We start from the raw sequence: 71587 nt of genomic DNA, 5'->3' as shown, positions 1-71587 counted from the left end.
CTCAATTATATGACTAATGGAACGTCTCTGCCATTGACTTTCAAAAGGATTCCAATTTTGTCTGCAATGTGCTGCACGCCTTTTGAAAATAAATCTTCTACTGACCAAATACAATTATTCAATGCTCTAGTTAAACCTAGAATATTGTGTGCAGTTTTGGTCACCTCACTTAACTACTTAATTGCCCAGAGAAGGGCAACTAGGCTGATCTCAGGACTTAATGACTGGAGCTTTGAAGACAGGTTTAAATAATTACATTACTTCAGCCTAGAAAAAAAGAAGGGACTTGATTGAAGTCTTTTAAAATCATAAGTGGTATAGCCAAAGTTAATCCAAGACACTACTTCAGATTTATCAAGGAGAGAACAGGGCAGAAATGGAATAAAAATAAGTAAAAGTAAGTTTAAAACAGAAGGTAGGAAGCACTGAAACAATGGGAGCATTTAAAAAAAAATGCTTTTAAATATCTCAAAGGTAAACTCTCCAGCAATTTAATGTGAGGGATTCGTAGCATGACCCAAACCTTTGGACTCCCAGCTACACACAGTGCTGTCTGGGGCAATAAAGAGCGAGTTTTGTTTGTGCAATGGGAGATAATGGGATAGGTGAGGAAGGGGGGAGAGGATTGTGTAAAAAAGCAAACTGTGACCTGGGAGCTTGTCTGCCACAGGCACGATCGCTGGATCTGTAACTCTGCACAGTTTGGTGAAAAGATGGGATTGGCAGCATCTGATTGTAGCTAATTGAATAATAATTCCAGAAAACTGTTGTGCACTTCCATTCATTTATGTAGGTCTCAAATGCACGGTTTTGAAATGCATGTTATGGTAAAAGTGTATTTTAACACATGATATCAGGTAGCACACTTGGTTAAATAAGTCTCTGTTTGCAAGCCATGATTTTAGGATAACTTTGAACTTCCTTGGTCATTTTTTCGTGAAACTGCCCCCACTCAATCAATGGGGCTTCATTCCTGTCATTAACCAGTCATAAGAAGTGCAAGTTTAACAAGTGTATTGCTAGTAAGGCATGGAAGCTAACGCTCTTGAACGCAATGTAGTAAAGATCCTGTTTAACAGTGAGAATAAATGCTTGATTTTGAGAACTGTGCGGTTTAAGGAAGAGCAAAACGGTTCAAATGAATAGGCTTATTGTGCTAGCAACCCAGGTGAAATGAATAGGCTTATTGTGCTAGCGACCCAGGTGAAAGGTGCCATCGTGTACTCACTAAACCTGCTATCCCTGGAAAGCATTTCAGACTTTTTAAATTTTAAAATGTGCCAGGTTTATATATCTAGCTTTCAAGACATCCTTGGTCACCTTTTTTTATGTGAATGGGGAAATTATTAGAATAGCATTGGTTCCATTTGTTCTCTTTTGAGACATCTTAAAAACAGGCATTTGTAAATTGTGAACAGCTGACAAGGTAATGGAAGTGGTTGTGCTTGCCTCCACATGTGTGTTTGTTAATGGTAATCCAAACCCCATGATTAAAGTGTGGCACGAACCTACTCCATTAATTAAACACTGCTGATACCACCGGAAAAATACAAAGAATGACTTTGACATTTGAAAATGTTGTATTTCATTTTTAGCCAGCACAAAGATGCAAATGGATTAAAGTAGTTTCCCTTTTGCATTAATTCACTAACAGTAATAAAAGTCAGTTAGTGTACTTTTGTATCTACATTGTGACAAATAATGTGTATTACACTTCCATTTTTACACGTTTATCTCATGGGGACCCACCGTTTCATGGTACTGATTGCTTTAATTTGGTATTCAGACATGATAACTACTGCAGGTTAAACTCGACTTGTTGCTTTTTATCAGTGCTATGAAGGTAAACACGCTCTACTTTCTCATAGAATGGAGGGCACAGAAATTACATTTTGGAAGATTTTAGTAAAAAATGTACGATGATTGTCAGGCATGCAGCTAAACAGTTTGCAGATCTTATTCATGGGCACTTTGCTCAACCGGGCACTAAATCAAAAAATGCCAGGAGTGCCGGCTCCGCTAGTGGCATTTTGGAGGTATCAGGCTACTGAAAGAGTATTTTATTTTTTTTGCATATCTGAGATTTTTGGTGTTGAGAAACTAGCCTCTGTCTCAGGTTTTTTGTTTTTTTTTTTTTTTTTTTTTTTTTTGGTTGGCGCCTGGAAGGCGACAGCACTTTTCATTCATCAGCAGAAGAGTGAGAAAAAGAAGAAGGAAGCCCCTCCCGCAGTGAACCGTGCCCTGCACAGGAGCAAAATGCACCACTCATCACTTTCAGTACTGCAGTGTATGCAAGGCAGGATGCCATCCCTGCCTTCCGTTGTATGTGAGAGAGACGCGATGCCGCTAAACCCATGATCCCTGCTTTAAACAAAAAACAGCAAAAGAGGAACTGATGCGAGTGCCAAAGGGTTAAATCTCAATAGGCATTCGCATTATACTGACCCCTGACCCAAACTGGGAATGACCTGATAGGCCTGGCCGCTGTGACATCACATCCTCACAGACTTCTCACTGGTTGACATATTAATACATAGCACAGATATGTGCACTCTGCAGTGTGTTACACTAGCAACGACACACATGTGCAGGATTTCTGCTTTTTTAATGAATTTTTTTATAATCCCTGTTTTGTTTTCCAGGTTGCGAAGTGCTTCCGTTATGACAAGCTGCTGTGTAGAAGATGTCCGCATTGTCTGCGACTAGTATCACTGATGTTGCTAATGGTAAGGAGAAAAGCAGTTACCCTTTACTGTGATTTCCTAATTGCAGTACGCTGTGTCTCCTTAGAAAGAGCAGATGCTGTGTTTGCGTTGTGTAACAGAGACATGTCGGAAGTCGTAGAATTTGTTCTGGGTCTGCTGCTAGGATTCGGATTCATTCTGAACACTGCCAGCGGATCACACTTCTCCTCCCAGGCTTTCACAGGCTGTCTTTGGTATTTGCAGTTTTGACACGCAAGATACTTCTCGGAACCACATGAACCGAATTGGGCTCTCTGCTGCAGTGCACTTACCCGTTTTCTTTTGTCCTGGGGTTTTCAAAGCTTGTTTCCCTACAGCATTCTGAGGAATATAAACAAACCGGAATGCAAGCAGTGTCTGCTTTTTTGATAAAGTAGTGCGTAGAAACTTATAGGAAAATAGCAAGGAGTTATATTGAGATGCAAAATGTTCAAAGTGTAAACTAAAAACCTGCTTCTGTCTTATTTACAAAAGAAATGGTGATTCAATACCTTGTATATAAGGGCGGAGGGTTTGAGAGTCTTAGGGCCAGGAGAGAGGGCACAGAGTTGAACCACAAGTCAAAAGGTAAAGACCAGTGACTTGAGCAAGACATTTTCCACTGAGCAAACCCAGCTCTAACAACAGATCTGCACAATGAAAAACATTTTCCCCTGCAAAACAAAACCTGTTGAACTGAGTAATAGATTTATAGATAACAGCCCCAAAGGGGCTTTGCAGCTTGGTGCTACATGTGATGAAGTGAGGCTGAGGGTGAGCTGGGTGAGTGCTCTGCAGGGCAAGTGGTCTGTTGATCGCTCATGCAAACAGCACTGCTGCCCTTTACTCCAGTTCCCTGTTATTGAAAGGCTGATGGTATTAGTTCTGTCCTTAGGGCACTGCAATGCAAGGTACACTCTGTATTCAATGCCTCTTCCAACATGGTGCAATTCTGATTGAAGTTATTGAGAGGAACATAATCTGGGAATTCATGCTGTAACCAGGTCTCTTTTTTTTCTCTTCATGTTACTGTTTTTTTTTTTTTTTTTTCCCCAAAGCACCTGCCAACCAAGCACCTTTTATTATCTGCTGTCTTTCAACCTCCATCACCTCTGCTGTCTTGCCCATTTTGACTGAAACCATCTTTCAACACTGAGATGCAGCTTTTATTGTACATGATGCTTCTTCCATTTGCAAAAACTATTTGCGTGTGAAAAGTTTAATACTCGGTCTGGTTCCTTCTAGTAATCTCCATCGGTAATTTCACAATGTAAATACAATCAGCAGGAGATTGCAAACATCTGGGGCCAGTTACTGTGATCACTACTTCTGCTGCCATCTACTGGCTGCATTTAGGTACTGCAGCATCACTGCAGATCAAGAGAGTGCCAGGGCGCATAGAGAGGAGCGGGGTCATAGTTTTTAAGTTCTCCCTGGATTTCTAATACATTGGTGACCTCTTGCCTAATTTCTGTACTTTTTGGTCAGCTTGTGTATTTGTAACACACTGCAACAGGCCAGTAAGTGCTTTTGCTTCCACCTCTCTGCACTTCAACTTTTAGACTGCTAAGGACTCATTCACAAGAGATGTCCATTCATGGGATCTGTCCTTTGGGAGAGAGTGTACTCTATGCTGTTGGCAGAACACACTGGGAGCACATGGGTTATAACAACGTTCCGGTCACCAGTTTGTGTTCTTGAATAGTTCACATCATCTGAATAGGAAACCGATGTAGATGTTTTCTTTTATTATCCTGTTCATTTGAAACCCTGTGGTTTTTTTATTCACTCTTTATTGGGTGTGTTGATAGAGCTCAGATCTGTGTAATGAGTGACACTGGCGCTTCATGTGCCTCTTCATGTGCCTCTTCATGTGCCTCTTCATGTGCCTCTTCATGTGCCTCTTCATGTGTTAGTTTTTGATTGGTTTTGAATGTCTCTTTCAGAACAGCCAGAAGCTCATGTAGCATAAAGTGTATCGGTACTTGCTTAGCAGTCAGCCCTTATAAAAGCCTATACTATACTGGAGCAAATTGGGTTTAGCTTTTTTTAAATCTGCTTTAAATTAGTCCCCTGTGGTGTGTCATTCCTGCTTGTGCTTCACCATGCTTTTACTGTGCTTTACTAGACTTTGTTTGAACTATAATTTACTGCAGTACGCTTTTATAAGGACTGTAAACAGCAATCCCTATTTTCAGTCACAGCTCAGCCATGTAGATAGTAATGTTCTATGTATTGTACTGCATAATTCACTGCTGTATCTTACGTTTGTACATTTACCATCCAACTGTGAATTATTAAATGGAAACATTGGTATACAAAATCCCAGTTTGTGTAGGGGCAGAAATTACAGCCAGTATTTTATACACATACACACACACACACACTGTGTGTGTATCATCCAGAAAAAGGTTAAAGTCTGTTTAAAAGTGGGACAGTGTAGCTTTTAGAGTCAGATACAGCGGTATTGTAAGGAAGACTGTTTGCAGTTCAGGCTGAGGTTTTCTCTCTTGACCTTTTCCCCAGTGCTTGTTGTGTCTGGTGCTCCCTCCTGACAGGATGGTCCATGTGACTGTGAGTCGGCTCTAAAGCTGCATTAACTAGTATTTGGTAAACAACATGGTCAGATCAAGGGCTATATTTTAGGATTTTACCAGAAACAAAAAGTACACCCCAGTGTGGCATTATTTTTGTTTTAATTTTGCTCTGTTGTTCACAGGAGAAAGCAAAGAGTTTGTGTCAACCTGTGAGCTGCAGCTGGACTCCAGCACAGAGGATTCAAGCAGCGGCCTGCTGACTGAGTGCAGGCATGACTCCTCCCACCCTTCCAGATTCAACGGGACAGTGCTCTGCCCTGCCCAGGACCATGGGACTGACCTCTCCTCGCAGGATCTCTCCCCCAGCCCTCTGATCTGTGCTGTGACCATGGACCCCACTGACAGGATGAAGCTCGAAGTGGCTGCCAACATCCTGGCTGCTAACACAGGTACCCCCAATATCTGAGGTGCAGGGTCTTTTAAAATAGCAGAGTATCTGATAAGCACTTACTCCTAGTAAAAGTAACGATTACCTGGAATAAAAATTAATAGGAAAGAAATAAATATGCACACTTACTACTAATATAAATATTAATAATATAATAAGTAAAAGTTTAGAAGTGAGTAGTTTTTCGAGATTTACGATTATACTGTATTTACAGTATAATCGTAAATCTCTAAAAACTACTCACTTCTAAATCTTTTGTAGTCATTTTGGTATTACTTTAGTATAAATACATGTTAATTTGGATTCATATGTTGTTTTTTTCTGACTTTATGTGAACGAAAAGACACACATTTGCCCGTTTTCCCATTGGAAATAGTGATATTTTGAAATATCACTGTCCTGGTCACAAAAGCAAAGATTGAGGGGAATAATAGCCATTTTCTATACTTTTGAGGCATAAGCAATTAGGAAACAACACTTACTACCCAGGAACAAAAAACAAATAAATAAATTGTTACACAGTGTAATAATAATAATAATACAAAATCGTAATGGAGAACATGCCTTTTTTAAACTATTTCAAGACTGTTAAGCTTCTGTTAAAGCTCCCGCTCCTGTTTTTGCCCTGTTAACAGTACTGTCTCCCCCTCCTCCCCGGCAGGATGTCAGCCCATGAAGCGCAAGAAGGGCCCGGCCCCGAAGATGCTGGGGAACGAGGTGTGCAGCGTGTGCGGGGACAAGGCCTCGGGCTTCCACTACAACGTGCTGAGCTGCGAGGGCTGCAAGGGCTTCTTCCGCCGCAGCGTGATCAAGAGCGCGCAGTACGCCTGCAAGAACGGCAGCCGGTGCGAGATGGACATGTATATGCGCCGCAAGTGCCAGGAGTGCCGGCTCCGCAAGTGCAGGGAGGCGGGCATGCTGGAGCAGTGTGAGTGCCCGAGACACAGGGGCTGGGGGGCGGGCATGCTGGAGCAGTGTGAGTGCCCGAGACACAGGGGCTGGGGGGCAGGCATGCTGGAGCAGTGTGAGTGCGAGACACAGGGGCTGGGGGGCGGGCATGCTGGAGCAGTGTGAGTGCCCGAGACACAGGGGCTGGGGGGCAGGCATGCTGGAGCAGTGTGAGTGCCCGAGACACAGGGGCTGGGGGGCAGGCATGCTGGAGCAGTGTGAGTGCCCGAGACACAGGGGCTGGGGGGCGGGCATGCTGGAGCAGTGTGAGTGCCCGAGACACAGGGGCTGGGGGGCGGGCATGCTGGAGCAGTGTGAGTGCCCGAGACACAGGGGCTGGGGGGCGGGCATGCTGGAGCAGTGTGAGTGCCCGAGACACAGGGGCTGGGGGGCGGGCATGCTGGAGCAGTGTGAGTGCCCGAGACACAGGGGCTGGGGGGCGGGCATGCTGGAGCAGTGCGAGTGCTTGAGGGGGGCGGACATGCTGGAGCAGTGTGAGTGCCCGAGACACGGGCTGGGGGGCTCTCCTGTTCCTGGTGGGACCTCAAGGTCCTGACTTATCTTAGCGTTAACATGTGGAATCACATTGGAACCTCACAGGACTCCTAGGTCCCAGTCTGAGGTCGTGTAGAAATATATGCAAAAAAAAAGTCTTGTTACATGTATACTCAGTAAAGGAGCTCCTTTTTGAATGATGTAACTTAATTCAGAATGAAAGGGTTAAAGGAGTTATATGTTGTAGATAATGAAATAATTCGATAGATGTTACCGTGCATTCACTTTGTACGTGCAGCTTTGAATCATTATTTTGAGTTAAACTACCAGAATAGCTGAATTAAAATAAATAAATAAATAAATTTGAATGTGCTGTCAACTATCATCAAAAGGGGAGAGGCAGTGGTGCATGTGGTGTATCTCGTTGTCTAGTATGTTTTTTAGACTTTTCCTTGCTAAGATTTTAAAACAAAGCCCTCGGGTGCATCCTGCATCAGAACTGGTCCACCGATTCTAAAACATTCATCTTATTAACTGAAATTGCTGCTTAAATGTTCAATCAAATGACTTATTCAGGGTTTCTGGCCACGTTTCACAGCAGATTCCACCAACCTGCTTGTTTGTGCATTCCTGTCTCCCACAGTCTTCCGATGTCCATTCCTGAATAATTAGACCTCAAGGGAGGGAATGCACAGTAGCAAGAAATTGAAGCAGAAGAAGCACAAATGATCTTGAATCTCACTTCAATGAGGATTGTAGTGCCAGGCAAAGAGGCCCTGCTTGTTAAATCTGTAATACAGTTAAAGTAATTATTGACAACAAAACGTTGAATAAATCTTACCTGGTTTGTACTTCCATTCGCAGTTTTGAAAGAAACACATAATAGCAAACCAGTATTTTCACTTTTGATATCTTTTTTGATAGGAAACGCAAGAGAGTCTAAAAGCGTGCTTTCAGATTTTTTTTGTCCTAGAGTATTACCAGATATTTTAAAATTAAAATACCTGTGTTTCTTTCAAAACTGCACATTTGAGAGGTATATCCTCTTCACTCACTGTGTTTATAATTTTACTATGTTAAGTTTCCTATCTATGTATCTATTTTTTGGTTGGTTTGTTTTTGTTTTTTTTCAAAGTTTTGGCAGGGATAACTTCTTGAACTCCGTAGAGCTCATTTACTAAAAATTAAATGAAAAATCGTGACTGAAGGGGATATAATAGCTAGGTGTGCATGGTGGAGAAAATGTATGCAACTATTTTGTTAGCTACAATTACTTTTAATTCAGGTCACCAAACAGACTTTTTAAAATGCATCAGGGCTTCACGTAGGTGCTTTTGAAGCGGTTAGCTGCAGGCAGTAGGTTAGAACACTCAGAGTAGCTCTTTGCTCTCTAGATGACTGCTCAAACTAGCAAGGCTCTTCAAACCCAATCCTTTGGCAGTCCTTCAGAAATTCTATTCACTAACATTGGAACTGCAATTTGAACACATTGCACCGAAGTGTGTACAGCAGGTATTTGAATTTAGCGGTCGAGTGCTTGCGCGGTCTGGCTCATCTTCCTAGTACTGTACGATGATACAGCAGTTCACCCCTCTTCACCCAGGCTTGTTTCTCTGATCGCTGTGTTGGCAGCAAGTAGAAACAGTACAGCACGGGTAACGAAGAGCTCGGCTGGGCCTATGCCACATTTACCAACAGAATCTCAATCAATCTGCTTGTCTAAAAAACTGTCGTTCATGTTCACCAGTTTCCCAAGAACTTCAGATTTGTTCCTAACTGTTTGATGGTTGAACTGTCATGTTCGGTCGTGCAGATCCTCAAGTATCACGAGGAAACTGACAATGTGGATGACCAGTTCCAAACTATTAGTAAATGTTAAACCCTGTTCCGTGCACCTCACTGCAAAAGCGAGTTAGCAAGCATCAGTTTCATTTGTGGGACAGATATGTCCGTTGTAAGGGGTAAAAGGTGGCTTTGGTCTTTTACGTGTGGCCAGTGAGCCTGATTACCTGCTTGTTTATCCCCCCCCCATGTTTAGGCGTGCTATCGGAAGAGCAGATCCGGTTAAAGAAGATGAAGAGGCAGGAAGATGAGACGGCCAGGGCGTCGACCCTGCCCCAGAATCACCTTCCAGGGGCAGAAGCACCCAAGCTCGCACCCGAGCAGTTAGAGATGATCAAGAAACTGGTGACAGTTCAGAAACAGTGTAATAAGAGTTCCTTCATTGATCGCCTCAAAGTGACGGTAAGCAGAAACAGGGTTACTGTCTACCAGAGGACATATCAGCCTTACTTGCTGTACTCAAGTACAGTAAGGACTTATAAAATAAAAAGGAATTTACCCCAACCATGATTGCAATGCAGCCTCCCACATCCTTGGCTCTTCAAACATGTGCAGGGGTGAAAGTAAAGGGGTTACTCTTAATGTACTGCAATGTAAACCAATCCAGGGAATGAGTTTGCTGGCAGTAATAGATTTAAAGGGGTGATTTATTGAACCGAACTAATCACTGATCACTAAATACAATTACTTTAAATCACTGATCGTACACATGTATTCTAGGGGTGCAACAATTAATCAATGCATCGATTTTATTGATCATCTGTCATTAAATTTCCAGAGCTTCAATTACAAATTTGCGAATCGATGTATCAAATTAGAACCCAGTTTGTTGTTGGTTTGCATGAAAACCTTGAGTGTGTGAGAGTGTGTTTCTTTTAGTGCTACTACGGTAGATTAGCATGTTGCTAGGATACACACTTTACTCCTCTACATTCACGTTGGACAAGCCAGATCAGAAGTAGACCTATTGCATTCACGTTTTCTTGATAAAAAAAAAAAAACACATTGCCATTTTTTTAAATGTATTTATTTTTTTAGTCTGTTGCATCTACCGATTTACCTGCTTTTGTTTAAAAACATGCTGTGTTTAGATTATATGGCAGTGTTATATAAAAATAAGCTGAATTTAGTATGGTAGTTAAATTAATCAGGATTTGTGAGATGCAGATGCATGCATATAATTTTAAGTTGTTAAACTCAAGTCCTTTTATTTCTTTTTTTAGGAAGTGTTCTAATATAAATATAAGTTGTGCCTTTTTGTTTAAGTGTTATGCACAACAGTGTTTTTAGTTGTTGAATCTTCATTTAAAAAACGAATGTTCTTTTATTTTGAAAAATAAAACGTCAATGCATCGATTATCGTTGATAAATGCCTATGCAATAATCAAGTATGAAATTAGGGTGTCGACTGCATCACTAATGTATTCATTTTGAGGCAGCTGCATTAAGATTTGCCTCTATTTAGATTATAAAAAGCAACCCTATTTTTGTATTAATCTATTCCAGTTCCTTCCAATACCTTCCCCTCCTTCTCCTCCTCCTGCCCCTCCTCTCTCAGCAGCCCTGTTGGTCGAAACATGTTAGTTTGATTTTTTTATGCTTCGTTAACTCCCAAAAATTTATAAAAATATGAAAAAGTAATTGCTTCAATTTGTGGGGGCATCTAATTTGAAGGAGAACTGAGAACACATGGAGACTGAGCCCAAGAGGTAAAACCAAAAACTTCTGTTGGTTTTTGTCCCGTGACAGCCATGGCCCCAGAGCCAAGACCCGCTGAACCGGGAAGTGCGGCAGCAGCGCTTCGCTCACTTCACAGAGCTGGCCATCATGTCTGTGCAGGAGATCGTGGACTTTGCCAAGCAGCTGCCTGGATTCCTGGAGCTCACCCGCGAGGACCAGATCGCACTGCTCAAGACTTCCACCATCGAGGTAACCACAGGGGGGCGCAGGAGGGAGTTTAAGGGACCAGGTTGTGCTGCTCAAGACCTCCGTTGAGGGTGAAAGCATAGGCAAGCGTTTTTTTTTAATTTATTTTATTTTGTTCTCCCTTCACCCGTGCAATGTCATTCTTTGATTCCTAGATTATGCTGTTGGAAACATCCAGGAGATACAACCCAGACATAGAGTGCATCACCTTCCTCAAGGACTTCAGCTACAACAGGGAAGACTTTGCAAAAGCAGGTCCTTGTCGCAAGATTCAATACACAGCTGTCCACAAATAACGAGTCTGACTTCCTATTTTCTATTATTTTAACTGTTTTCATGACCGTAAATCAGTCATGAAATGTGCGTTCTTATTCAAACTTTTAGACAGGATGCAGCCTGATCCTACCGCTACACAAGCAGTCGTGTCACAAAGTAGTGTTTATTCCCTATCAAGTACGAAATGTAACTATTACCTTATTGTTACATTTCCATTTCGGGGAACCATGGTTATGTAATAATCAATTCTACAATCCCTTCATTCAAAACACATCTGTTCCATGCCTCTGGACAGAACTTTCTTTTTACTCAAAATTTCTTGGTTTTAGTTCCCTTCTCTGGTATTGCTTTCCCTTATAAAAGTTTCCCCATAGTAAAAGCACAGCAAAGTATAATAAAACACAGTGAAAGCATTGTAAAAGCTCAGAGAGGTTTGCTAAAGCTTTTTAAACATGGTAAACCAGGATAAATGAGTAGTATAACTACAGCTAGATTACCAAGGTAAACTTTTATAAATGTTTATAGTGAATATTTTGGTGATTTATCCCTCTTTCTCTCTGCGTATTTCAGGTCTGCAGTTGGAGTTTATCAACCCCATTTTTGAGTTCTCCAAGGGGATGAACTACCTGCATTTAGATGAAGCCGAGTTTGCCCTTCTGATCGCAATCAACATCTTCTCTGCAGGTACTCGAACCTTTCCAGTGTGCTGCTTCTCCCTGCAACTTCCAGCTACCACATTTCAAACAGAACAAGGCAGCCGTACGCTACAATGTACATTGTCATTTTTAATCGTGTGCAAGACTGGTCGTCTGCTTGTTAAGGAATTCTTGATTTCCACCCTTTCTGAAACATGTGTTTGAATCTCTTTCCAGACCGCCCAAACGTGCAAGACCACGATTTGGTGGAACGGTTCCAGCAGCCGTATGTTGATGCACTTCATTCCTACACCAGGATCAAGAGACCAAATGTGAGTCTGCATTGACTTGACTTAACTTTTGATTGAGAGTTTCTGAATACACTGGCAGTTTTAGTCTTGCTAGCTGGCCCCTCTTTCCAGCTCGACTCTCATCTCTTCCCCCTCTTTCCCCAGGATCACCTGATGTTCCCCCGCATGTTGATGAAGCTGGTGAGCCTTCGCACCCTCAGCAGTGTCCACTCGGAGCAGGTCTTCGCTCTGCGGCTCCAGGACAAGAAGCTGCCGCCTCTCCTGTCTGAAATCTGGGATGTCCACGAATGACCAACAGCACCTCCTTGCCCCTGCGCTGCATTCCTGGAACCTCCCCCCAGAAAACAGACAAGAACTGCATCAGCTGGGTGTGCCTCTTTGTTTTTCTCCTGATTCTTTGGAGTGGAATGAGGCTGTGCAGTGCCACGCAGATACTCTCCGAAGCCCCAGGTAACAAGAAGCATTGTTTTAAACCCTGGGCGTGGCAAAGCCAGACTACAACTTTAAAAAAAAAAAAAAAAAAAAAGTTTGCACTTGAGCACAGACTAGTTCTAGCTCCTTTCCACAAAGGAATATAAACACAGACACAAAGGCAGCAGGTGGAGGAGAATGGAGGAAGCCCTGCGTCCACAGGCACATCTACAGCAAGGCAAAGCAAGGAGTTCAGGCTGCACTCAATTATTTATATTCCCTTGCCTTCACCTTCCAGATACATACTAACCTTGCATACTACAAACCTCACCGCTGCGTTTTCCACCATGGATGTAGACAACGTTAGGTGCTGTTTGAACCGGAGAGACAGGAAAGAGTTGATTCCTGATTCGCTTCATCTCTGAGGTTGAGCAATTATAGGTGATCTCTGAGGAGTTCGTTTTCAACCAGGATTTTCACTACTCCAGAGTGTTTTATTTTATAAATAAAAACTCGTGGAAGAGTTAGCCCTGGTCAAGGATAAAACTCCAAAAACTAATTCAGAGGCTGTGTAGCTCATCACACTTTGTTGAATGAATAGATTATATAACCCTATGGAGACCTTTCAAAGAATGTTAATGCAGTATACATTTACACATGTGCTAGCAGGCCTTTTTGTGTGAAAAAAAGACTAAATTGAGAAAAACAGGCTTTTACAGCATTTTGCTCGACAGCAAGTATTTCCTTACCATTACCATGACAGTAAAGAAAAATAATGTTGCAGGAGACTGGAATATTGTGACGTTTACCTTACTTGTTGACTACTGGTATCCACTCAAGATGTAGAGACAGAAATACAGGGACGTGGAGCTGGAACCCAGCAGTAAATTGTGTGGGTGGAGGCTACAGGAAGGCTTGCTGGGGTTCTGGGCTTCAGTGCAGTCTGTCGGGACAAAACCAAAAAGAGCCATTCAAAATCCTTTCCAGTCTGCAGCTGCTCCAGCAAGACCAGGCTGCATTGTAGAAATAACATTGTGTTCTTTAGAGGAAGTCGCATGATTTTGTTTCCTACCTTTCCTTTTTCCTTTTTCTGATGTTTGCAATCCCGGTAAGTGCTTTTGGGTTCTGTTGATCCAGTACTGAGGTATTCTAACTGCCTCGGACTCAGACTTTCTCACTCCATTCAGATCGTGCAACAAAAATGCCTTTTTCAAGGTCTGTTCAGTACTAAGCAGTTCCTCCAGACAAGCACAAGGCAAGTTTGAATCCAGGATTCAGAGAAACATTACGATTAGTTGGTGAAGGAGCAACAGAACCCACTACCACTCATGATTGCAGGCATCGTAAAAACACAAGGGACATGTGGAACAAGGAAACCGAATGCTTGCTCTTTTATTAGGAATGCTCAAGCAAGCCGTTAGGAAGCCATTGCTTGTATCAAGTGCCAATTTGGGGATTGACTGATCACTTTACACTGCGTTGGAGGAAGGACAGCACATTCAAGTAAGAAGCGCTTCCCAAAGATTTGAGCATTTACTTTATAGGAATTCACTAGGAGTGAATACATTATTGTTAGTTGGTGTGGACCTTTTTTTTTTTGTTTTTTCTTTTTTTGCACACCAGCCTGCAGTACACGTCTTCTTCCCTAAACACAAAACTGCCAGCTGCAGCTCCTTGGTTGGGTAGCGCCTTTGACAATGCACTAGCACTTACGCAAGAGGAGCTGTGCAGGTGCCATCAAAGAATGTGAAACATAAAAAAACAACTAAGGGATGACATAAGAGGGAACACTGAACACAACGGGTTACAGTGGGCTATGGCCAACGTTTATCAATGCAAAATATTGTTTTTCTTCAATGTGTTCACATATGGAAGGGTCATTGGTATCTTGCACCTTTTTAGTCTATTTTAACCAAGGGATTCTGATATTGAAGTAAACAGGGCTCTATTCACTGAACTTTAAGGACTGTTTTTCAGGAATGTTTTATTAAGGACCATTCTGATTCATTTAAATCAAGTTTGCTGTTCCTGAAAACTTTTTTTTTTAAACGGCGGTTAGTCTAAGGTAATGTTTTTAAACACATTTGCATTTAACCTTCTTAAAGGTTTTGTGACTAGGACCCGCAGTCCAGTCAACGGTATGCCCACAGACTGATACTGCAGATCAATGAGGGGTGGTTCATTAGTGCCACTTCTACCACCTGACAAACAGATCTCTCCCCCCACAGCAACATTTAGCATTACAAAATTGCACAGAATAGCAGTCAGTTATGCAATAGCAGTTCAAAACCACTGGGGTAAAACCACTCTGTCTCTTCAAAACTAAAACTAATTTATTATGTGGGGGTTCCACAGAAGGTTTCAGCAAACTGTCTTCTGTTCAAATTAACTTCTCACAGTAGCAACAGATTACTTTAAACTGAAGTGACTGGTTGGCCATTTTAATTGGCTTCATACTTCATGAACAATCACAAGAAGTACTATGTCTCTAAAATATAAATTTCAATTCCATCAGAGGAATAGGACTTGGAATTGGGAATGGATTTTAAAAAGGAATTTGGAAATGTTTTTGGGAATTGAAAAACAGGAACTGACCCAAACCCTGGTGTAACCAGTAACTTGTCCCCCTGGTGCATGGAAGAAATACATCCGAGCACAAATGTGTGTTTCTAAACTGCAAGCAGCTCAGAGCAAGTTGCTTTTAGTTATCTTCAGCGAAGATATACTTATGATTATTAGCATATTTCCTAGTACAGTTTATACAGTATTTGTCTTTCAGATGTTTCCTCATTCAGGTTGACCTGAACATTATGTTACAGCTGCTATCAAAATCAAGGACAGTATTGCAAAATGACCTTGATCTGCTCAAGGTCATTATCTTGAAAGAATAATGCAAGATGTTTGAGTGACAGTTCCAGTACACCCCTGCCATTACTTGATAAGATGGGTAACATTGCTTACTGGTTTGCAGTTCAATTGCAGCTGGTTGTAAGGAGGAAACAGAGAAAGTATCTGCCTAGTACTGTAGTAGTAAGCAATGCTTTAAAAACCCTCATTATCGTAGTACAAGTCTCCCTCTTTGTCTGCAGCACAAGAAGTTATTTTTGCTTGTCCATTTGCATAGAGTGCATTAAGCCTGTAGCGTGAGTGTGGGGTGTAGATGGGACTCACCCTGCAACACAAGGAGCCAGAAACTGTTTGGGAATGTTTGTAGTGCCATCTGTGGAACAAATTCCAAAGCCAAAGCAAAGATAACTTTTGGAATATGAATAACAAGGGGGGCTTTTGAGACTGGTATCACAACAATGGGGTGGGTAAGACTGGGTTTTCAAAGCAGTGGTTACAACTCTTAAGGCTGATCATAGTTTCAGGTTTTCCCTTGTAAAGTGCAAACCTACAGGAATACATTGTATTAGAGATATTACTGAAATACCCCCAGGCTAAGGGCAAATAAGACACAGAGGCTGTAAAATACAAATGACCCTGTAGTGTTCTAATGTTATCTACAGTTTTCATTCATTTGTATCTTTTTGTTTAATTTCATTAGTGAAACTGCAATAGATGTTGAAATAGAACAAGTATATATTAAATATTTTGTTTGAAACGCCTTCAATCCTCATACGTTCTGCTTGTTTAACTGTATGTTTAATGGCGCTTTAATAATAATAATAATAATAATAATAATAAATAATAATAATAATAATAATATTAAAAGTCAAGCCAACAGATATTTTTTGGACTTTAAATTTTGATCTTTACCCAATGTTAATTTTTGCACAAAAATAATAATAATGCAGATCTTTTAAGATGTTATACCACTTGTAAATAAATGTTTTTGTTTTGTTTTTTGTTTCTAATCAGAAGTGATTTTAAAAAATGCAAACTGTATTAATTAAAAAATGCTGTTTTTTCTTGCATTGAGTGGGTTTCTTGGTCATGGTATATGGGTTTCCATTCAAGGGTACACGCAAAAAACAGTTTTTGGCGTTCACTCCTACCGCATGCAAAAAAGAACAAATACCAACGACTCTCTAAAATAATACCAAAAAGAAACTGTACACCAGTCACCATCCTGGTTTTTCGGGTTAATTTGTTCAGAATAGTTTTAAGTATAATGCATTAATCATAATTTACATGGGTGGGGAAAAATGGCATCCTCATACGAGGCTACCGTGCATTTGTGTTTTTTTTTTATTTTGATTATAACTGTTCTAATTTACGGTTTCAGTTTTAAATCTCAATGAAATACATTGGGACTATTAAAAATTTAGCAAGATTCCAAACAGCACGGAAGATTATCGTGCAGGAATAGCAAACTCGACGAGCTGTCTTTCCAGAAAGTACTATTCGCAGAGAACCAGGGGCGGTCTCTCTCAAACCGGAAACACTGTGTCCTATGAAAACTCTTAGTCTGTGTACAGAGATTAGAAAACAGACATAACCTAGAATTCAATCGCACCTCTGTTGTTCCTTGGAATTACGCAATCTCCTCCGCGGCATGTTTTTATACTGGGGGGATGGTTAATTCTAGCATTTAATTTAAGCACTCTTAAATTAACTTTGTTAGGGGTGTAGTGTAAAATCTATAACTTTACTGTTTCGAAGTCTGTATTAAATAAGCACAATTTTAATAAAACTTCTAAATTTGACATTTTATACGATTTGGGTTGCGGGTTGATGTACAGATTGATAAAGAATCCTAGTCACGATTTCTTATTTTCACTGACTCACCAGTGTATGGATTTGGTAGAGTCCTCCCCCCGCCCCGCACCCTGCGCGACTAATGCGGAACTCGTTGCAGATGCTCGGTTGAAGTGGGAATGAGGTTGGCAGTGCAGGTAAAGCAGCACCAGGAACGAGCAATCCATAGGGAGAAAGGCCACGATCACGGAGAATGCATCCGGAATAATATATTCAGAGACCCATGATCAAAACAACACTGCTTCGTTTCTGAAAGCCAGAATTTTTTTTTAACACGGGGGATCATTCTGTTCTGCAACGGGTAAGCCCTGCTGAATTTGTCTAAGGTACTAAGGGGTGTTTACGACTAAGTGCTAGCGCAGGACCATTGGGTCTGTGCAAAGTAAACACTAGTTATGGTAGCGAGTGTCACAGGATCGCTCGCCGCACACGGGAATGGAAGCAAAACGTGATCAGGAAGGAAGGAAGGGGCATTGTTAAAAATGAAATTGCAAGAGTGTTCTAGATTAATTGTTAACCCAATTGAATGTATGTCAGTGCGCTTACGGCATACTGTATAAACAATTGCACCTTTTTACTCTCGTGTCAGGAGCAGGTAGCAAAATATAACCGCACAGCTGGAGATTAGTTTCGTGGTGAGGTCTCTCCTATGCGGATATTTTCCAAAACATCCTGCTGTTTCTTGTTGGTTCTTTCTTCCCCTTTCGATCCTGTTACTTGATTGCAGTGCACGGGTAGTCTAAGGCAAGTATACAAAGTGTGTGTTGCTTTAATTTATATGACAAGAGGCTGTTGAGTATTTTTATGGTCGATGAAATGAAGCGTGTGACATGGTAACATATAGACAAGGATATTCTATTTCTGACAGCCTCGTACTTTTTGTTTTGCACACAGCTGATATGTTGTAGTAAACATGTGTTCTGTGTGTTGCAACGTTACATCATTCAACAAAACAGAAATGCATTTTTTTTTTTTAAAATGAAAGCAAACCAGCGACGACCTGCTGAATTTGGAGGGTGCAGACAGTGAATGACATTCAACACTCCATGCGTCTCATCTGCTGTGCACTAAATGACACAATTCACCCGGGATGGCATTGAGCTGGGATGGCAGATGGACGGGAGCTTCCTTTTCACGTTATATGCAAACGAGGTTATACAGAATAATCTACTAATCAGAGCTGCGTGCTGCATCAACATTGCACCTAATTAAATTAAAGGTTGTGTCCTTGTAGACTTTGTTCCTGGCATGCTTTCAGCGATTGCCATTCTGTGGTCTTTAATTAATACAAAAGCATGTTTTTTATTATTATTATTCTTTTTTTTTTTTTCTAACGATCGAATGAACTACATTGTTTTGCTAGTTTTAAATATTTAATTTCCCAGCCCCACCCTCCTCAAAAAAAAAAACAAAAAACAAATGCCATGCATTTGGTTGATATTATGTTCAACAGGTTAATAAAACGAATCAATGAATGTTTATCTATTTAAGTAAAAAAAAAAAAAAAAAAAAAAAAAAAAAAACATGTAACCGCAGTTTTATTTACAGTAGTCCTTGAAGACGGTGACGTGCAGAAGACTTCAGCGGTTGGTTTGTGCGCCGGTGTCATGCTTATGAGTTTTCATTAGAGAATGGACATCTTTGCTTTGCTCATCCACATTGACACTGTCTACATCCACAAAGAAGCACCCCCAGTAAGCGGCATTGTGACGATCTGATTTTAGAAGGTGGTGCCGATGAAGAATTTACAAAAAAAAAAGAAATCAGATTTTTGGGGATATTTGCAATAAGCGTTCTACAGTACACACTTGCTTTGTAATGGGTTCCAACTACTAACCAACTCTCACGAGATTGACACCGCGTGAATTATAAAATATCCCGCCCCTGTTGTGACAGTCACGTCTGGTTTGGTCTATTATCGTTTGTGTTCCAAAGCAATGTAAAAAGGCACAGCACCCACAGCTCCATAACATTCGCAAAACAAGCGGGATTTCTCGTTGCACCTGCATGTGCGCAGCACACCTGCACTTCAAGCCAGAGACGTTAACCCCAGCACCCCAACTTCCCGTGCCCCTGCTCAAGGTACTATTCTTTACCAATCCCTCCTGTCTGGCAAGTTTCCATGTTAATTTACAGGTGCCATTTTCAGGAAGGAAAAATGAAATGCAATGTGTCAATTGTGTTGTTTCAGCACTTTGCCTGCCCACCAAGGGGAAACTTAATTATGTCCGAATGTTAGGTGCTGATTTTGACAACCTAACTTGATTTAATGTACCCGATGTTGAGGTTTTTGAGTATCATGGACTGGATGATGTGCTGCAGACAGCTATCAGTATATGCTGGTGGTTGTGATTTGCTTCAGCGGGTATATCCTGGTGTACATCCTTTACTGAATAAGTCAGGGTATTAAAGTAGCAAGTACTGAAGCAGCTGCACCAGTCCACTGGTCCCCAGAGTTCTCTGTAATTGGTGATTTTGGCTTTAATCAATATAGTCACAGCTGATAGGTTTGGGTGAAGTGCTAATTAATAAAACACCAGGTGCCCTCTACCTTCTGATTAATCATCCCTCAGCAGTATGTACACATTCTAACATCACTGGGGTATTTTTTTTCCTATCTTTTTATTTAAATTGGCCTGATGAGGAGCTACACTTGGGAGCAGTGTGACAGCCCTGTTTAAATGGATACGTCCTTCGGGCTTTCTATTGCATGTCATATGAAAGCAGATCACGCGACAGCGTGATTTACTGCGCTTTGTATATTCAGCACACCCAATGACACAGTGAAGGGTGAGTTTGTGTGCATTCCTCTGATGCAATCTGTCATTGTTAATTCTCTTACTAGATACTGCCTGTTGGCAAGTCTGCTGTCCTGTCTTCATTTTGTCTTTCTTTTATCCGCTTGTGTTTTCAGGCAGTAGCCTCTTCAGGCAATGTATAGTGTGTGCTTGATGCTTCATTTAGACTTCACTCAAGAGATATGTATTGCCCTTTCTGCCTGCATGTTCCAGTAATTCATTTAAAGGGCCATCTGCTCTGACCTGTTCATTTCTAATAGCAGTCTGTTTGAGGAGCTGAATATTTCTTGTATTCTTTTTCATATTGTCCTTCCTGGGTTTCCTGTTGTGTGGGTTGGAAGTCACACATAGCTGCTAATTACTTTTTGTTCTTGTTGTTTGAGAAGGCATGCAGAAAAGCGTACAGCATTTTAAAAGCTGTGTGCCAAGTGGTTTTAATATTCCAAACAGAGTCCTGTAAACGCTCTGTGCTTTTCACCATTTGCATATTCCTCCACCCCATGCATAACTATACCTCCAGTTGTATTACAGTGCAGTTGTAAACTCGCCACACATATAACCACAAAAACAAAACAAAAAATACAAATGTCTTACAAGACTCCCAATAACAATACCAACAATAGTAGAGTGTGCAAAGACACAGCTCCACTCTCCGTCTCTCTTACTGTGCAGTGGGAACCTGTTCTGTGAGCTGTGTTACTGTATGATAGAGGGAGCAGAAAGGTGGCGAGCGGTGGTTTTAATAGCTCGGATCTAGCTGGGAGTGGAGTCATTTACTTAATTGCTAAAGATTAGACAGACCTGGATGGGGACAGCCTTGCTGCACCGCGCTTGGCATGCTGCTGCTTTGTTATCAGGTGTTGCACTGCTACATGCTTACCCAATATTGTGTTTAAGAGCTTGTCTGCTGGTTCGTTTTGAGAGGTCAGATCCGTAAGTCTTTCTATGCTGAGCAGTCGTTTTGAAGTGCAGTCGTGTCAGGACTGTTTCTTTTGTCTTTTTATTGTTACGACTAAGCAAACTTGCTTGTGTGTACTGGAACTTCAGGTTATTATGCTGTCTGTCAATACGCTGTCACCATGGTACATATTTTATCTGCAATAAGTATGTTCATCCTTAAACACACAGTCATATATACATAGTATTGTTTATTTTTTTAAATGTTATGACTGTAAAAACACTTTATGAATTGGACCAAATTAAAATAAAGTTAGAAATTTATTGTAATGGTATGACATGCAATGGCCTGAAACCTAGTCTGTGAAACCATGCTGTGCCCTACTCTTTAGAAACACTACATTATAATGCGATATTCAGAACAATCCCTGGTTTGCTCAGTAGGTTGTAATTGAAGACACTGAGGGTCTGTGTGGATGTAGTGGTCCTGTATTGACACAATGGGCCGCCTGTGTGTTTGTTGGATGTGCTAATAACAGCTACTATTAAAGTAATTAGATCAGCCAGCATTGTTAATATGCAGTGGAATATGCATTTTTTTAATCCTTGCTAAATTACAGGGGCATGTGCTGTTACTATGTATTGTTGGTCCTAACCTTTCAAACCTGTATTAAAGATCACCAAAAATATAAGGGTCAGTACACACCTTGATAAAAAGGTCAAACCTACCTATAAAGACCATTTCAAGACAGTTCCTTAAAGCAAGTGGTCATTGTAGCACCAGTGCCAACAAGTTGAAAACAGACGGAGAAGTGAATTTTGTTCTGTGTGTTTCATATCATAAACAATTACTGTACTGGAGCAAAAAAAAAACACTGGTGGGGTACAATAATATGCACATTGTGTTTGCTTAATAATATTCCCAGGTTTGTATTTGCTGACAAACTCTTCAGAGACTGTGGGCGGTTTGAAAATCCTGTCATGTCGTTGCCTGTTTTACTGTAGTTGTAAGTCTGGGCTGGCTGGCATGTCTAGAGGACAGACTATAACCCCAGCAGCAAGCAGCTCCCATGCTGCTCAAAGGTGTCCTTCAGGCCTGAGCTCGCTGCTCTTTTATCCACTGTTGGTGGACGGCAGACTTCTAGTCAGGAATACTGTACAGAATTAACCTGGGGGGTGGAGATTTAGGAAAGGGGGAAGAAAATATGGGGCATATTAATCCTGATTTATTTTGTTATACAGTGTACGGTGTCTTCCACATTGCTCATGTATGTATGTATTTGTTACTATATTTACATATCTATGAAGATTGAAACTGACAGAGTCAGTGTTACCTGTACAATTATTTTAATGTCTGTAACAGAGTTGGAAGATGTTGTTTGTAACCTCCCTCTGATGCAAGTAGCTGCAGGCACATACCTATTTCCCTGACCGATGTCAAGCATGTGTCCATACAGCTATGTGATTACCTTTGAGAAATTGAACTTGACAGTCTTTGCTTAACCCAACGTTCTGTTGTAGAACTTGTTGTAGATTGAAGATTAGCCACTAACTCAGATTCCTTCTGGTGACCTGTCATCTAAAACTCTTGGTCACAGTTGTTGTAGCTATTCCCAGAGTTCACAAGGTAAACGTGTGAATATTACCGTGTTCTAATAAATTGAATGGAGAGGGACGGCTTTGCTTGCAATTCCCCGGTCCTAGCCTTTGTCAAAGATCTGTCACCTAGATTTATAGTACCATGTGGCAAAGTGCCCCGCCCCCGTGTGTATTTTATGTTGTATGTTGTGTGTTAATGTTGGTGTATAGTCATATTTGTATTTAGGCACGAGAATTGCACAGCACTTCATGTGCAAGTAAAATGTAATAGTATGTGAGCACGGGGAATTGCACTTTATTAATTCATGAGCAGTTGTACCACGACTCCAATTGAATGATTGATTAGCAATCGAGTCTAGGTATAGCTGCATAAAAGCAGCATGTTTTCACTCACTCGGGTTGTGTGTTAGGTGAGTGGAGAACGGGATTGGAGACGGAGGTAATTGTAATAATAATAATAATAGTTAAAATAGAAGCTCACCGTGTTTTGTCTGTATAGTCGGTTTTGTTTGTCTTTTTGTTTTAGCTACGAGTGCCGTGTCCTGTGTCTTGTTTGTCTTACAACCTTTTATTTTCTGTCTGTCTGTTCATTATTAAATGCTAAGCGAGACCATTCGTTCAGCTTCACCAAACTCCACCTCTCTTTATTTCCTGGTTTCTGGTTTCTGGTCTGACTTCACCCACTGCAGCCATCTTTGTGACATACCATTATACATTTCCTTACAGTAGCTTGACGACAGTAATGTGATCTCTGTCTAGCACTAGGCCTACACAACCCAAGCCTGTGATTCTACAATACACAATGCTGTAATGTCACCTTGTCTTAAAAAAAAAAAAAAAAAGTAAATAATATTTATGTTATTCCACTTATTGTACACTGCCTGGCTACTGTACCAAATATCAAGTTCCAGCACTGTTTGTCCTGATCACAGCCTTGACACATAGCCTCCAGAAGGTGCTGGAAGGTGTCTGAAGGGATGTAAATCCATTCATATTGATTTCATTTGAGGAGTGGTAGGCAGAGGATCGTTCTGGGGATTGCATTGTTCAAGTTCATCCCACACCTGCTCAATCAGACTGAGAGCCAGGGATTGTAGTGGTCATGCAATGGTCAGGAGAACATGCCCCACACCTTGGCGATGCCAAATCCAGTTGGTTAGATGGGTCCCAGTAAAGTAGCTATGCAGTGCTTATGTATTGCTACAATAGTACAGGGGCTTGGCCAGAAAAGAAGAGTTGTGTATCTTCAGTCCAGTATGTTGAGAATGAAAAGGATGCTTGTACTGTATTGAGATTTGACCTACTTTTTTTCTCTATGTGGGGGACGTAATTGTGGTATCATTTTAAAGGTTGTTTCAAGGGCTTTCCAATGAAAAATAAAAAAAATAAACATTCATTGATGTAAGAAGTGGAGTAACTCCCTCTGCCTTGGTCCACTTCTGAATGCCCATTTGCATGATGAGTCGTGACATTGCGAGCCAGGTGCCAAAAACACTTCTCTTCACAAACCTTAGTTTTTTTTAGTTGTCGGTGTCTATTCCCAGGAAGCTTTCTGTTTTAAACACACCTTATTATTTGTCCGAGGCATCTATCTTGCCATCCCAAACGTGGATGATACTGTCCCACGAGAACAGCTAATAAAACCGGGCCTCGGGCGCAGCAGACAAAAGGCCTGGGGCCTGAGCACATGTTGGTTGGGTCATAAAATATTTAGCAATCTGCTCAAACTAAATTTAGAAACTGCTTATCTGCAGCGTTTGGTTTCGCTTAGAACAGTTACGGAAATTGATTTTAGCTCACGGTAATATCAGAGGTTCTTAGCTGAATTTCCGCATTACTGAAGCTGTTTGTTTTTCATTTGTTTTGATAAGATGTATATACATGCTGTAGGTCAAGATGACCTTTTCTTTTGCCCCTCTAATCTGGTATTTATAGTCGTGTCTGAGATACTTGATATTTAATGTCAAGAGTGTTGCCTTAGTCAGTGGAACTAGACCTTGGATATCTCAGATATTAAGTGCTAAGAGGTAATTGCTTTTTATGATGGCTGTAGGGATATACAATGTAACGTAAAAGCTGTGGTTCTGTCTCTCTCTTACGCTCATGCTATGTGGTCTAGTTTCTCAGTCAAGCCTTGCTCGCTCACGTGATAGAGCAGTTATTATCTGGCGGGTTGATTTAGTGGGTTACTGGGATGATCTTGTGTGTTGGGTCGGTTAGTAGAGTGTGCTGGGAATGCATCTGCTTTAAAGTGATTCTGTTACAGCCTTACAATGCAAGGTGATGCGCAAAACACTGTATTTTTTGTCTCTGCACAGTGCGAGTCATATTCAGAGCGTTCACCTTTTAAGATGTCAAGAACAGGTCGGTTTAGGTTGATGGAGAGGAGCAGTGACTTACTAAAGCTACTTAATGGAAGGGTGGTACCACAGCACGGTGTCATTAGCAAAGTTAGCAAGTAGGATAATCCGTTCTCGTACATGGAGTTGCCTTTTAAGAAGTATTTATCATCAGGCATTCAATAAATCCAACACATTAATAAATTGATTTATTTAATACATGCCTATTAAATATTTCTTAAAAGGTAATTCCAAGTACAAGTGTCAGCACACCACTATTAGGAAACACTCGCCTGATTCTGTGGTTAACTATTGTTGTGCTGAAACAGAAAATGTAACACTTCAGTATTGCTGAAGCCACCTTCTCCAATAGGTCCTGCATCAAACAGAAGCAGCAGAGAGCTTCTCCCCATGGCAACAGGGACTTGTGGGTGGGGTTCGGATCGCCCCAGGTTTTATCCTCCTTGAGTAAAACAGCCGATTTTAAAAATCTTGACACGCATTGTGAGGATTTGCAGTTGAGTTTGTTCAGAGGGCTGCCCGGGGAGGTATGGATTGTTCTGTATTTAAAAACTAATTCCGCTCCCAGCAGGGTCGCAGTGAAATCAGAAGTTGCAGTTGTAAAGCAGCAGTGCTGCTTCCCCTAGGTTTGCTTGGTTTGACCTCCCTCTGGTGCAAGGGCTGACAGCAGTACAAGAAGGACAGTCCTGGGAATTGTTTTTAAAACCGCAGGGCTCTCCCAGCTGGCTCTCCCAGCTGGTTCTGTATTTTGCTACAGCTGGCACAGGTGTGATTGCTCTACCGTTCGTGGAAGGACAACATGCAGCCCAATTACCCAGTTATTATAAGACACTATCTTCTATGTTCTGACTGTCACTTTTCATTTTTTTTCTGTTGCAAAAATCACATGAGAGCGAGTGAAGTTTGCATGGGAGCCTATTTTAATGATCTAAGCAAGGACTGATCCTCATACTGTACAGCCATCCTCTAACTTCTTATTTTGCCTTATTCCCCATGTGTACTTACACACTTTGAATGCTGAGTGCAATGAAAACACACCAGAAACGAGTCTCGGTAGAGGACGCGTGTTTACAGGAAAAAAAAAAATTTGCATTGATATTCTAGTAAGAGGTTGATGCGAGTGCCCTTAAAAACTCTATCCAGTTTTTTTTATGAAATCATTTTGAAGCTTTTAAGAGCTGCCGTCTGTGCCTTTGACCTGGAACGAGCACAACTATAACTATCCTTTCTGTTCTTGTCTGGGCAGCCCTGCCGATTAGCAGTTTATGAAACTCAGCCAGTCTGTGTATTTAGATGTCATTAACTGCTGCTTCTTCAGTGTAGTGTTTGGGGGCTGTTGTTACGCTGTTCACACTTCTGATAAGCTGTCTGTTAGAATTCAACAGCAGGGCGGTGTTCAGATGAAATGTTAATATTTCCCAATGCCGGTGATACATGCTGTATCATTATATGGCAACTCCAAGTTCAACTCATGAAATCCAAGTAATTTTGAGACTACTAGGCAATTTTTTGTGTCGTCCTGAATAATTGATTTACACTATGCAAATCTTGACAGGGCTGCTTCAGCAACCAAATCCTAGGGAGCTGCTGCTTGTTGTTGTTGTTGTTGTTGTTATTGTTATTGTGTTGACCAGAATAATCTCCCAGAGCTGCCACATTATATATAAAATATATATAATCACGTGGTTAAAGTTGTTTATGTTGCTTAGTAGTAGCACAACGTGTGCTTATGTAGAAATGGGTTTTTGCAAGAACTGCGGAACATAATTTTGGGAGTTGTTTGCTGACCACCTGGAGTTTACTCACAGACCACAGGTTGGGAATACCCATATTCTCATGGGATGAGAAACATTTTCTGGATTTCCTTAGCGCGTGTACCCTTGGATTGCATCGACCAGTTATTTTTAGGAGGAACCACAGAGAAGTGCTTGATGTCAGACACTTTGATTCGCTAGCACTGTAAAATGCTCTTCTTCTTCGTACCGCCTTGCTAGCGTGAGTCAGTGATGTAAGATCAATGTCTTTGATAAACAGAGAACCCTTATTTGGGCTCCTGTACTGTACTGTACACTGAGGCTGACATTTAGGAAGTCATGCTAATTTATTTCACTCGTTAGTTAATGTGGAAAGTCTTCTTCTGCAACCTAATCAAGATGCATTACTTCTTTTAATCCCCGGCAATCTGCGGTCAAGCCTTGTCTAATTGTCATGCACAGTCTGAATGAGTCTCTGTCTGAAGAATAAATATTAGGAAAGCCCTATTTTGGTTGTGAGCCTTTACTTTAAGCCTGACCCTTCTGAAGCATTTTCTGTCCCTTCTGTAAGTATTTTTTTTGGTGATACCTTATAATTGGATCAACTTAATATGTATATGTACACTAATATATACATATACACCGATACATAAATACAGTTTTATTGTGAAGACAAGAAGCACTTCAGTCAGAGGCTGTACTGTATAACTGTATACCTATAGTTTTAAAGTTAACAAAAAAAACTTAAACAAAGAACAATGAAATGGATTTGGATGATAAAGGGCTCTTTGTTTATACAAAACCGGTTAACCAAGCTGAGCTGAAAAAAGTACAACTGCAGCAATTGCACCCAGGTTATAATAACTGGAAGTAGATCGGGTATAATAACTGGAAGTAGATTGTGCCAAAACGTTTTCATTTAAGTCCTCTTTGGCCACTTTGAGGTGGCACAACACTGGAGACAGGGCTGTGCCACACAGCTTGGACTGCAGGCCGCTTGAGTACAGTATGAATAGGCTGACAAACAAACGTTTATATAAGCTGGCCTTTAGGTCCATAACAACAGTAGAGGTTCTCTCGATTTTAATTTTGTTTGGGTCAGGGGATTGGCATTGCAATATAAATAGCTGTCACTGCCTAGTATCTGAAGAAAAGAGATTGGGTTGCTATGGAGACCCAGCTGAATCAGATTACGAGAGGGAGAGGAGGATCACAGTAATACAAGAGAATTTGGGGGGTGGAAATGTGCAATGAAGTCTCTTCTCTAGAGCGGCCCATAGTCATCAGTTTACACAGTGTTGTGTTTGGAACCTCAGTAAGTTGGACATTCTTGAAATAAGGAGGCACCTGCCATCCGAACACAGCCCTCTATAATGTCTGAAAGTTCTCTTGATATCGGCCATAGTAACTGAAACTGCCTATAAAAGATGCTGCTTTTATATATTATAGTAGTCTCCAGCTCAGAGAATGCTTGCTTCCCGAGGGGCGAAATGTTGTTATAGCCGAAGTACTCTCTAAGATGGAGTTAGCCACCAAACACAATGTGAATCGGTAAATAAATAAATACATATCAGTAACTTATCATGATGCACGTACATCAACACATGAAATGAACTGAATAAGTAAAAGTAGAACAGGTTAGGCTACCACAATGACAAAGGCAAAAGTAATTATTATTTGTTTATTTAGCAGACGCCTTTATCCTAGGCAGCTTACAGAGACTAGGGTGTGTGAACTATGCATTGGCTGTAGAGTCTCTTACAACAACATCTCACTTGAAAGACAGAGCACAAGGAGGTTAAGTGACTTGCTCAAGGTCACACAAGGAGTCAGTGGCTGAGCTGGGGTTTGAACTGGAGACCTCCTGTTTACAAGCCCTTTTCTTTAACTATCGGACCACACAGCCTCCTATGGCTGTTAGTTAAGGTTAACTTAATGTTAATAAGCTAACTAAATTAACACAGCACCCCTACACACTAGAAAATGCAGCAGAAATATATGACATGCACACTATTTAACAGAATGGTGAAGCAACTCGCCAGAATGGGAAACATCAAATTGCTCGGCGACTTGTGTCTGATTTCAGGGTCGCTTGCTGTCTGATCTTGAGTGTCTGCTTATTGTAACGAGTGAATCATTCTTTATGAATGGATCATGTTGGTGTATTATTGTCGGTACAGCGAAGGCAGTTATTGAAGTGTCATGTCATATTTGCTATGCCTTTTTTTTTTTTTTTTTGTCCTGTTCCCATTCAGTGACGAATGAACGCCCTTTGAAGCGTGCCTGTTGCGTGTCTTTTTATCCTCCCTCCCAGTCCACGCTACAGTGTTTGCCCACACACTGACGCAGAGAGAGCTGGGGAAACTAAAGGATGAAGGCAGGCTTAGGAGTATGGTTTTTCCAGCTGTGTGTTTGACTAATTAGTCTCTGTGTTTATGTAGCACCTTCCTAAAGTTACAATAATAACTGAATTCTCATCAGCCCCTATGTGCTCTTTACCTTCACTTTGAAGCAATTAATTTCACTTCCTGTGTCACAGTTGATAGGATTACAGCAGCTGCATGCTTTTGGGTTATCTTGGTCTTTGAGTTAATATATAAAAAATGAGCTGGGTCAATGTTTGTTTGTTTTTTGTTAGCTGTGTTGTTGGTTTTGGCTGTAGTTTGGCAGATGGGCATCATTGCTAATGCTGTCATTAATGTGCCAACTCAAAGCTCCTTAATAATAATAATAATAATAATAATAATACTTTACAGTGGACTGGCTGTATAGTTTCCAATTCTATTACAATACAACAGTCTGGCAATGGGTTTGCTCAGCTAAGGTTCTTGCCTTAATGACAGAGGGTTTATTTTCAGAATCATTCAGTATTGCAATGCGATAAAAAACTGGGAAACCTATTGTATGTGTGTCTAATCTGCAGGTTCTTATCACAGTCTATTTTAATGTGAACGCTGGATGTGAATCTAGCCTGGCTTCAAAGCCTTCGTGAACATAACAAAATCCAACCTACATTAGCACCGCAGTGCTGTAAACTTGGTGGGTGACCAGTCCTAATGCACTGCAGTACTCTGTTTTTTTTTTTTACCTGAGAATTGAATTCCAATGAGAAGCACCGCTGCCCCCTCATATTCAAAGTCTTCATTGCACAGTCCTTTGCCTGTGCATGCCTAAATATTGGTGCATATGATGGTCTGAGAGCAACCTGCACCTATGTATTTTTTATAAAGAGTGTTAATAATGTTAAGATCTGATTTACATATCATTTTTGACTCGCTCCATCTCTTTCAGACGTTTCTAGTTTGACAGCCCAACACCCCACCCTCGCACCTTCATCCAGAAGCCAGAATGCACTGTACGCTTCTCTTTCGAGCCACGCCGCATAGTTAAGACTGCACTTCAGGGATTGGACGACTGGTGGCCAATGAGCTGTGGTTTTGCCGAAGCTGCGATGACCTAGTGGATGCTGTCTGAAAATGCTAAAAAGGAAAGAGTGCCCTCGATTACTGGACTACCTGATCGTAGTTGGAGCCAGGTGAGTGCAAGCTTGCAGTGAGTTCCAGCCTCACCTTTTTCGGTCAGGCAGCCTCTGTGACAGCTTGTATGAAATGCTCCCAAAACCCAATCAGTAAATTACAAAGTTACAGCTAGTTTAGTCTTGTGATTTTACATTGACATACGCTTGGGAGTGCAGGGGTCCTGACCGATAAGTGTGTGCTGTACGAATCAGGCAGTGTTGAATCAGGTACTGATGCCACCTCTTTATTGTTCTTCCTCTGCAGGCAGCCATGCAGCGACAGCGTTGTCCAGACCCCAGAGCTCCTGCGCCGCTACCCCCTCGAGGACCACCATGAATTCCCGCTGCCCCCTGATGTGGTCTTTTTCTGCCAGCCAGAGGGATGCCTGAGCGTGCGGCAGAAACGCATGAGCCTGCGGGACGACACCTCCTTCGTCTTCACCCTCACCGACAAGGACTCGGGCGTGGTGCGCTACGGCATCTGTGTCAACTTCTACCGCTCCTTCCAAAAGCGCCTCGGCAAGTCTGAGAAGCTGGAAGGCCACCGGAGCCGGGAGAAGGCCAAATCCATTGCCGCCGTTGCAGCACCTGCTGCCTCCAGCGAGGAGACAGGCAACGAGAGCTCGGAGAGCGGCTCCTCGCTCCTGCCGGCCAGCGCAGACTCCACCCCGGACGTTAACAAGTCACCGCGGGGCAAACGCTTTGCCAGACTCGCCCAGAGGAACCGGAACAGCACCCTGACCTCCCTGTGCATTCTGAGCCAGTACCCCTTCTTCTCAACCTTCCGGGAATGTCTCAACATCCTGAAGAGGATGGTCGACTGCTGCAGCGAGAGGTTGACCAAGAAAGCAGGCATCCCAAAGGGAGTACAAAGGTAAGAGGCCCCCCTGTCTGGAGAGCTTGGGCATTCCTTTTGCAATATTGGACTCCCACTGTAAACCATGTTAAGAGATCTCAGGTTAGACTGCTTGGGGGAATGCACAGCTTGTGGCGAACCTGTTACTAGAACACACAAACAAAACAGATAAACGCTGAAATATAGCTGAATTGCATCGAGGGCGGTTTGTATCTGAGGATATGCAATATCTTTGTTTGGTGTCACCTGTACTTGTTTTAACGTCCTGAAAGTAACTGCTTGTTATTTATGAGATGGCATTTTTGTGTCCTAATCCTAAACTTTTAATTGAAATGATCATACAATGGTACATCGATCAGTACAGTGTGTAAACTAACTCTCCCAGAGTCATTAAAAACCAGCATGCCCCAGGAGAAAGATATCGGTAACTTTTCTTTGTGGTTTTGAATACTGTGCTAATGCTAGTCAAGCCACGAGTCACAATATATAAAGAGACTGAGAAAGTACAGTTAAAACATTTGGCCCACGGACTTGCTGAACCCTCAAGACTACAGCGCCAGTCATGGTGCAGCTAAAACAGCACATCAGAGCTCCACCGAAAAGGTTTTAGAATGTGCCTGTGAGCGTCTAGTGCATCTGCAGTACAACAGGCTGAGAGAATGCTTTGAAATTGGTATGACATGCTGTGGTTATTTAAAAAAAAGAAAAGATTCTTAGGTTTAATGAAATAAATGTGTACGTCTGTCTGTTCATTACTTGATAATTCACGTATGTCAATTTATAAAGAGGATCCATATATCTACTGCACAGTTGACATGCTTTCAGGGTAAAGGTCTTTTTTTCTGTGCTACTGAAATTAGAGCTGTGATGCTTTTGAACCACTCGTCGATGTGATTGCTAATTGCAGTAGATCAATCGAAGGGATCATATTAAGAATAAATCCTTGAAGTTTGCCAAGGTGGAGAAAGACAGGTAATATTCATACACACAATACTGGACGAGCAAAACTAATTACTGTATTTCATACCTGTTGGTTGGTACAATACAATGTCAAAAGCAGAAAATATTATTAGTCGGATTGAGAGGGCTGAAAACTTATTCAAATGTTGTTATATTTAAGTTTCTTAACAGGATCGGCTGCTACCCCCGTACCTGGTCTAGTCTAACAAGGTTACTCTCTCATTCAGCTGTGTGTTACCTGTGACACGGCAGAGAAAGATTAACTATGCAAGGTATAGTAAGGTCTAGAAGTTGAATGGCTCGTTTCATAGACCAAAAGAAGCACAGGTCTGCAAGCATGAGGAATATCAATAGCAAGACATAAAACTCTCCCAGTTAGAACATCTCTGTAGTACAATTTGCAATTGTATATTGCTTTTTGACACTTTTGCTAATGCTGTGGTGATGTGTTTGTGGGAGTGATTGAATCCATCCATCCCCCAGTGTGTAACATACCTTCATGTGCTATGTATAGTGTAGGCAGCACTGTGGTATTTAGAATTTTTTATTCCCGATGACAGTTATATAATTTCCTGCAGACTCTGTGTTAATCAAATTGTTCCAATTTTTACAGCGCGTCAGAGGCTGCACGTTCATCCCAAATGTAATTTCGGATGACATCTCAATTTTGGAAATTAATATTGCACCTTGAATTGCCTCCTTCAGAGCCATCTGGGCATAGACATTAAACATTGGAAGCTATCCCTGGATACAGTCACCATGAACTTCTAGCCAGTATAAGCACAGCTTTATATAGTTCAGTCTGTTCAGTTTATTTAAAAAAAGAAAATCTATAAATCGATCAATTAAATTAAGGAATGGGGTTATTAGATCAATACATTAGCAGGAGCATGGGAGGACGCCTAGTGGGGTGCATCATTTTCATGGTATCATAGAAGTCATGCAGCACTGCAATAGTACCTGGGTATCGAGGGAGCCAATTAAGATTATTGGTGTTTTCAAATCCAGTGTCTTTTAAAAATGTGGAATGTTGATCGTGCACTACTGGAGACCGTTTTGTGCTCTAATAGAAGTTGACCTTGACACTGTGAATTAGCTGCACTGGTTTAAAGTGATGAGTCAGACACACAAGAAGCAGCCTGCTCCTGCTGCTACAAAGGGGCGAAGGTGTTAAATACAGTACTTTTTTATAAGCTTTCTCTATACAGAATCTATCAAAGCTTTCAGTGAGCCACTGTGCGCCATGTGATCTCAGCAAGCGATAATGTAATGTCAGCCTCACGTAAAGTTTGGAAAAGAGGGACATGTGGATAACTGGTGATGAAAGGATTGCTGTAAAATGCTCAGCTTGGAGTGTTTTGATGAACATCACAAAGCTTCTCCACATAATAAGCATTTCCATTGACAGGGAGAGTGGCCTAGTATATACTTTGTGCAGTTCTCCCGCTCCTCCTCCTCTTCCTCCCCCTCACAGCTGTTCCTGCAGTTCTGGGATCAGTAAGCTGGAAGGCAGGAAGTGTCATGCCAGAATTTATTAAAGATGATAAAATTAGAGTTTCCTTTAGCATTTTGTGTTTGGGTACTATTGAGTTTTGTGCAGCGTTTCCCTGAAGCTGAGATCTCGCACCCCCCCCCTCCACGCTGTCTTGCAGGGATACGATGTGGCGCGTCTTCACAGGCGCGCTGTCTGTGGAGGAGAAGAGCAGCGTGCTGCTGCAGGACCTGCGGGAGATCGAGTCCTGGGTGTATCGGCTGCTGCGCTCGCCGGTGCCCCTTGCCGGGCAGAAGCGCGTCGACGTGGAGGTGCTGCCCTCGGAGCTGCAGCCAGCCCTGACCTTCGCCCTCCCTGACCCCTCCCGCTTCTCTCTGGTCGACTTCCCCCTGCACCTGCCCCTCGAGCTGCTGGGCGTCGATGCCTGCCTGCAGGTCCTGTGCTGCATCCTGCTGGAGCACAAGGTCAGAGAGAACGTCTTATTTACTGCTGTACACACAGCGCCTCCCTGTGGCAAGAGTACTGTTGTGATTGCAGTTCTCTTAACTCTGTCAGCACTTTAGTAAATGTGATACACCAATACTGTTTCTAAATACAGTAACTCAGCAAATAATCCCTTGAATCTACTGTGTTGAGAACTGGCATAATAAATGTGTTTCACTGCCATATTCAGAAATATTCATTTGATTTGAGAAATTCTCTTTTATGGCAGCTGTCACAAGGTTTTCAGGGTGGCACAAAGTCACTTTGCAGAAAGAATTCTACTGTACCTATACCTTGGCAGTGGGTTGTTTAGCGGTGTGCTAAAAAGTTACAGCACATAGTGTATATGTAATGTTTTCCTTCAGGCAGCCCTTTTTGACAGTCACCAGCATCTGGAGTCATACAGTAGGCCTATAAAAGAAAAGTAAACCAAACAGCTAATTATTGTCATGCAATAACAATTACACGTTGCTTGTTCTAAGATGAAGTTATTATTTTTTTTATTATGTAGCAGGGAGCAGATTGCAACTTGGTTTAACTGGACTCTTTAAAGGAGAAAGCTGTTTGAATTTGTGCACCTTTTTTTCCCTTTTCCACATATCACAGTGGAGTTGAAGTTGTTTGTCTGTTTTCACACAGGTGGTGCTTCAGTCCCGAGACTACAACGCCCTGTCTATGAGCGTGATGGCCTTCGTCACAATGATCTACCCACTGGAGTACATGTTCCCTGTGATCCCTCTGCTTCCCACGTGCATGGCCTCTGCAGAACAGGTACCATGCGCAGGAACCATCACAAATAAGGCTAGAATTAGCTACAGTATTAGTTTATTTACTCTTAACAAACGATTTGTTTGAACACAGGGGGGATTTGGCTTAGTCTGAAGACATTACCTGTTTATTACATAAAACTACAGTGGGTGCACAGTGTCTTAGACCTGCTCTACCTCCTGTTGTTTTTATGTACATCAAGTTGAGAATCTAGCTCTACCTCTATGATATTGCCCAGAATCATAAAGCATGTGTACATAATCCTGAAACAAAATAGGAGGGTTAAAGCAATTGAAAAGAACCTCTTTCCAGGTGTTTCTCTCTTTCTCTGATCAGCACCCTTCCTTTACTTCCAGCTTCTCTTAGCTCCCACTCCCTATATCATCGGAGTCCCCTCCAGTTTCTTCCTGTACAAATCCGATTTCAGGATGCCAGATGATGTGTGGCTGGTGGACCTTGACACTAATAAGGTTAGTCCGCTGATAATTACTGCGCTGCTGGTTAGACTGTGCTCCAGGGACAGACTGCTTGGCTGGCAGATCCATACACAAGGAAGTAGTGTGCTCAGCAGTTTAATCAGTTTAAGAAAACACAGTGGTTTTAACCTTTTCAGTTATTTTTGGCTGAAGCAGGCGAAATTAAGTTATATCATTCAAAAAGGAGCTCCTTTATTGAGTATACATGAGAACAGGAGAAAAAACTTTTTTTTTTTAACATATATTTTGATCAATGGGACTTTATTTTGCATGTTCTCAGTACTTTAAGAGCAGCCTGTGGTGCTAAGGTAAGGCAGGACTGAAAGGTTTAAATCAGAAAATGATGTAATTCAGCATACTATACAGTACGAAGTGTGGCTAGCTGACCATATCAGAATGTTGGTATATGTTGGTGATTGTGGCACAAGTCGATGGCTTGTTTTTAAATGCAACTGTGCGTGATGTAAGCTGGTCCTGGTTGGGAGACTGCGTGGGAGTTGCTATAATGTTAAACTAAATTCAGGCAATAAGAAGTGAATATGCAAGCACGATATATATGCCAAGACATTGGTTTAAAGAGTCGTGTTTATTCCATGTCTCCAGGTGACCGTTCCCAATAACGCGGAATTCCTGCCAGTGTTCCCGGAGCCAGAAGCCTCTGAACTGAAGAAACACTTGAAACAGGTACAAAGAGAAATTAAAAACAGTAATAGCAACAGAAGAACAGTCACACCTAACACACAAAGAAGAGCCATGTGTGTATAGTGACCACTCTGACTGACTGGCTAGAAACTTAGTGACCTGCTGCCAAAGCCTGCAATGCATAGATCCTGGAGCATTTTTGGAGTGGCTGCAGTCTAGTGCAGTACCATGAATCACTTACTGCTGGTGCTTTCCACTGGAGGTTTACTACAAACTTCACCAATGCTGAGGAGTCTTAGTTGATACATCAGTCACTGAGAGAGTGCTCAAACTTACAGTACTTTGCTGAAAAGGATCACATGATGACCTGTCTTGTGATCACATACATTTGTAGAGGTTTTAGTATTTTACATGCATTCTCTTGTTTTTATTAGCTAGTCCTTGTATATCCATTCCCTGTGTTTAATCACTGTTTTAACAATCAGGCACACCCTTAAGTGTTCTCAATAAACAGAATTGAAGTATCAGGCGTCTGCTCTGACAACTTTTTTGTATAATTTTCAAACTTTGACTTGTCAAACACCCACAGAGACAAGTTTGGTAGCACACTTTTCAGAAACATATTTTTATGCCGTCATCATACAATTAAAGAAAGTGAAACATTCCATATTTCATTTTGAATAAAAAATTACTTTTTCTTTATTAAAACATTGCTGCAAAAAAATAAATAAACACAATTCTTGGTTTCTCTGCATCAGTAGTAATTCAGGTAAAGCACAGTTCGCTACTGTTGACTAGTTTCACAGACCATAATTAACACGGATAAGAACAAAGAGGCCATTCAGCCAATCAGTTCCCATTCTCGGGTGTGGTCTTAAAGTATCTTGTGATTCTGCATCAGAAACATGGCTTGGTAACCGATTTCATAACCTCTGTGTAAAGAAGTGTCTCCTACCCTTGTTGCTAAGCAGGCTCTGTGAACCGAGCCCTGTGCAGTGTGTCCTTCATTACTGTTTATCAGAATTTTGATTAACATGCTTCTCTTACTTCCAAGTCCTCTGCTTTTACTTTCTTCTTTTTTTTCCCTCTTTGTTTTTCCCAGATTCAAAGGGTAACTCTGTTACTGGCAGTGATTTGGGCTCTTCCTTTCTCTGTATTCAGTAACTTCTCCACTACAACCCACGCGCTTCTCCATTTAAAGCTCCCCTAACTAGAGACATGTGATGTACCTCTCATACACAGTAGTATTCAGGATTTTCCTTGTGCTTCACCTAGTTAAGTTTTCTTTGTAAACGTCCCCCTGTGAAGCAGCATCTCAGTTGCTCAACCATCCTACTTCTTTATCATCTTGGTTTCAATACTGTAAACTCTAGCAGTGCTCATGGTCCATTAATCTGGACTGTCTGGCTGTGATCTAATTGGCTGGTGACTCCTATCTAGCAGCTCCAGAAGGAAATGTTCAATTTGATGTGCTTTGGAGAAGCAGCACTAGCTGGGATTGATTGCATTGCGAAGAAAGAAGGATTGGGTACTGCTGCAGTTTAGATGTAAGAAAGCAGCAATTTTTCCTTCGGTCGAGCCATTTCTCACTTGGTCTGAGGAAGAATTGCTATCTCCAGAACTGTGTGTGTCTATATAGAGGTCCAGTGTGATAGAGAGAGTAGATGTCTCTTCCCCCCACAAGCGCTATACTGCTTGTTGTTAATAAAGTCTCAAGCTTGGATTAAAACCTATGGTTCTTCCTAATCCTCCACTCTCAACATGTGACTAAACCATAAGTGTATATACACCACCGCCACCTGCTGGACATTCCATGCATAGCTGTTTAGGATCTTAAAGAAGCTGGGGAAATGTCTTACTTTTTATGCAATCCATTTGTGTCTGTGCAGCTGTGTCTCCTGTGTGTTCTTTGTTTTGTGTTTCTCTCACCTTGTCTGTCAATTAGAGACCTCTTCCCCACCCCACCATCTGTGTCTGTGATCATGTGTCCTTCCTGTCTACTCTGGTTGGCCCGCTGCTGATGCCGTCATGTGGTCTTCCATCTCTGTCTCTCTCCTTCAGTGTCTGGTTAGCATGACCGCTCTCATGCAAAGGCAGCTCTTCACTTCTGAGAACAAGGTTCTTATTTCTTCTTGAAATCTCAATTGCTTGCTTTGTTGTACCTTTAGCAGTAAGCTATCTGCCTGTTTCTTCTGTGTCTGTCAGTGAGCATTAGCCAGGGTACAGGGGGGTTTCTCCAGACTTGAATTGCATACACCTGTTTTATGATTTAGCCAGAGCACAAAGCTCTTTGAAAGCCGTCAGATCTTTTTGTAGGTTAAACTAAACCTTGGCGATGGTCTCGGTTGGGTTTCCATGTAAAGCAGTCATTATCAAAGAGGTAACTCTAACAACTTTGGAGTGAATTAACATATACTGGGTCAGTTTATGTTTTAAATACCTGTCTGGAAATTGGGAGGGTGGCGGGCGACGGAAAGTAAATATTGAAGACTTCAGTTGCATTCTTACAGGGGGTTACAGTGTTAGAAAGGAATAGAAATCTGGAAGCGGCACTCATTGTGACATCTTGTTTGTCATTGGCGGGGTGCTGCTTGCTTATATATTCACATGCAATTGTGTGCACTGTGCTTTCCATTTTACACTTCGTCTCGCCTCCCTTTTTAACGAGCTCCCTCATGGGTCACACCTCTTTTCTTATCAATCAGTAGTAGTTTAAATAAATCATTCTGCAGTACTTAGCCTTAGTACTTAGGGAGGTGGGGCTGTCTGAATGGAGGATATTCTGTTATAAAGCTAAAGCAGTGGTTTCAGCTGTACTGAGGGAACATCAACTGACCTCTTACTTTTTCAATCAGGATCTGTTTTAAAACCTCAGTGTTTATTCAGTGATTACCTTCTGTGGACCTCCTGAAAGGTGGTGTATAGCACCCAATATAAAAACTCTGTGTGGGGATCGCAGGAGTGAGTTTCTGTCTTTAGACTGACAGCAATTCCTTATTCGCCCTGATTGAAACAGTGATGTTGAATGTTAGTGGAACAGGAACAGTGTAAAGGCTAGTTCATACTTCATTCTTGCGACTGGCTAGAGTTGATAGTATTTCATCAGGCAGACCATCTATTGCATTACTGACGAGACTAGAAACAGCCCTCAGTGCTGGTCTCACGATTTGAATCGTGATCCAGCCTTCATGTACGTAAAATGAACACGAGTGTGCAGTATCCCAATGGCGATATCCTCATGCTGTAATGTGTGCCCCCCCCCCCCATCCCCATCTCTTCTATTCTCCAAGGCCTTGGCCAGCATGAGTCTCAACACTCAGCCCATCCTGAACCTGGAGAAGTTCCACGAGGGGCAGGACCTGCCGCTCCTCACCGCCCGAGTCCGGGACGATGGGACCTCCACCCCTTCCAACGACTTCAACCCCCTGATCTACGGAAACGACGTGGACTCTGTTGACGTGGCCACAAGGCAAGGGCGTGACCTCATGTTTGCTTGTTTATTTCTGTATTAATTTTGATTTTGGAGCAAAATAGGTTTTCCCCAGATATTTATTACTATGTATGGACTTCTGACAGACCAGTTGGTGAGATTTTGCATGTAGCCTTTATAAACTGACTCCCTTGATCCACGAGTGCACCATACATTCTCCTGCTTCCAAAAAACAATGATCTAGGTCTGTTGCAGTATATTACAGTATATCGGCTAACCTGTAAAACCCAGTATGTTTAGAGAATGTCAGTATTTGTTTTACTTGGTTTGCAAATCCCAAGCCTGATAGCCAGCCTGGCTGGCTGTAGAAACAAGTCTAACCTCTCAATCTCTCTCTGTGTCTTCAGGATTGCCATGGTGAGGTTCTTCAACTCCCCCAACGTGCTCCAGGGGTTCCAGATGCACACTCGCACCCTCCGCCTCTTCCCCCGGCCAGTAGTGGCTTTCCAGGCCAACTCCTTCCTGGCCTCCAGACCCAAGCAGTCAGTCTTCGCAGAGAAGCTGTCCCACACCCAGGCAGTGGAGTACTTCGGGGAGTGGTCCCTCAACCCCACCAACTGTGCATTCCAGAGGATCCATAACAGTAAGACAACCCTAAATACAGCCCTGCCTGGCTGCTAAACGAGTGTGTTTGCCCAACCCTGTGCCAGTGACTGGATCCATAACCAGCGCTGTATTTATATACTGTGCAATTAGTGTTACAGTATGACTGTGTACACTAGGACAGCAATATAGCTAACAGCTTTTTAAATTATTTTTTTGAGGTTAGTAATTACAGTATTATGCTGTTGAGAACATTAAAATGTGTTATATTTCTGCCATTTCAGTTCCATAAGTTGCTACAAACATTACATGATGTTAGCCATACCTAAAGCAGCCACAGAGTATTAGGAAAGCACACCTTTGCACTCAGAACGTATTATCTATCCACATTCTTGCAAGCAGGGTAAGGCTAGCATGCACGATGACAACTGACAAGTATCTGTGGATATTCATCTATACTTGACAGAACACTTTTGTATAAAATCAATAAATAAAAATAAGCTGCAGTATTGATCCTCAGGCTGTTCACCTGTTCTGTTGCAGATGTGTACGACCCATCCCTTATTGGGGACAAGCCAAAGTGGTACGCACACCAGCTCCATCCCATATACTACCGCGTGTACGATGGGAACTCCCAGCTGGCAGAGGCCATGAACGCACCGCTGGAGAGGGAGGCTGACAACGACTCGGACCCCACTGATGACAGGTGAGCTTGGAGTGAACAGGCAGCTCAGAGGTTTCACAATGTGTGTGGATGGATCTGAACCCTCTCAGAGTGGACAGGCAGTGTTTAGTTCATGCAGACTGACTCTTGCTCGTATTGTTTGGTTTCTTTTCAGTGGGAGTGACAGTGTCGACTATGATGATTCCAGCTCTTCTTACTCTTCGCTTGGGGACTTTGTCAGTGAATTAATGAAGTGTGACATCAAAGGGGACACCCCCAGTAAGTACAGGCAGCTTTTTATAGCATTTAAGCTTATGGGGGGGACAGATACCAGCTTAGTTTGTCTCCAGGCAGGATCTGAGCCCACCTGACAGTGGCCTGGGTTTTCTGAACCACTAGTGAAATTCAGTTGCAAACAACAAAAAGTTTTCAAGCCAGAAATACTGTTTTTAAGCAGCTGTCTATTAATCCAAGATATTTAGAAAAGTGACCCGCATTGTGTTTTTTAATTGGCGCCAAATGAAACTCTCACAAAAGTCAGTTACAAAATATAGACACTGGTGGCACTGTTTGCAATGCAATAACCCCATTGAAATGAAAAAAATGGAAATAAACGCATCCATGTTATTTGGTTAATTGCCTCCCATATGGTTATTTTTTCGCTAATTCGGGTGTATGTTTGTACTAGTAAATGTTTTCTGAAAAGTTTGGAAACGAGACAAGGCTCAGGGCTTGAAGCTCTCAGTTGCTGAGTTTGAAAGGGGATCCTGTTTGTTGCAGATGTGAACTCCCTGACCCACGCCGCCCTGGGAGACGCCAGTGAGGTGGAGTTTCAGGATTTCCAGGAGTATCAGGTTGACCCTGAGGAGCAGACTCCGGACATTGAGAACTCCCCGGAGAACAACATCCAACCCCGCTCCAGCTCCAGCACCACAGCCAGCTCCAGCCCCAGCACAAGCACAGTGATCCAGGGGGTGAACCACGTGAGTCCTGCCCCCTCACTCAGTGTCTCACCTAGTAACTGCTTCTGTACACTAGTACTCCTTTTTTACAGGCACATCCTAGGCTAGCAGCAAATACATGAAAAAAATACCTTCTGAAAAATATATTATAGAGTAATATCAAAACAATATGGCATTTATCAATAAACTGGTCAGACTTTTTTTCATAGTTTTACTTAATGCAATTATTTTGATTGATGCACTTATTTTTGTTGATCTGTGCTGCTTTCTGTCTGCAAGGAGTCTTCTGACTGTATGGATGTGGAAGACAAGTCCGGGCCTGGGTTTCAAAACCACCTCCCAGTCATCGGGATGCAGCAGCAGTTCCCCAGGCTGAGCCTGGAGCGGCGGGAGGGCGAGGGGGCGCCCCCTGCTGACGGGCTGGTGAAGAAACGCGAGTACGACAACCCCTACTTCGAACCGCAGTACGGCTTCCCCACGGACGAGGATGAGGACACAGCCGGGGAGCAGGAGGAGAGCTACACACCCAGGTTCAACCAGAACATCAACGGGAACAAGTGCGTGGGAGCAGGGGGCACTTCCTTTGAGTGGCAGGGAAACGAGGGCTGGGAGTAAATATGTGGATTGTACTGCTGTGTAAAAGATATTGTCGCTCACAGTTTAGGCTAGGAGCTGTGTGATTCAGACAAAAGCAAAAATCACATCTCTTTGAAAATGGACACAGCAGACACGCATCACAAGAACGAAGCTCATACTCAGAAACTGCTATTAAACCTGTGTGAAATTGATTTCTTATTTCAAATTGTGAATGAATTCAGCCAGTCCTTTTTAAATATACTTTTATTTTCAACATTCGTTTGATCACGTGTCTAGTTATTCGTAGCCATGGTGGGGGAGGTTGCTACCGTGATTGATTATTTGTTTGTTTATTTATTTCACTCTTTTTTTATATCTTTCTTTTTGGAAAGTTGAGCATACGGTAAAACTGTAATTCAAGTCTCAGAACAGTTTATCCAGCTCTGACGTTCTCCTCCATTATCCTCGCCACCCCCAGATCCCAGAAGCCCCTGCGTCCCAACAGCCTGAAGCTGCCGAACGACTCTGATGCTGAGTCCGACTCCCGAGCCAGCTCTCCCAACTCCACCATCTCCAACACCAGCAACGAGGGCTTTGGAGGAATCATGTCCTTCGCAAGTGAGTCTTCCCAGCCCACACACCACAGCGCATTGCAGGGCCCTCAGCCTTATTTACAAAGCCATTGCTCCATTCCTTAATTAACTCCTCTGTTTGTTTGAGCAGACAAACATTCATATTACCAAATGAGAAGCAAACAGCTTGAGTTATATTGACCTTGCGGTTTGGTTCTAGCTCTGTCGTATTAACAGGCATGTTTTTCCATTCAACAAATAGGAGTGAAAGACTGGAGTAAACACTGTGAAAATATGGCTCGTTGTGTCTGTGTTAAAACAGTGGTAACCTAATTATCCATTTAGCTGTTAACCCTTTAATGCATGGTGACCTAATGTGAGGATGCCACTTTTTCCCTATATAAACCAATTGGGGAAAAATTGTAAAACATTTTAATGCTGAATATATAATACCTTCAATACATAAAAGAATTACCGTAACTTGTTAATATATATATATTTTATAAATAAGATATTAAATATATGTATATATAGGGATACTTATATAGTTATGTATAGGTAATATATATATATTTAATTTATATGTCTTTGTTTTTCTTCCAAAGTACTTTTAATAATTACGTAATTTCAGTTCAATTTTTAATTGGAAAACTCACAGTCCTTAAACGACCCTCCTGGCTGTCTTTGTTTCTTCCAAAGGTAACTTGTACAAGAACCACGGAACCAGCTTCAGCCTCTCCAACTTGGCGTTGCCCACAAAGGCAGCGAGGGATAAAACCACCCCTTTCCCCAGCCTCAAAGGTACTGTCTGCTCCCTGGTTCCCTGATTGCAACTGCTTCTTCACAATGCTGTTCCTGCCTGTCACCAGGGTGCATCTCCTCAACTCCCCCCAACCCCAAAATCATTCTGGAACTTTTTTTTTTTTTTTTTTTTTTTTTTTTTTTTTTTTTTTTTTACATTTCGTCATGAGACTTCCAAGGTCTTTGTTTAATGTGGTTTGAACAGAGTAAACTGTATTCATGTACTGTGAGAAATGTGTTGGATTGAAGTTAGGTACTGCTTTCTCCTCTCCTTGTAACATCTTTTGAAGAAAAAAAAGACATTGCCATTTACCTTTATATCTTTTAGTGTATATTAACAGTGTTAGAAGTCCCTAACTGTCTGAAAACATCCAACCTTGTCTGTAATTCTGTCGTGGGTTATAGTACAGAGGCTAGTAAGGTTCATATTATCAAAGGGTTTTATTGCAGTTCCTTTGTATTCAGCCCAATTATGATCAGATAATTGCACACTATTTTAATACTGACTGAGACAAATGCATAAACAACTCAGATAAATAAATCTTTTATATTGGACCTTGTTGTATAGAATAATATTGTATAATAAGTTAGCCTTGTTTCTGGCGCCTCGTAATTGCAAAATAATGACTTTACCCTGCTGCCTGTGTCTTGAGGTTTGTTGCAGCTCCGTGTACAAGCCACGTTGTGTTAGGCTCACAGCAAATGCCTCTCTGCGCAAACCGCGTTTTTAAGTTTGTTGTTCTGTTTTGATTTCAGTACATGTTTTTTTTATTTTATTTTTGTGTTTTTCTTTTCCTTTTTTCTTGTCTTGTTTTCCTCTACATGTTTTCCCCAATAAAGATTACTTTACTGTTGAAGTAGAAAAGGATATGGATGAAGGTTGGTATTAAAGGCTTTGTATTTTTTATTTGCTGTGCCTCGACCTTGTTTAAAGGTAAAGTTCAAATTAAATAACGGCTTTTTAGATATTCAGATTTGACGTGACATTTCTTTCATTCAGCTGAGGATGAGAGTCCTGGTATGTCCTATGCTTTTAGTAGTGTTCTTAGTGCTCGTGTGCTGTGCCTCTTAGAATGTACTATCTTTCCTCTATAGAGCAGTTTAACATTCTCCCATCATTTTATAGTGCTTTTGCCCAACCAGACTGTACTCTAGACTAGCGTTTTAAATCGACAGCCAAAAACACAATAACTAACATGCACACATTTGACGAAAACTCTTCAAAAAACATTTTTCAGTTTGTTCAGCTTTTGCCATGCTTTGATTTATTTTGCCTTATTTTCTGTCTTGCTTTAACTTGTCGTTAAGCCAGGTTTTGTTGTTTTGTTTGTTGCCATTTCTTAACTTTTATCACGTAAACAGCTTTCCAGTCTGGCTCTATTTATTTTTGCTTAAAGGCATAAAAACTTAGATGGCTGCAAAAAAATAATCTATACATAACTGGCCTTTTGATTTGGTTTTATGCAATACTTAAGGAAGCTAAGGGGACGATTTGAATGGCCTGTACCTTGCCACATGGATTTTTTGGAGCAGTTTACAGCGCTGGCAACTCTACTGGATTGCATCAACCTTCCATTTGTGGTTATCCCAGGATTACCCCTAAAAATAAGTGCTTGATGCAATCCTAAAATCCAGCAGGCTTCAGCTGCTCTGATCAGCCTCTTCATGCCTGTAATGTTCCTTCTTTTAAATGTGTATCTCAGTGTGTGCAAGGTGAATCTAATGAGGATTGCCCTTGCCAGTAATAAGAAAGTAACATTTTGATTTAATTGAATAACATTCTTTGAACAAGACGGTATACAGTTAAATCTACATAAATCCAGCAACTCTTTGTAACTGTTAACTTAGAACAAAGGTCATGTTTTACAAAATTAGAAGAAGAAACAGCCTTATAGAAGAGATTATAGAAAAGATTGATATTCTGAGGGCAAAACCACCAGCTGCAGTACTGTATGTGAAATTCAATTCAGCAACTGGGTTCTTACTCCTGGCAAATTTGAAATACATAACTAATCCACCTGACTGGAAATGTGTTTTGCTCTGTGTACGATTGTGTTGTGTTTTTTGTTTTTCTTTCTGGCTTGCTGTTTTTATAATTTTTTGCTTTTCAATATTTAATTTTGTAATGGCTTGAGTGAGATTTTACTAATTGTGGATTTTGTGCCCCAGTACTTGGGTTAAATAATATAATGGAGATAACAACTGAAGCTGGCACAGTGAGCAGTGAAAGTGGGTCTTTTCTTGCATGGGCTGCATGTTACAATCGGTAAAAACAAACAAACAAACAAAAAAAAAACTCCCAGTATCATCTGTGCCTGCCTCATCGGGCTGCACTCTCATTGGCCAGCAAATGTCACATGATGCCTGCCAGGTGGATCTCCTATTAACCCTTTGCGCTCGCGTGACAATGGTGTCAGTATTTTTTTTGTTGTCTCTTTTGCAAGTGCTGCATGATTTTTATTTATTTATTTTTCAGCAGCGACATTTTTTTTACTCACAAATTTCTAACCCGCTCCTGTTTTCTGCCAATGTGTGAATGCTAGAATGCAGTTTTCTCTCTTTTTTGTGTAATGTCATTTTATGGTTAACATTTTACTAGTTTTAAAACCTTTCAATGTTTACCGTACAGAATGTCTTGCAAAAATAGCTGACCCAGGTTGTGTGGCTCTTGCAGGGAACAGAAGAGCGCTGGTGGACCAGAAATCGTCAGTCATAAAACACAGTCCAACCATCAAGAAGGAGTCTCCCTCTCCACTGGGCAGAGCAAACAATACCAGGTAAGACAACGCTTTCATCATCCAGATTCTAATCTTGTCTTGTCATTACTATGGGCTGCTGTTTATGAACCACCTTGGACATTTCAGATATATCTGGCCCAGAAGAGTATATTATGACTGTATGTAAAACACTTGATGTCCCATAAGTCTTATTATATATGATGCATTATATTTAGGGAATGTCTTCAATGTGATTAGCCTTTTGCTTAAAGGCATTTCATGAATAGAGACCACTAATATTAATAATATCCCTTATAAAGGTTTACCACTGTGTTTTTGCATGATGTTCTTATTAATATGCTTTCCTATACCTCGCTATTCTGCACAATGCTTCCCTATGCTTTACCATTCTTTCATTATGTTTTATTATTACACTTTGCTGTGCTGTTATAAGGTATAATCCGAACAACAGGTGCTGAATTTCAGGTATGTGCATCCTTGCTGGGCATGATAATGGAGCACATACAGGTCTGTCAGTTGTGTTCTGTTTGCCCGACAGTGAGAACCAGCAATTTCTGAAGGAGGTGGTCCAGAACGTTCTGGACGGGCAGGGTGTGGGCTGGCTCAGCATGAAGAAAGTGCGCCGCCTGCTGGAGAACGAGCAGCTGCGCGTCTTCGTGCTGAGCAAGCTGAACCGGGCTATCCAATCAGAGGAGGACGCACGGCAGGAGGTCATTCACGATGTGGTGAGTGGCCAGACTCTGTGCGTCTGCAGGGCCTCTGAAGTTACACATCTGTTATACCTAGGTGAACTGCCACGCTTAACCAGCAATTCAGATTGCAAGAGTGATCTTAATTGTCTCATTTCAGACATTGAGTTGCACACAGTAAAATTCCACAAGAACAGGTGCAGAATGAAAAGCCAAACCAAATCCATGCATAAATGCTATATTGCAGGGGAAAAGATATGTTTTATCATAAGAAACTACTCTTTACAGTAATTGAACTGGTTTTGACTATGTTGCATCTTCACTCGTTCAGAAAATGTGCCTGTGCATGTGCTAGAGGGTTATGAATAAGAAAGGCATTGATCCGTAGTCTGTGTGGCTGCAGGAGATCAATCGGAAAGTGTACAAGGGGATGCTGGACCTGCTGAAGTGTGCGGTTTCCAGCCTGGAGCACTCGTACACCAATGCAGGGCTCGGGGGCATGGCCAGCGTCTTCAGCCTGCTAGAGATCGCCCGCACCCACTACTACACCAAAGGTAGGAACCCAGGACAGGCAGCTCAGAGACAGAAACCAGGACAAGAGGGTAGGGGGTACTTGCTTACACTGAGACTGGCGAGGGTTTGGAATGGGTTACAGATCCATCGTGTTGATTCTGAACAACTGGGATCATTTAAGACCCGGCTTGACAATGTAGGAACCAGGCGAGCATTGACAGGCAGACTCACTTTCTCCTGCTCATAAATTATAAGTTGTTTGTGTGTTCTAATCGTTGTGGTTTTAGAAAGGTACTATATATGATATAGCCATTGAGATCATATGAGTAGTACAATGCAATGTGAGCTTGTACAGTGTGGAAACAGTATGCACTCATTCGCTATTTCTGTACATATATTGGCACAGCTTTAGAGTTCATGTGTGACACTGATCTCACAAGCAGGCTAGCACTGTGCTTTTGTTTGTTTTTATGGAGAGGGTTTATGTCTGAAAATAAGATCTGTGTGTGTGTGACCATGTGGCTACAGTGTTGAAGTGTATGCATATGTGGTGGTCCTTGTCTTTTGTTGCAGACATAAGCCAGGTTGATAGCACTTGTAGAATAGAAATACATTATACAAATCGGAAATCAAAGAATTACCATTCTGAAGTGTGTGTTCTGCTGCCTTTTCCATTTCCTGCGATAGAGCAGCTTTTAATTATGTAGCAGTGACTCATGCCTGTGAAAATATAATTGTGTGATGGTATTATTATTATTATTATTATTATTATTATTATTATTATTATATAACACTGCCATACCTCATTTAAACAATAACGAGATTGGTCATTTTGCTGTTTAGTTTTTCAGACTTTTATTTTCACTTCTGTTCATGTGCAGAAGGTATTGAACCTCTAACACTCATGAACTGTTCTACTTCTTGTTCTACAGCTGTATTTAGTTATTAATAATTTTAAGACTCAGATAGTGTTGGAACAAAGACTGGCTTTTGCAAACCTACTGATAGGCAGTAAATGCACCTCTGGAGAAACCACCTACATGGCACTACCATGTACCCTTGAAGCACTCAAAGTAATTCAACCCAAACCATACAGATTTTTATTAGCTGGTTTCACAGATCCTGATTAGCACTAACCTGTGGTGCCCTTTCCTAATATAACATTAGGTAGTCCAAGATCTAGCCGTAGATGTGTTAACTAAACAATACAATACAATGTAAGTGTATTTTTATATAGCGCCCTTTGTGCCATGGCATCCCAGAGCATTGTACAAAATAAAAAACAGAAAGAGAGCTTCTTTGTGCAATACACTCCAGCTACAAACCAATGATATAAGAACACATTCAAAAAAGGATGTTTTCAATTTAGACTTAAAGTAATACATTTTCAACCTCTCAACTTCCTTCCTTGGTGTCATTTCACGTGGTGATCTTCTGCTTCATTTGAATACCTAATTTAACAACCTTCTCATCTCTGCTCTTTACCTTACACTCTCTCTCTCTCTCTCTCTCTCCCTTCACTCCTCCCCTGTTCTTCCTCTCAAGAAATTGACAAACGCAAGCGGAGCCCTACAGATGGAGGAGGAATGAGCCCGGGCAGTAAGGACAGTTTAACGCCCAAAGGGGAGACAGCTAAGCCCCACAGCACCTTGCTGGTACCCAAGCTCAAGCTCCAGCCTCCTGTCTCTTCCTCTGGAGGGAAAGGGGCCAAAGAGTTTGACGTGAGGAGTCTCAACGAGGAAAACTTTGTAGCATCTATTGGTGTGTACCGACCTGCATGTGCTCGTAGGGAATACTCGTGTTCAGCAGGCACTCGGGAGGGAAGGAGGGGCATGCTGCACAGATTGTTTTTCACGTGTCTCTATGGCGACCCACATAGTTGTTTATTTTATTTACATAGTTTATAGGAGGATTTATAGATTGTATATTTGTTTAAATAAGAGCAGACGCATGTTTGAAACAAATTTGTTCTTTTATGACTTTTTTTTTTTACGAGAAATCTGCAGTAACCGATTAAAATAAAGGACATTTGCACACAAAACAAAACCTCAAACACTAATATGCAGGCAAAAAAAAAAAAAGAAAATACAGGGGGAATAGCATAGCTTGCAAAATACCGGATACTCTTAATAGCTACTGCAGTTTTCTGGCAGGTGTGGTGTAGAATGCTGGCATCCCTCATCCAGAGCAGAAGGCAATCCCGGATACCTTTGTTAACTGGCCTTTAATTTAATGCAATCGAAGCGTTGTTATTTAAAAGCTGTACAGTCAGCCCATGCACTGCCTGTTGGCTCGGATTAATTTTCTCCAGGACATTTCTCTTGATACTAGCAGAGGTACAAGATTGATCCTTGGCTCAAGCATGCTTGCAGTACTGAAGTTCTAAACCAGGCACTGCCAGCTCATGGTCTGAGCTGTGTATACACCGGGCTGGGGTTGCCCTCTGCCCTGGTGAAGCACCTCCAAGTCGCTTGACACTCTTCATGTCATGATTCCACTGCTTTAGCTGAGATTCATTCTAACGGCTGACAGGCTGGACATTTTGTCCTCCATACGTTTATTTGAAGGTAAGGTTGTACTTTAAGTTTGTTCCTTCGCAAGTTGTTACTAAATGCTTTGTACACAACTTAAGCATCCACAGCAGAACATTTTCCGGTAAATTATGGTGTGTGTGTGTAATATATATATATATATATATATATATATATATATACTCACACACACACACACACACAATATGGTAACATATGGTTAATATGAGAAGACACTAGGTCAAGCTGAATTTGTATACATATAACATGCAGTACGTTCTATTTCCTAATTCTGTACATTATAATCTCTTCATTGTTTTTTAATGCGCCTAATTGTTCAAATCAAGTCCCATTAATAAACATTCTGCCTTTTGTAGTGCAACTTTGAAATAATTGTCAACAAAGCATTTGTTACTGCTTTATAAGGAACCTTTTTATAAAGTGCAGCCTTTTAGTTGTGTTTATTTGTCTTTCATTCTCGTTGTCTGGTTGTATTTTTCATGTCTTATTTTTTTTCTTCTCTGTCCTCCATTTCTGCCTGTCCAACCAGCTCTCTGACAGTCTCTGTCTTTCTCTCCTCGCTTGCAATGCATCTTGGGTAGAATTGTGGAACAAGCACCAGGATATCAGAAAGCAAAAAGCTATGGAAAAACAGAGTAAGAAAACAAGGTCGAGGTTTCTCATACTGCCAACTTTGAGCCTCCCTCCAGTCCCCACCCCACCCCTACCCTCTCTTGCCTAGGTGCTGGCCACTGTGTGAGTTGAGCAAGCATTTATATAAAGCAGTGAGAGGCACAGCAATTCATAATCCAGTCTGCTTAGCTATGGCCAAACGTTTGTAAGATATGGTTGCCCCCCTGGGTTAGCGAATGCAGAATTTGTAATCTTCCCCTGCTCTCTTCAGCAGACCCTCCCTGCCAAACAGTCTGCACAGACAGCCCATCGCATCTCTGTCTCTCTGTCTTATCTCTCATTCTGTGTTGCTCACCCAGTCGCTAGCACAGCAGTAGCACCCCCTGCTGGGGAGGGATGGCAATCTGAGGGCTTGATTCGCAGATCAGCATTCCTGATGCTGGACACAATCGATAAAAGCCAGACTGGACAAATCCCTTCACAAAATGTATATACCTAAATCCGTGTATCAAGTAAAATATTGATGTAGGGGGCGATTTGTATCAGACATAGAAGACATGTCGCTTGATTAGGATGACCGCCATCCCAAATTTAATATAGTGATACAATTCTTTTGAATATGTTTTGTTTCGTACAAAACCTCTTAATCTTTTTTTCATTTACATTTTGGGCTGTTTTTTTGCATAACTGGAATTCTATAAGACGACCTGTGTGTAAGGCTAGAGCATGGTGATTCTTCTAAATGCTTCATCGACTACATCTGTTGTTTACCAACCCTAGTTCTTGAGCAATTAACGATACAGGTTTAGTTTTAACTGGGATTTCAATGTTTGAATTTCATTCTAAACCGCCTTCCAGCATAAATAAAGCATTAACTCTCATCCTCTCAGTGCAAGGTTGAAACAATAGCTTGGACTGTCTGAGGAAGAATCACCGAATAGATTGGGGAATTGTTATCTAAAATGACCAAATACAGTAAAGCCAGTATTAATAAATATGAAATACAAGCATCCCTTGCCTGACTCCTAAAGTGATTTATCAGTAACTGTACCACTAATATACTTTGCGCCTGTCTGTGTGAATCACCACTGTGTTTACTACAGCATTCTCATTTACTGCACTATGCACAGGTTCCAGTTCTAGACCTCATTAAGTGCTCTCCATTGGTAAATGTGAAGGGACATGAACCAACGAAATGAAGAAGAGATCCTGCTGTAATTTGAGTCAGGCCTATTTTGTTTCTTTAAAGGTCACCTGGATAATTGCAAGTCCAGTGCAGTATGCAAACCCTCTATAGTTGTGCTTATTTCATGTGTTGCATGGTCAAATTCTAAAGTTGCTTATGGATGGATTGTGTGGGATATGAAATCACGCATCTGACCAGCCAGGCTGCTAAAAGAGAGCTTACTGTATTGTTTAAAAATGCACTCTGAGGTTTTGGTAGACGGTTGTCCTGGGGATCCAGCCCATGGAGATTCCTGTCGGAGGAGCACTCCCTTGAACACAGCTTGCATCAGGCTTAGAAGTAGCTGCTGGTTGCTAGCTGTGAGTTTGGGTTCTTTACAGCTTGGGCTGGCAGATGGTAGATCGCAGTGTGTGAGAAGACAAATACATATCAACTCCCACTGGCCCCACTGATCTGCACAAGCTGTACTAAACTTGGAAAGCGTGGTTTTCTTGAAGAAATGGAAAAGTACATGATGACCAGGAACAGAAGCAGCTACCAGTACAAACAGGTTGACAGGTTTTTCTGATCAATATATAGAACCCAATCTCCAGCACAGGTTTACGTGACCTTGTTTTTGGAAGTCTGTTAGCTTTGTAAACCTGCATTTGGTTATTTTCTTTAAAAAGCCGTGAATTGATCCTTAAGGCTTGGGTATATCCTCAAAAGTCCAATACATTTCTCAAGTCTAATAAATTGCAGGGACACTTATTAATAAAAACAAGTACAAAATAACAACAATAATAATGATGGTTATCATTTTCCTTGGTACATGCTTAAGTGGCTGCTGGTCATGTGACTCGTTCCAGGAACACTGCATATTCTCATCCCTGGTTCCCTTGGTAACGCTGTTCTTCCTGCAGGAACTGAAGGAGTGAAGCAGCTGTTTGACCTGGGGGATACTGATGAGAAGAAGTCTCAGATCAGCGCGGATAGTGGGCTGAGCGTCACTTCAGGGTCTCAGGTGTGTCCCTGTGCTGCCACTGAGATTACTGCTAATGAGAAATATAAGTCGCACCACCACTGATCGCTCCTCTCTCTCTTTCTCTCTACCCACACAGAAGAGTGACACCGAGTTTATTGCCAGCTCCGAGCCGCCAACACTGACACGGAGCACCAGTCAGGATTCGGAGGCCAGCACGGTGGTAGGGCACGGCCAAGATGGAACTGCTTTTCAGTTCATTAACATTTCAAGAATAAGTCGTTCCTGATTGTGTTATCTTCCCGCACATTTTCATTTCAAAGTTTCTAACACAGGTCTCAGGATTTTCTAAAAACAATTTGTCATCTGGCAGCCTTTAAAATTAATAGGACCCTCTGCAGAAGGGAAGCATTCAAGCAAACACGAACTCAATTAATTAAATCCTCCTGTCAAGTGTCAAAACAATAAATCTCAACCTCTGTCAGTACAAGACACGTGCAATTCATATTAAATAGATGAAAATATAACGATAGACCTGGGTTTTGCACCAAAGCAGAATGTATTTCCCTGAAAGCAAACTAGAAAGAACGTGCTCTTATTTCCCAAGCTAGCTGTAAACAACTTGAAACGTTGACTCAAGTGCTTCTTTTTTTGCATCTGTGAAAATGTAATATTATATATATATATATATAATACTTTATATATAATACTTTCCTTCCAGTGCTAAGTTCTATTACAGTGCATATCGGAGACATTCTTTCATAGGTTTCAGTTTCAGGCAACACTTTCCCAATGTTGCCCAGCTCGTCTGCATTGCTGTAGAAGCCTTCTTTGTGACGCTGCTTTCTACTCTCCTTGTTCAAGGTGAGCAACAGCTCGGGGGAGACCATGGGGGCCGACAGCGACATGAGCAGCAACGCAGGGGACGGACCCTCATGGAAAACCACGGCCCACTTAACTGTGTCCAGAGGAACGCTGTCCGATAGCGAGATAGAGACCAACTCTGCCACAAGCTCCATATTCGTGAGTAGCCAGCTGAGTGCTTTCCTACTTTATTTGTATTTATTTATTATATTAATTTTAAAAGATCTCTGACTGTGTCAGTCTCTAAATTGTCATTGATGAATTCACATCAAAGTAATGGCATCTTCGACGGGAACATGATTTTCCCCTGATGGCACTGAATCAGAAAATGTCAGGGCTGTCCAATGATAATGGCCTGGCAACCAATGGGGGGCCATTATGCTTGACAAGTTAAAAAACTGCTAGCTGTTCTTTTTTTTATGGGTTTGATGGCAGTGATGTAATTGTTAACTGAAATATGGAACTGGTTGGCACTCTGTCAGAAAGCTCAGGTGATTTGAGTTCATGTTCCTGAGAGTTGAGGATTAGGAAGGGTGCAAGTTTGAAAGATGATAATCTATCTTTCAATTGTTGATTTTATAGCATATTTCTCAAGCCATGCACTACCTGAATTGAAGTGATTTACCAGTGCCCAGTTTAATTTTACAAAAGCACAGAGCACTCGTCTTTTCTGTTTTCAGATTCTGAAACACTATTTACCGGTAATCATTTTTCACTACAATAATTAATCAAGATTAACTAATTAATCGGCAATATCGTGATAATCAATTACTGTTCCAGACCTAGAAAGATATCAGACCCGGTGATTGTGTTTGGAAGGAGCCCTGCGATGTTGTTGTGACCCTTGTATTTCCCCTCCGTCTCTGCAGGGTAAAACCCACATGCTGAGGCCGGGGTTGAAGGGCAGCAGGGGGAGTCTTCCTGGGAGGGTGTCCGCCTCGGTGCCCCAGGAGGACACCAGCATGAGGGTGTACCTGTGTGAGGGGCTGCTGGGTAAGACCATGTACTCTGGAGCTCTACCGCTTATGTACAGTACATCCAGACTGCAGTATAAGTGATCCATAACTTCAAAATGCTCTATCAGAACTAGAGGGTTAAACTGTACATAGACAAAAGTGCATTTAGAGTGTTTAGAGTTATATATTTGTAGGGATGGAAATAAGACTCAGACTGCATAGCAGTTTTCCTCATTCCAGGTTTTAAAGTGAGCCTGATTAGCCACAGTGTATAGATAACAAACTCAGGAGTGTCTTGTTAAATTGGTAGTAAAACCAGGAATGGATCAAATTGCTAAATTATGGGAGTCCTATTGCCATCCCTGCATAGCATACTTGGCACAGGCACCAGCCACACTAGGATCATAAGTTTCTTCTGGTCATGTGAAGTTATTTTGTCATGTTCAGCCTATCCACTCACAAATATTTATTTTTCTATTTGATGGTAAATGACTTTGTATTTATGCAAAAACTATAGCTTTTTTTCATAACCAAACAACACTTCGTCATAACAATGAAAAGACTCTGGGGTGTGTTTAATATACAGTGTCAGCAGGTAATAAAATGATGTTTTCCTTTTATGTTTTGTTATGCTTTGTCTCTGCAATATCCAGTTATTTTGTTAAAGGTAGGCAATATATTAGTCTGCTAACTTAGTAAGCTTGCTAGTAATAACAAAGCAACTGAGCAACTAACATTTTAGGTTTTGGTTTTTTTTAACAAACTTGATATGCTCCTTTCCACCTCTTGTTACATGTTACGTCTCAGTTATATTTATATACTGCATAAGGTATGTATTTCTGCAGTGTATTTTGCAATACTGTCTATTCTCTCTGACTGATACGCTCAAGCAGTTCTTCCCAACGCTGGCCCTTGAAGCCCATTGCAGTCCAGATATTTTTTCCAACCAGGTCCTAAATTAGTTAGGATCGACCTGATTGGAACCCAGTCCTGGACTGAAATTGACATGGAGGGAACAGAGTTGGGAATCCCTGCTCTAAAAAATGAAACCTGTCTGCTTTGTTGCTTCACAACCTGAGATCCCTGTTCTCTCACCCCCTGCCTGCTCTGCCTGGATCGCACTCAGGGAGGGACAAGAGCTCAGTCTGGGATCAGCTGGAGGATGCTGCAATGGAAACGTTCTCTCTGAGTAATGATGATCTTTCCCTTTCACCCTTCACCCTCTGGGTGTCTAAATGCTTTTTGCAGTGTTGCTTGCATACTGTGCCTGTGTGGTTGCATGCACATCTTACTTTTTTGCTTTTAAACCATTAAAAAAAAATGTCAGGATTTGGTTTCATTCTGTTTTTTTTTTCCAGCTTTTGGTTTTTGTTTAAAATTGTGAAAATATAACGAGGTTTCAGTAAAATGCTAGTATCATTACGTTTTGTTTTTGTTTTTTTTTGTTTTTTTAATTCCGTTTGAATAGAAGTTTGTATTTTTCTATGTTTATTGATTAGGATTTAATAGGGAACTCCTACTGCATGTCAGGCATTGACATAATTTCAGTTTCATTCCGGTCTAGATAGAAGTTGAGTGGTTTAAGTGGCCGACTTCTCAGTCGTTGAACGATTTTTCGTAGTAGTCGCCTATTGACAAAAAAAAGCCTTTCCTTTTCTCATAACCAAACCATTCTGTAACCTTTTTAAACATTCATTTTATTGGGCAACCTATGTGAATGTTCAAGTTTTGGGTTTACAAAACTGTTATATACTTTGTATATTTACTCTGGAACAGTAGTAGCAGTGCAATTACATTTTGAGAGATTAATGTTTTTGTTCAAGGTCATTAAAAAGCTTGCATTATAGTTATTTAACTGTCTCCTATCATGAATACATAGTTGTGCTCAGGTATGTCATGTGCAAAACCTTTGCTTTGAATCATGTAAAGTGTCTTTCTTTTGGGGTTTCACACTCTCACCAGTAGGAAATACAAGAACAAATTGTCTTAAAACTGTAGTGATGTAAAATAGATGGACTGCATATTGCACCTTAATAGGTGCTGTGGAATTGTATTTGAATCAGTTTAAGTTGATGCAACAGTGCCTTTTAGTTAAGTACAATTTGGAAAATCTAGAGAGCAACTCGTCTAGCTACTTGGCATCCAGATTCCCAGCATGTTCAAAATGTCAAGTCCTTCCATTGTATTCCCTCATCTGTGTGCACCCTGCATGGAACATCACACTGTGTAAGGGAGGCTATGGTTAGACCTGCATGTCTGAGCCGTGTCTGTTGATTCGCTGCAGGTAAGGAGCGCTCCACACTGTGGGATCAGGTGCAGTTCTGGGAAGATGCTTACCTGGACGCGGTGATGCTGGAGAGGGAGGGGATGGGCATGGACCAGGGACCACAGGAAATGATTGACAGGTATTGTCTTCCAGAAACATATTTCTGCTGAATGCATGCTTGTAATCTTTCCTAACACAAGTCGAGAAGTGCATTGTAATGGCACTTGTCTGCTGTCCGTACACAGCTATAGAGAAAAACAAATAGACTGGAAGGTGAGGCAGGTCTGTTTGCATTGGGCTGCAAACATTTAGTGAACATCTTGTGTTCATAACTGGTAGGGAGATTGGTTGCATTGCTGCAAGGTTTTACAGGGCAGCAGAACTGCATTGCAGGAGTGTATGGCCTTGTTTTGCCCTCAAATGTATAAGTTTTCCTTAATTATCATGCGTCAAGCATTCAAAACGTTAGTTTAAATAATGTTACGACCATATTGATTTCCTTATTCAAAGGAAAATACCCAAAGCTTTTTACTCTACTTTTTCACCATTTTTTTCTGAAAGAAGTTTAATGTCTTGAGCGAGAACTCAGATATGGATGTGGTTTAAACTCTACAGGTTATTTTACAAACTTATGCTGATGTAGTGTCGTGTTATCCTTATTTTGCACAGGTATCTATCGTTGGGAGACCACGATCGTAAGCGTTTGGAGGATGACGAAGACAAATTGTTAGCGACCCTCTTGCACAACATGATTGCGTACATGCTTATGATGAAGGTAGGGGTCTCTGCTATTCTACTGGGCTATACATTATTATTTAATTTTAATATTTGTTTATTTAGGAGACGCCTTTATCCAATGCATCAGCTGCAGAGTCACTTGCAACGTCAAACCCGAAAGACAGCGCCCCTAAACCCAGACTCTCATTCCCAGGTAAATAACAATGACATCAGAAAGAAAGTCAGACGGCTGATGGGAAAATCACATATTGGCCTTGCTTACAGTCAGGAGATCAACGAAGCCCTGGATCGCTTGGCAGAGCTGGTGAGCCCTTTAAAATCTAGAACGCTTTAACAGTGTGTGCCTGTGTGTGTGTGTATTTTTTGGATTATAATCTATAACTGTAGCTACAACTTAATCATTTAACACTGTTAAAGGGTTAAACATTTAAACTTCATTTTAAATATAAGAAATTATTTTTTAAAAAGGCCCATTCAAATATTTTTAGCTAATGCCTTCGTCAGTGTAACGAACACAGATTGCTAAGCGTCTGTAGGCCTTCTTGAAAGTAAATAGCTGAGTCAGTCATTGCTGTCTTTTTTTTCTCTCAGTGATACAGTCCTAAATGATTTATTTGTGTATTGAATGGGACAGTTTGACTGTGGAGGGTAGGAAGGCGTGTTAATAAATGTGTTCTTGTGTTCAGAACGGTCGGGAGCTTCTAATCAGACCCAGCGGCAGCCGACACATTAAGAAGCAAACCTTTGTGGTGCATGCTGGGACGGATACCACAGGAGACATATTCTTTATGGAGGTACAGATTACATTGTCTTTCTTCAAACTAGACAAATTGTTTTTTAAAATGTAAAATGATAGACCTACATTAATTTGACGTTTTTGGTAAACAGCGCGACAACCACAAATCTCAAACTATCTTGTCAAAGGTTAACATTAGGTAGGCTGGGAATAGTGACGATTAGGGTCTATGAAACCAGACAGTAGTGTTGTAAAAACCAACGTGGATGTGAGAAGAGGTTCTTAAATATCAGTGAGGATTGTTAAATATAAACAGAAAAGGTTATAATGTCAAGCTATTAAGAAAGCTTTATGATAGTGTTATGTGAGTAGTCCGAGCAGTCAGGGCTGCTCTGTATGAGCCTCTTCCCTATGCTGTGGGTCTGCATGTTCTTACCGTCTTGCCTTGATTCCTTGCAGGTTTGCGACGACTGCATCGTGCTGAGGAGCAACATCGGCACGGTCTACGAGCGCTGGTGGTACGAGAAGCTCATCAACATGACTTACTGTCCCAAAACCAAAGTGCTGTGTCTGTGGAGGAGGAATGGGCAGGAGACGCAGCTGAACAAGTTCTACACAAAGAAGGTGGGTCCTGACGGCAAAAATAACCCAGAATACAAAAAAATGGAAATGGAAGGGGACTGTGGGACGACACCATAGGAGGCATGTAATATACAGACCTAAGTGTTCTGTAGTGCCGCTCAGTGCAGCACATTAAGGAAGGTGTAATGTACATTGGCTATCCAAGGACTCCTGAGGGCTACATCTGCCAATATTAATAACCACTGGAGTTGCTGTATTAAAGCTGTCGCTCTTCTCTTTGTCAGTGTCGGGAGCTGTATTACTGTGTGAAGGACAGCATGGAGCGTGCAGCTGCAAGGCAGCAGAACATTAAACCAGGTAAGAGCTCTGCAAAAGAACCGTGTGCATGCATTACTCTCCACCGTCCCACTGTGCGGTGCCACACTGGTTTCAGAGGATTCTGTGTTTTGGAACCTCCTTGGTAAATATTCTTGCAGAGCAGTGCACTTTCCACAAGGTCTTCAGCATTCTTGATAACAGCAGTTTAAAAATGTATGAATTGAATGACTTTGACAATACTGTATAAAGAGTTGCATCTTGGTGTATTGTAATAGCTGTTTTTTTTTGTGGAGGTTATGTTTGAGCAAATAGACTGTGGGATTTGAAATGGAGACAGTGTAGAGCTTTCTAATAATACTTCATTAGCAACATATTAGAAATGCTTTTTTTTCTTCTTTTTTTTTTTTGGTGGTATAAACATCACTGTGTGGGAGTCTTTGTACCCCACAATCCCACGTTATATCCCCTTCACTCACGAGTTGTTAATTGAATATTTAAACATTTAAAATAATAATAATACATTATAAAATAGATGCATAGATAAGGAACGTACGTATGTCGCATGGTCCCATTCTTCACGCGGTGAGTGAAGGGGATATCCACTCTCTTGCTCCCTTGTCTCTCAGGGCCAGAGCTGGGCGGAGAGTTCCCTGTGCAGGACATGAAGACCGGAGAGGGGGGGCTGCTACAGGTCACCTTGGAGGGCATCAACCTTAAGTTCATGCACAGTCAGGTAGGAGGGCCGCTCTGCCTTGCTGTGTTGCATGGGCATGCTTCTGTGTTACATGGCACGACTTCTCTACAATCAGCGGGCTGTTTCCTCTGAGTGGTTGCTACAAATAAATACAAATTAGAACGATACCGTGCAGTGTTAAAAACGCATGCTTACCCTGGCAGTGTCTTTTTCAATGCTCAAAATCGTAATATTTTTCTCACAACTCTGCAAACTCTGCAGATGCTCATTTGAAATGTTTTGTGGTTTCAGTTTTGGATCGCCACAATGTCAGAATCCATGACAAGGTTCAAATTCAAAATGCATCTTATTTTACAAGGGGGTAATGGCAGAAGATCCCTACATGCAGTAGGCATAAGGATAGATATGAGAGTATTTTGTTACGCAGAGCTAGCATATAGAGAGAGTGAGAGAGCTATAGAGCTATATAACGATATAGATATTAGTTCCTTCCATACACACAATATCAAAGCTTATTACAAATATGGCACAATAATTGAGCAATCATCTCTAGAAATGAGTGCTGTAGTGTTTATGCACTGCCACACAGGTTTCAGTTTTGCTTCCCCCAAACAGTGTACCCTTCATACTTCAAGATTTTTTTTCAGTACGTAAGGACTGAACTCAAAGTTTGTGTACTATCCCTCGTGTCATTCAGGAAACATGGAACAACTATGTTGGACACCTGCTAGGGTTAATATAATGAGAAACAAAACCATTCAGTGACTTCAGAGCCTCGCTACCAAAATCATGTGTAGCTTTGCTGAAGACAGGAGTTAAACAGTGCCTTAGAGGAAACATCGGTGTTGTGTTGTAACTTTGTTTCATTTGCTAGGAGTTCTCTTTTCTTTGCTGAATTGATTTACAAAAGTAACCTCGTGTTTCTGTATAATATATATTTGCTGTTGTGCCTCAACTTGTTCTCCCAGTAAGTGCGAATGTTTTGTTTTATTTTATTTATTTAATTTTTTTAAGTGATTTATTCATTTGTCTTCTGACTCAGAGCCCATGTGCACTATTCTGGAGTCTGAGAAGTGATCCTGTTTACAAAGACTTTTTATTCATAATTCAAGTGTGTTTGACTTTTCCCAGGGGCTCGGAGCACTCAAACACTCAAGTGCTTTTGTGCTTTGACCCTCTCGACAATTATGAGATTCAATCGCAGTCTATAAAAGCCACTTCTGTGGTGTTTGTACATTTTCCTTCCATTCTGTAATCTTTTCAGGTCAACCTCGTGGTTTTGAACAGTTTGCTATTAGTCTTTGTGAGGGCGATCCAGAACAGAAGGGTCAATGACTGATGATTTTGTGAAATGGAGTTGGTTGCTGCTAGGTGGGTGTGAGGATACAGCTCATTTCGATAATACTTCACTACCCGCCAGCAAAGAGTTGCATACTTTACATTTTGTTCTAATTACTTGTATTCTAAGGTTCCATTATTTTAAAACATTAACATCTAAACCATGGGTGAAAAAGTCCACAAACGATTCATCACAGCCCCTCTAGACCAGTGTTTACCAGCAGGGGTCGCTATATTCCTTTGGTATAACTAGTGCCGCATTGAAATGAGGGCTGGAAGGGTGTAAAACTGGCTGTTTGTGTTACATTTTATTGAAAGTGATATCTAGAATGTATGCAGTATATGGGGTGTACAATGATTAAAAGGGTGCTGATGGCTTGACAGTTAACATAATGTTTCAAGCTAGTGAAGAGTTGTTGTTTTTTGTTTTTGTTTTGTTTGTTTTTTTGGTTCAGTTGACTTGCTTGGTATTTCTAGTAGCTGTGGTTGTCATGTAGATAGTGCTGTACATTGCAGTGTGTAGCGGAGACATTACAGGGTTGAAGCTTGACAGATTCTACTCACTCCCCTCTTCAACTTGCTCTGGTTGTTATGTAGCAAACTCAAAATATCTAGCCCTGTTTTTAGTTGAATAAATATGTAATAAAGCAGAAAAGCGACTTCAGGAGATTTCAGAATCACTTTCTGTAAGAGACACAGTATAGTAGACAAAACTACTCCTATTGCAAAAAACAGAGAGGTTTGGTTAAGCATTCTTCAGTGTTATCCAGTTAATGGCTGAACCCACTTTCCGAATAATCGTGTGCAGTGCTCAGGAACAGGAAGTTATGCGCTATTCAAGTGCATTGTATTATATTGGAAACACTGTCGTTTGAGCCATTCCAGTTATGCTAACCAAGTTCTGGGGAGATGTTCCCATCATTTGAGGTTACGAGGCATAAACCACTTGTGACTGAGAAACACGTTCCAGGGTAGCTGTTGTGTGTGCAAAAGAAGAGCTGTGGAGCCGACCTAATATCTCTCTATGCGGAACTGGCAAATAACATAGCCTTTGAGAGATTGCTTCAAGAGCGTTCCAGTTAATAATAGAATAACGAATTGGGGATTTGAAGTAAAGGGTCAAGTTGGCGTGAACCTTTTTCTTGTACCTCTTCAGATTTGGGATTGTACCCTGTCTTACAATACAGCAGGTCAGCTACACATTCGTTGAAAACCTCATAGAACAGAAAGATGCAGAACAGAAGATGGTCCATTGAACATTCATAGCGACATTTTGAAGTGGAAATGAATGTGCATGATTTAAATAGCCGGGAGCCACACTGCCACCTACTGGAAATCTGTTTCTGGGCAGTGTTGTCTGCTCCCTCGTCCCAGCAGAGGGACAGCACCTTGTTATAATTTACAATGATTTAGTCAAGCCTTATTGCACAAAATCTAACACATAAGTTAAAAAGCAAATAGATTATGTCATTTTGCTTCCTATTTAATATTTGGGGTTTGCAGTCATTCTTTGTGCTTGCTCCAATATTTTCATTTATTATTTTTTAACTCAATCTGAATCCTAAGAACCAGGACTGAACAGCCTTCCTCAGTGTGATCTTTGACAGCCCAACCCACTCTTCGTATAGACAGAGAGCAGATGGCGTTGTCAGAGTTGAACAGTCATATTGTCACATGATTTGATTTCAGTGGAATGTGGAAGTCAGTTTAGTCCCGGCTTCTTTTGTTCTCCAGACAAGTTGAAAGGAAGTTTAAGGCAGATTTAAGGAAAAATGTAGTACAATGCTGGAGCAATGAAACTCGCACTCAACGTGATTAAACACATCATGAAACAGTAAACGAAAAGGATATAAACACGTCTTTACTTTGTCGTGCTTGCAAGCCTTCCATTTCACTAAGCCACTGGGGCGCCTCTTGCTGTGCAGTCGGAGAAGGTGTATTGGCATGGGAGACGTGTTACTATAGACTCATAGTGGTGCCAATCACCTGCCCTCATTGCTGGTGGAGGACGCATGGAGGGGGGGTGGTTCATTTTGGGAGGAGTAGACTTGTAAAATTGGGAATATTTTTATATTTTTTTTAATACTTTTTTTTTTTTTGTTTAATTAAAAAAAAAAAAAAAAAAATTGTAATTACCCATGCCATTCTGAAAAGCCTTCTCCTACCTCTCTCTCTCCTAGAGTACACTGTTTTTAAGTATCTTCAGTGGGTGTATGTGCTCTCTGTGTCCAATATTAATCCAAACCATTTCTCTTCCATGCTTCTCCCCCTGCAAGGAGCGGAAGGTACTAATCTTCTGCTGTCTTTGCTTCTTAGCCGTGATTTTTTGATTTCGTTTTTATTTTAGCTGTGTGGCGGATTGTTTATGTTACGTGCGTTCTTTTTCTTTTTGATATTGTTGTGAATTGTTCTTGCTCGATTTGTAGCATTGCTAGAGCATTAAAGAGAGTTTGTTTGCATATTGTGGTGTCTGTTTTAGTCTTTTTTTATGTTCTGTTATGATTCTGTTTTTATTTTTGCTTGATTTATTATTGAATTATGGAATTATTTGCTAATGGTTTTTTTTCTGTTTCTTCTTTTTTTCCTTTTTGTTTTAGGTTTTCATAGAGCTGAAGCACATTAAAAAGTGCAATACTGTCAAAGGAGTCTTTGTCCTGGAAGAATTTGGTAATTACATTATTTTGATACTAGGTTTGTACATTACACGGCAGTAACTCAGATTCAGAGCAGACATTGCACAGCATGGAGGTGCAGCAGCTTCTACTTTATGTATTAGGGTGCATTCTCATTGGTTAGTTTGGGTGGATTCTTTTGAACGGAGTGTGGTTCGGTTAATTTTGGAAGTATGTGTGAACCTTCAGAGTGCATACTGTATGTGAATACAAAGGGAACCAAGTTCTTTTCCTACAGAGTTAGTTTCCAAGTTCGGTTAGCTTGGAAATTAACCAATTGTGAACAGGCCCTTAGACAAGTTTTACTAAAGAAGTGCCCTGGCAGTTACATATATATGATATCAAGAACTGGATGTAAGACATTTTGCAACATGCTGTATAGTATTAGGATAAGATTTTAAACCTTTTCAAAGTAGAATTCATTTTTTAAATGATGTTCTGTGAAGTAAAATCCACAAGTCCTTTTGCAGGGATAAAAATGAAATGTTGGATCGGTTCACTTTTCATTAGTATTTTGTTCTGGTGTTCATCATTTTTACTTTGGCTTCAATTAACCCTAAAAAGCATTGTTGCTTTCCAGTTGTGTTTCACATGAGGGCTCAGTGTTTCAGTGTCACATTTAGCAAGGTCTTGGTGTGGTGGGGATGTTAAATGATGTCATAGCGTAGAATGAAAGTATTTTAGTTATGTGTAGTAAAAACGAAATACTGGTCTACTTGTTTTACTGAAATCAACCTTGATATCGGCTCTAAATCTAATGACAGATTAGTTATGAGTTTGAAGGAGAGGCAGATGAATTGTGTCTTGTATGTGGATGGTGTCATTCTGTACAAACTCATAATAAACTGTTCCTGTAGCACATGAGACCAAGTTGTTTCTTGACAGTTACTCTTGATGGTTTGTTACCATTAAGTAAAGAGAAAAACATAGTACTGTACTAACATCGGAACAAGGTCTACGGTTTAAACCACGATACTCCGGTTGATGTAGCTGTCTGCTGCAGTAATTCAGCATCCTCCATAAAAAAATTGTCTCAAAATCCAACATTTTCATGTGCTATGCATTATGGACCTGTCATTTTAGGCATAAGAAACAGCATCAATGTAGTCCAGTAGCTTTACAAAAATATGTGGGCATTGTCAGGACAAAACAGGGAATCTAGCATCCATCTTCTTCTCTGACAGTATTACAGCAGGACCCTATAATAACTAAGAAATAGACATATGCATTTTTAATGTAATATGTGGTGTTTATGTAACTGAAGGCCACTGACAGCATAAAATCACCTGATTTATGCTGTTATCAAACGTGTGAGTGAGAGAAACAGGTGCATCTGTCTGACTACACAGGGATGTACTGCAGATAACTCCTATTTCATAGTAAATTGAGTCATTCTAGGGTTTGGTGTTGGTTTTTACCAGTTCCTGAGACACTAGCTCAGAAAAAAACCCAGAATGACTCTCACTGCTACGCAATGGGAGTCTCTCTTGCAGGCAGCTAGATGATGACAGTAGTCCGATCAGGCTCCGCTTGGGCTGGTTTGAGTTACTGCTGTGTTTCTGTGCTGCTTTTGTAATTCCTACCCTCACCTTCGCTGCTATGAAAACCTTCATTCTCCTTCAGGTAAAGTGGTATCACATATTTCTTCCTCTCTTTCACGTATCAAATCTCTGTTGAAAACTACTGACCCATTTTCATTAGCTGTAGAATTTCAAAACCTTTGCAAGCGGGACAGCATTCCTTTTCCAAATTCTAGTTAGCAGACATCTGTAAATGATACAATCTGTCAGTAAGCAGCTGTTTACTCCCCAGTGAATATCGGGACTACCCACCTCAGGTTTCTTGGTAAGAAGGTGCTTTTATATCTAGAGAGAAGCAGCATCATAGTCAAGTTACTGGCTTGGCTTCACGATGCTGTCATCACCAGCAAGTAAAAGGAATGCTGTCTGCATTTAATGATTTATAATGTTTTACACTAACTAATGAAAAGTCTATATGCTTGTTTTACAGGACAAAGCTTTCTATTTTATTTTTTTTCTGCATTGTAACCATTTGTCTGCCACCATTATTATTTGGCTTGCAATATTGTAATAGGACATGATTTTCAACCTTCAAATGTCAAACTTACAAAAAGAAAAAAGAAACAGTCCTTGGCGTTGTAAATTTTTTCACGCAGCGTTTCATTGTCACATGGGTCACGTTACTGGATTATTATACTTGGATTTTGAACCGATATGATTTTGGTTACGAAACACTGTCTTCTTTTTCACGTTTTTGGTTTTTGCAAGTGCAAACATTTCACCTGGTTGCTTTCAGCAGAGGGTTCTGTGCACTATAGTCGGTTTACGAATTCAGATCACAGAAGTCCCATGGATCATGAACCAGAAAGACTAGCGTGACCTAAGCCTGCTCACAATAAGCTGTGACTAATGTAACTTGTCCTGCATGCATGCTTCTATTTAGACGCTTGCGTCCATCTAGGGAGAAACCTTTTCATATAAACTCTTCCCATGCTTTGATAGGGTAATGCTTATGGATGCAAGCCAACTAATTCTAGTTAAAATCTCAGTGTAAAGCAAGGTGCAGTACTGTATGTTGTAGGATTGTAAGGGAGTTAGACAGAATGCAATGGGTATGTATTGACGGACGCCCCAGGTCTAGACCCTTGCACATGCACCTGTCTTGGATGGGATAGGTTAACAGTGATTCAACACGGATAGTACATAAGAAATAATATGCATCTTGCATTAGGATATTCATTACCTTATTTAATGTATTGCTTCTGCATGATCCCCCTTTTTAAAACATTGCATGCAGCCCCTGTACACTTCTTCCTTTGAGACGTCACAATCAATCAACAAAAATAAATGTATCACAGATATGTGAAATTTATGTCGGATGTGGTAAGGACAGAAATTACATTTAAACTCTAGCCAAAATGTAATTTTCAATACATTGCAGGGTGCGTTTCAAATGTGGGTCACGTGTATGGTTCTGAAGTTCCCTTGTGCTTGACTCACAGCTCCAGTCAGACATGTGCGTTCCTTGTGATCTGAATTCCCTATGCTATGTGCACATCCATTCAGTTGACTACATGCTTTTCACTGGCTTTTCCTCCTGTGTTGAACTGTTTGTTTTATCTCTTGCCCGTCCGGTTTTAGTTCCTGAAACTAAAGAAGTGGTGATCCACAAGTACAAGACTCCGATGGTGAGTGGACCAAGCTGTCTCTGTTTCTAAAGGTTTCATGCTGTTGTTTGCATGCTGTTCTCTTAAGCTAAGGGAACACGAAGCCACTTTGTGGCTGGGAACTTGGTTTCAGGAGACTAGGTTTCAGACCACTGCATGGCACACCAGGGAAGACTTGGGGTTTGATGCAGCAAAGTGGCTTTGTGTTCACTCTGCTTTAGGCAGCATATTGTGTACTGGAGAGGGCTATATTGAAAAATTATTGACCCAAGGGAAGACTATTGTTACCGACAGGGGGCTGTAATGTCTGCAGTACATATTTAATATGTGACTCAGTCAAGAAAATAAGGCAAGGTTGGATAGCAAATACGACTTTATATGTTTTGTTTAAATATAGCTGATACAGTATAAGTAAATAAATAAATAACAGAAAATGTACAGTAGTTATAATTAATTTTTTTTTTTTGGCGATCAGCTCTCCTTGCAGCTTGCTGCCTGCTGCGAAATCCAGATTATATACCGGCCGTCATATTTGTTTACATCGTCGAGTGAGAAAACAGTGACAGTGACATTTTAATCACCGTGTCAGTGTTTGGAGCATCTTTCTTTTGTAATATGTTTTGTGATTCATTTTCTATTAACTCACAGAATCGGTGTTTAGCCATTTTCTCTTGTGGAAAGTGCAGGGGAGAAGGGCATTCCTTTGAAAAGGGGCGGGACTGACAGTGATGTGAACCAATCACATGACAGATGGAGACTATTGCCCGGTGGTGTAAGGATGTCAGGGCAATAGTTCAATCTATTTTTGCTCCGATGATGAGGTTTCCGATGAATGAATTTTTAATCAATGATTATATATATATATATATTATATATATATATATATATATATATATATATATATATATATATATATATATATATATATATATATATATATATATATATATGGTGGAGCTATATATATATATATATATATATATATATTATAAAATATCTATTTCTGGGAGCTGGTATGGACAATGGACACTTCTAAGTTCTTGAAGGTACCAGAATTATACCTGGTCATGTGACCCACTTTCGGGTAATTCAATTGGTTGGCTCATTTTAAATCTCTATCTTGAGAACCACTTGACCGAACTGAATGAAACTTACCCGTCAGCATTTCTTATTCTACTCACAGAGCACAAGAAAAAAAGCTCCATGATTTTGGATTCTTAATGCTGGCCCTTCTGTTTTGCAACAGGCCCACCAGATCTGCTACTCCGTGCTGTGTCTCTTCTCCTACATGGCTGCAGTGAGAGGGAAGGAAGCAGAGGGCAAAACAAAGGCACTGTCTCCGAGGCTCATCCCCAGCTAGCTCCTGACTCCCCCTCCCCTCCCCTCCCCAAGCAGAAGGGTCACTCGCTCACTGTACACCACAAAAGACTCTCGCTCACGTTCCTGTCCATGTCATCTCGTGTTTAGTGCACAGAACGTTGTTGTCTTGTTAAACTACGTATGTCTTTTTACTACTGTAAATCCCTTCATGGTCATTGTTGTTGTGTGTTTTCCTGTTTTAATTTCCATGCACCGTTTTATGTGGGATTCTGAATGTATTTTACTGGCTGCGGCAGGTTGGTAAGGCTTTTATTTATATGAACATTTTTAGGTAAATAAATAAAAACAATACAGTTCAAAACAATGCACACTTTGCATAAAATACCTACGCAGCTTCCAGCTCGAAGTGAACCACATTGCACTTGCTCCTTTATTTTTCCTTTCCAAGGCATCTTAAGAATTTAGCTTTGCACTCTTTCTCGCTTTATTACTCGAGACATTTCGTGGTGCTGGCAGAGTAAAGCTTGCTTGGCTACAAAACCCAGGGTACAACGACTATTCAGCACAGTGACATTTTACTGTGAGCAGCAAAGCAGGGGGAATAGACAGCCTCGACTGCGTCGAACTGCTGTAGTCATGAAATCGCCATTGCACTCTGAAACCAGCGTTTTATTCCTGAATATATGTTGGCTGTATGGTTAATGTTAAATGTAGTTTTAGAATGAAAAGAAAATATGTTGATTAGAATAAGAATGAGAATCAATTGCCTTATATACTGGTTTAATGAAATATTTCTAAAGCATGAAAGCTCGTGCCAGTCCCTTCTGGAAGAGAACGAGCAGCAGCTTCATTACTGGAGAAGGCAGGGTGAGTTCTGAAGGCGTGTCACCTGTTCCTATTGGGACAATGTTGGCAGTCTGTTTTAAAAGGAGCTTTATTCTCTCGTGCCGGCAATCCACCAATAAGTTAGAAGCTGCTGTAATGACCTCCAGCTTGCTACCCCTCTCTGCAAACACCCTTGCATGCCACTCTAAATGTTTCATTAAATTTAAAATCTGAGGAGTGCTTAACAGATTCCTCTCAACGAACGGTGAATCACTGTACTAGCTATCGGGGCATGTATCTCTTCAAATTATCACTGTAAAAAAGATCCTGTTCAGTTCCGCCCTGCTGTGCTAGATTGTATGGATGTGCAGTGCTTAATGGATGTAGGAGTTTGCAGCATTATTTTCCTCTTGTCTAAAGTAAGCTGCTGTAGAAAATGTTATATTAATTAATAAGTAAATATATATTAATTAATACATACATACTAAAATAAATAAAAATGTATTTAAAAAAAAACTTCATTAGAATTAAGCACCAACTGTGTTTAGAAATCCTGAAATCTATACTTGGGTACAACTTTGTTTCTGCCGACTGATGTTTCCTACTGTCACGTGTCCATTTTAAAGGGTGAAACAGATTTTCCTGCTACCTGCAAGTCAGAATGATGTGTGTACTGTGATGTTCCCAAGATGTATTTAAGTGTGGGTACATGTAGCCATGGGTACTTTTCTTTGTTTAGTTTTGTTTTGAAAGGAATGAACTACTGATTTACATATTTAAAGTTATAGACTTGCACAATGTTATCACTGTTATCACCAATTTTAAAGATTCCCCAGGACTTGACACTAAATGTTCTGAATGTAAATTATGTTAAAGAAAGGTATATGTGTTCCATTGTGGCAGACGGAGGGGGGGGGGGGGTTATAGTGTTGCATCACCTACTGCAGTCATTGATGCCAATAAAATATGTGACGTGTTCTTTTTCAGCGGAAATGTTTCCATTTCAAAGTTTGCTGCTGTAGAATAAAGCAAAAAGCAAGGATGACTGGTGTAAATATTTAAGTATTAAGAATATTTATAGAAAATGTACAGCTTTGGGAATGTGAGAATAAAAAAATAAATCATGTATCCAACTTGGAATTTGTGAATTGAAACCTTTGTGTTAATATCATACTATTAAAGAGAACACTATGCAGGGTGTGTGTGTCACGCATGTTCTGGTTGTGCTCCCTTGCTGTACTGTATGTGTTTGATACAGGAACTAAGCGACTGAACGGCATGCAGTCATCCACAAGGGGGAGCTGTTTCACCATACAAAATGGAAATTGAGCTTTGTTGTTTACAATGAGGACTGGTTTCTGACAAACCTTGGGTGTTTGGAAAGATAGAACCACAGCTACCGAAGGGGTGGGTGAGATAAACAGCATTTAAACAACAATACCACTTTTCAGAAAGCAAAGATGTATTGACATGTTCAGTGCAAAGCACTACAATAGGCAACATTACAAACGTGACTGACGCCAAGATATAAATATATGTGCCAGCCGACCTCTTTGTGGTTAAGTGCAAGTGAGTGTGTTCGTTTAATGAATTTTATGGGGAGATATGCTTAGCTGCTAGTGCTTATAATTATAAACCAGCATGCAATCAGACTCAAAAATAGTGTGAAGCTACAGGCTAAACAGACTATGCATGATGTGCGCTCTGAGTCAGTTTCACATTCCCCATTCACAGCCCCAAGGCCACACCTGTTAATGTACTCAGGAGGGGAGGAGGGGGAAGATTGTCCTGCAAGCTTCTACAACATGGAACAAATGTATTTTGATGCGGTACAGGGATATTATTAGACAAATAAGCTTTCTGACAAATCTGCCATGGGATTACTTAGCAGTGGTAATAGACTCTGTTGTGAGAACAAGTCGCTGGGTCTGTCTCAAAGGACTGCCTAATTAAAGAAGGCGCTGCCACCAGACTCCAGCTCACCCCTTTTATTAAAGAGCGCCTTGGTGTGGGTATGGAATATCTGAGTTAACTGCTGTGATATTTCTTATGTCCACAAGGGCAGAGTATTATAAGGGCACAGGTTAATGGAAACAAATTTGATGCAGCAGCTGTAAGTGAGAAGACATGTTTTCTAACAGGAAGAATATATTAGGTAAAATACCATACAAGAGCAGCTTGCAAAGCAGTCGGGGGCTGGCTATACAAATCCAGTTCACCTCCATAATTTTTTATATATATATTATACATACTTTCTACTTTTCCATTTATCATTTTTGAAATAGCTAAAATAAAAAAGGCAGCTTGCTAGCAACCTGCTAAGTTCTACTAGCAGTGCTTTGTGAAACTGGCCCCAAGTATACAAAAAAAACCTAAT

At 41.1% G+C, this 71587-nt stretch overlaps 2 protein-coding genes across 32 annotated transcripts in view; both read left to right on the top strand.

The window, feature by feature from the left end:
* Positions 1 to 12743, top strand: part of LOC121329926 (oxysterols receptor LXR-alpha-like) — a 20340-nt gene extending 7597 nt beyond the window's left edge. For both annotated transcript variants that reach the window (XM_041276006.1, XM_041276007.1), the window contains 9 exons: positions 2643 to 2726; positions 5443 to 5709; positions 6370 to 6636; positions 9190 to 9395; positions 10743 to 10922; positions 11075 to 11174; positions 11766 to 11879; positions 12068 to 12162; positions 12286 to 12743. In XM_041276006.1, the coding sequence (XP_041131940.1) occupies positions 2684 to 2726; positions 5443 to 5709; positions 6370 to 6636; positions 9190 to 9395; positions 10743 to 10922; positions 11075 to 11174; positions 11766 to 11879; positions 12068 to 12162; positions 12286 to 12432 (1419 nt within the window). In that variant the 5' untranslated portion in view covers positions 2643 to 2683 and the 3' untranslated portion in view covers positions 12433 to 12743. The remainder of the gene's footprint in view (positions 1 to 2642; positions 2727 to 5442; positions 5710 to 6369; positions 6637 to 9189; positions 9396 to 10742; positions 10923 to 11074; positions 11175 to 11765; positions 11880 to 12067; positions 12163 to 12285) is intronic.
* Positions 12744 to 17343: 4600 nt separating this feature from the next.
* On the top strand, positions 17344 to 70426 carry LOC121329924 (MAP kinase-activating death domain protein-like). Of its 30 annotated transcripts, none has more exons than XM_041275975.1 (38): positions 17345 to 17554; positions 29953 to 30196; positions 30444 to 31052; positions 33647 to 33950; positions 34609 to 34740; positions 35094 to 35207; positions 35817 to 35897; positions 37917 to 37973; positions 39146 to 39324; positions 39693 to 39928; positions 40432 to 40594; positions 40728 to 40831; positions 41333 to 41535; positions 41794 to 42071; positions 42569 to 42708; positions 43362 to 43463; positions 44304 to 44342; positions 46138 to 46240; positions 46740 to 46926; positions 47294 to 47444; positions 48949 to 49164; positions 50537 to 50590; positions 52656 to 52756; positions 52854 to 52934; positions 53579 to 53737; positions 54448 to 54571; positions 55661 to 55723; positions 56819 to 56939; positions 57470 to 57575; positions 57732 to 57842; positions 58225 to 58332; positions 58734 to 58898; positions 59141 to 59213; positions 59801 to 59907; positions 63483 to 63491; positions 63804 to 63873; positions 67040 to 67086; positions 68312 to 70426. In XM_041275975.1, exons 2-38 carry the CDS (start codon positions 30138 to 30140, stop codon positions 68423 to 68425), a joined length of 5070 nt encoding a protein of 1689 aa, XP_041131909.1. In that variant the 5' UTR covers positions 17345 to 17554; positions 29953 to 30137; the 3' UTR covers positions 68426 to 70426. The 30 variants fall into 30 exon arrangements, with proteins under 30 accessions (XP_041131925.1, XP_041131934.1, XP_041131909.1 ...); XM_041275972.1 differs by having other exon boundaries at positions 52854 to 52937; XM_041275974.1 differs by lacking the exon at positions 17345 to 17554 and adding an exon at positions 18088 to 18405 and having other exon boundaries at positions 52854 to 52937.
* Positions 70427 to 71587: the final 1161 nt, after the last annotated feature.

Source organism: Polyodon spathula, chromosome 17, assembly GCF_017654505.1.
Source record: "Polyodon spathula isolate WHYD16114869_AA chromosome 17, ASM1765450v1, whole genome shotgun sequence".
Lineage (NCBI taxonomy): Eukaryota > Metazoa > Chordata > Actinopteri > Acipenseriformes > Polyodontidae > Polyodon > Polyodon spathula.
Note: the sequence above shows the minus strand (reverse complement) of the source record. Positions and strands in the feature narration are given on the sequence as shown.

What these genes read in the sequence shown, in the direction of transcription:
- LOC121329924 (XM_041275972.1), top strand. Translation starts at nt 30,138, where the DNA reads ATGCTAAAAAGGAAAGAGTGCCCTCGATTACTGGACTACCTGATCGTA. An exon ending in GCATGGCCTCTGCAGAACAG is followed by an intron (nt 34,741 to 35,093) that starts GTACCATGCGCA and finishes CTTTACTTCCAG; the next exon opens with CTTCTCTTAGCTCCCACTCC. An exon ending in CTGCCACAAGCTCCATATTC is followed by an intron (nt 53,738 to 54,447) that starts GTGAGTAGCCAG and finishes CCGTCTCTGCAG; the next exon opens with GGTAAAACCCACATGCTGAG.